The 72,089-nt window shown below is 35.9% G+C and overlaps 4 protein-coding genes, 1 long non-coding RNA gene and 1 pseudogene across 7 annotated transcripts; 3 read left to right on the top strand and 3 right to left on the bottom strand.

Annotated features, from left to right (window-relative positions):
- Positions 1-27,819: 27,819 nt before the first annotated feature.
- LOC140873000 (probable cinnamyl alcohol dehydrogenase 1) lies at positions 27,820-40,840 on the bottom strand. 3 transcript variants are annotated; one of them, XM_073275960.1, is made up of 7 exons: positions 40,543-40,833; positions 40,146-40,259; positions 39,810-40,040; positions 39,434-39,719; positions 39,157-39,304; positions 38,830-39,037; positions 38,291-38,653 (listed from the first exon to the last, which is right to left on the bottom strand). In XM_073275960.1, the coding sequence occupies exons 1-6, from the start codon at positions 40,626-40,628 to the stop codon at positions 38,841-38,843; spliced, it is 1,062 nt and encodes a 353-aa protein (XP_073132061.1). In that variant the 5' UTR covers positions 40,629-40,833; the 3' UTR covers positions 38,291-38,653; positions 38,830-38,840. The 3 variants fall into 3 exon arrangements, with proteins under 3 accessions (XP_073132060.1, XP_073132061.1, XP_073132059.1); XM_073275959.1 differs by lacking the exon at positions 38,291-38,653 and adding an exon at positions 27,820-28,124 and having other exon boundaries at positions 39,434-40,040; positions 40,543-40,840; XM_073275958.1 differs by having other exon boundaries at positions 39,434-40,040; positions 40,543-40,839.
- Positions 32,018-38,752, bottom strand: LOC140873066 (uncharacterized; annotated as a pseudogene).
- Positions 40,841-43,165: 2,325 nt separating the features above from the next.
- LOC140873350 (transcriptional regulator STERILE APETALA) lies at positions 43,166-48,081 on the bottom strand. Its single transcript, XM_073276451.1, has 3 exons — positions 47,718-48,081; positions 43,864-44,407; positions 43,166-43,774 (listed from the first exon to the last, which is right to left on the bottom strand). Exons 1-3 carry the CDS (start codon positions 47,949-47,951, stop codon positions 43,200-43,202), a joined length of 1,353 nt encoding a protein of 450 aa, XP_073132552.1. The 5' UTR covers positions 47,952-48,081; the 3' UTR covers positions 43,166-43,199.
- Positions 48,082-58,777: 10,696 nt separating this feature from the next.
- On the top strand, positions 58,778-59,373 carry LOC140873307 (UPF0057 membrane protein At4g30660-like). The gene is made up of 2 exons (XM_073276400.1): positions 58,778-58,952; positions 59,025-59,373. The coding sequence occupies exons 1-2, from the start codon at positions 58,863-58,865 to the stop codon at positions 59,154-59,156; spliced, it is 222 nt and encodes a 73-aa protein (XP_073132501.1). The 5' UTR covers positions 58,778-58,862; the 3' UTR covers positions 59,157-59,373.
- Positions 59,374-60,252: 879 nt separating this feature from the next.
- LOC140873124 (uncharacterized) lies at positions 60,253-61,221 on the top strand. The gene has a single exon (XM_073276103.1). It carries the CDS (start codon positions 60,253-60,255, stop codon positions 61,219-61,221), a length of 969 nt encoding a protein of 322 aa, XP_073132204.1.
- A 1,453-nt stretch (positions 61,222-62,674) lies between these two features.
- Positions 62,675-65,323, top strand: LOC140873336 (uncharacterized). The gene is made up of 3 exons (XR_012148000.1): positions 62,675-62,949; positions 63,974-64,072; positions 64,979-65,323. It is a non-coding gene; the product is annotated as an uncharacterized lncRNA (long non-coding RNA).
- The last annotated feature ends 6,766 nt before the right edge of the window (positions 65,324-72,089 follow it).

Genomic DNA, 72,089 nt, shown 5'->3' with positions numbered 1-72,089 from the left:
ATCGAACACATGATTATTCGTTGCGACATGGGGTATTAATCACGTTCACATACTCGAAGATGGTGAGCTTCTCACGCTGTCTCTCGATAACGTTTCCAGGTCCGGCTTCGAATCCAAGAAAGAGTTCTTGTTCGGGAAAATCGACATGAAAATCAAGCCCATCCCCGGAAAGCTTATTATTTTCATGGTTCTAATGGGTTCGTCTGATAACTCATGATGTTGCATTGATCATACTCATACATATGTCCCCCTTTGTTTTATATTTATTTTTTCCTATTGCAGTGAAAACGTTGTCACAGAAGATATTTCTGCTGATATTAAAGTATTGGCTCTGGAAAAACGGCATGAGCTGGTTGAGGTGGGGTCTCAGAGGTTGATGATAAGCTTGCTGAACAATTTCTTAGTGATGAGCCTATCACAACTACTGATCTTGAGGTAATGCGATGTTGAGCCTGTCAGCTTTCCGATGAAGGACATATGATTTACGTTAAGTTTGTAGCCCTTTTTAGCTTTGAGTGACTTCTTCAAGTATCTTACAACTTATCAGTGTGTATCTCTAAGTTCTAGTACATGCTGATCAGTACGGAGTTTAGAATCGTTATACCAGAACTTTTTGTTAAAAAAAAAATAAAATTGAAAGTTCGGTTTGCTGTTTGAAATTCTTATTTGTTGGATGAATTGAAGCCTAACCATATCCATATTTTTAGCGGGTTCGATTGCACAGTGTTAGTTGTTTTGTTAAAACTATTTCATTTTTCGTTTGATGTGTATGTTATTAAGGACTTTGTATAGGGAACAAGATCCTCTACAGTGTCCAAATCACAGCACCTCATGCCGTGGCCCTGAAAACGATACCGTTTTGATAAATATTAGGCTTTTTTGTCCATTTATCCCTCGTTCTCTTTTGTTTTAATATTATTTTTTTTGCGTTTTTTAAATGCTTCTCATTTTGTGTTTCATTATTTTTTTTTTAATAAGAACCTTCAATATACAAGATTCGAATTTTTTTTTATTGTTCACCTATCTAATTTTATTCTACGTTTTTACTAAATTAACTAATTACAACAAAGTCAATAGAAATACTAGTTATATACTATTTTTAAATAATAAATTAATTCATGCAAAGTATATTACTATTAAAAATTAGAAAACCACACAGAAAAATTAAGGCTATGTTGTGACAATACTTATAAAATGTTTTTTCATAAAAAATTAATTAATTTTATAAAATATTGTAAACTTGTTTTAAGAATGAGTATGTGTTTAGAACTATTCTATAAAAATGTTTACAATTAAAAAGTAATATGTTTTTTTCAATTCTAAAATTTTTTTTAAAATGTTAATTTTACAAAAATTATGTCCAAACGTATAATTTAATTTTTTTATATATAAAACACTAAAAATGTTTTTTAAATAATTCAATTATATATCTTAACTTAAAAAATTTAATCTAAACAAAAAAATAATTAAAAGATAAATATTTTTAAATACGATCATTATTAAAACTAAAAAAATGTTTCAATCATCCATTTGATTGTGGCCTAATCACAACACTTACCAAAACGATACTGAAATAAAAATGTCAAAACTAAAAATCCAGAATGAAGGAAACACAATCGAATCGAAAACAACTCAACTGTAAATCGTCAAATTCAATTCCAACCATATGTCCATTAGTCCATATGTAATCATTTACGGTAAAAAACAAAGACCAAAGTTTCACCGTATAGTAAGTACTATTCACCGTATCAGTAAAAAACAAAAAAAAACCAAAGTTTCACCGTATAGTACTATTCACTGTATCAGTAAAAAACAAAAAAAACCAGAGTTTCACTGTATCATTTCTTCTGCAGCAACCGTCACTCAGTCCAGGTCAATATTCAATATGATATCGTCGTTGGCATTGGCCGCCGCGTTGACATTGGCCGGCGGCGGCACATGAGCGTCGACATTGTTTACTTGTGCTTCAATATCAATCTGCAGTACTCCCACGGTGGGGGGTGGGTTTCCATTGAATTCAGTAGTCTGCATCGCCGCTGCAAATGTCTGCCGACGCGTGTCTGACATAGCACGAACATTGGCCAGTGGCGGCACAGGATTGGCCGGCGACGTCACAGAAGCGTCGACATTGTTTACTTGTGCTTCAATATCAATCTGCAGTACTCCCAAGGCGGGGGGTGGGTTTCCATTGAATTCAGTAGTCTGCGTCGCCGCTGCAATTGTCTGCCGACGCGTGTCTGACACAGCACGAACATTGGCCGGTGGCGGCACTGGATTGGCCGGCGGCGTCACAGGAGCGTCGACATTGTTTACTTGTGCTTCAATATTGATATCACATACCCGGGATGACGATACCCCGGGTGGATTGGACCCGGAAAGATGGTATTAACCTCTCGGGACAGCGGAGCAGGTCCTAGCCCGACTATCTTTAGGGAGTGTGATGATATCACATACCCGGGATGACGATACCCCGGGTGGATTGGACCTGGAAAGATGGTATTAGCCTCTCGGGACAGCGGAGCAGGTCCTAGCCCGACTATCTTTAGGAAGTGTGATGATATCACATACCCGGGATGACGATACCCCGGATAGATTGGACCCGGAAATACGGTGTAACTACGAAATGTTAAAGAACCCGGACTGGGGGGCAGTAACCTGGGATCTGCAAGAAAGGCTTAACCTGGTAGGTCTTAGCATCCGGACCGATACAGGAGATCGAAAGGGGCCTGGGAGCTAGAACCTCCCGGAGTAAGCCTTCGGAAATTAGGAAAGGAAAGGAACACCAGTGGGGCCCCGGCCTTTCTATTTTTAGGACCAGGAAACGGCCACGTTTATTTGAAGTATGTCAGGGTCAAATCACAAATCCAATCATTACTAAGCACGAGCCAAAGAAATGGGCTCTGTCCGGAAATTATGGGGGTCTAAATCACACGTGATAACCATCTTATCACCCTAAAAGTTGTCAGTAAGGCCATACCCAGTAATCATTGAGGTCCCGGGTGGGCGAGTATAAAAGCCCATCCTGGGGGCAAAGGAAGGGGCAACTCTAAAAAAAACGGACAAGATATTCGTATATTTTGTATCTTCACTTACCTTTTCCGCTCGGGAATTTACCCATCCCCGGGTAGTCATTTATATGATAATCACATCATTGGCGCCGTCTGTGGGAAACTTGAGTCTAAGGCATAGATATGACCATCATCGATGATCCTGAAAGCTCTCGTCGAGCAGTGGCCGCAATCTAGGAGCAAGTGGACGCTATGGTAGACGCAGCTCTACAAAGAATCATGGCGATACAACAAGGAGAAAAGGAGGGCCAAAGGAAGGATAAAGAAAAAGAAGTATAAGGGGAAGGATAGCCAGAACCGAGGCCCAAGAAGGAGAAGAGTAAAGGCATACACGTAGAGGATGAGGGAAATTCACATGCGGGATCGGCAAATGTCACCATGGCAGGGGAGCTGGAAATGTTGAAGCAAAAAATACAAAAACTAGAGAATACTGACCCGCGGGAATCCGCGCGGATCAAAAGTTTGGGCTGTCTCTTCTCTCCGGAAATCATTGGGGAGCCATTGCCAGTCTATTTCAAATTCGCCAAAATCAAAGAGTATGATGGCAGCGCTGATCCCGAGGAGCATGTAACCCGGTTTGAGAATGTGGCAATGTTGCATTGTTATGGGGATCAAATCAAGTGCAAGGTATTTCTAACTACCTTGGTGGACTCCGCCCAGAGGTGGTTCGAAAATCTGGAGGAAGGAAGCATCAAGACTATCAAAGAATTCCGGGAGGTCTTTTTACAACACTTCAGCAGCAGCAAGCGATACAAGAAAACCACCCTCAGCCTCTTCGAGATAAAGCAGCTGAACGAGGAGTCTCTAAGAGCTTATATTAAAAAGTTCAATAGAGTGGCCTTGGAAGTACCTGCATGTGCACCTGAAACCAAAATCACTGCTTTCACGCAAGGGCTCAGAGAAGGAGAATTCTTCCGGTCTCTGGTCAAGAGGGCCCCCCGATACTTCGAGGACCTCTTGGCCCGAGCCGAGAAATATATCAATATGGAGGAGGCCCAGCGACAAAAGAGTGAGAAGGACAGGAGTGAAGAGCAAAAGGAGAGAGGAAACCAAGGTAGTCAAGGAAGAATAAGGCAGGATCAACCGAGGAGGCTTGCTGCTTTTGCCCCTCACAGGGTAGCCCGGGATCGGGAAATACACTTGTGTGAGGAGAATGTCCAGCCATTGCCTCCGAAAAGGTCGGGAAAGCAGCGCAGAAGCGGAGCGAGCATCGCTCGAGCTACCGCTTGGCTCCTCGTCTCTGGGCGAGCCTTTGGCGTTCGCTCCAGAGGTAGACGAGGTACCTGTAGACATTGAAATAAAACTTACAGAATTAAAGCGAATAAGGGATGCAGGGAAGCGGACAATGAAACTGAAAGCACAGTCACTGAAAGCCAAAGGGTAATGAGTTTGAGAAGAAAGACGTTGAGAAGAAGAAGGAAGGGTCGCGAAGGATTAAAAACTAAAAGGGGACCAAAATAATCTGAGCCGTGTATTTTGAAATAAACGGCAGAGATACGCAAAGCGTGCTCAAGAAGCTGAAGCAACGTCTGACAAATTCTCTGACAGGCGCACTACGAAGCGTCTAGGGCTGACGTAAGGGTAGCGACTCCCGGGTAGATACCCCGGGAGATAGGACCACATACCCGGGATGACGATACCCCGGGTGGATTGGACCCGGAAAGATGGTATTAGCCTCTCGACAGTGGAGCAGGTCCTAGCCCGACTATCTTTAGGAAGTGTGATGATATCACATACCCGGGATGACGATACCACGGGTGGATTGGACCCGGAAAGATGGTATTAGCCTCTCGGGACAGCGGAGCAGGTCTTAGCCTGACTATCTTTAGGGAGTGTGATGATATCACATACCCGGGATGACGATACCCCGGGTGGATTGGACCCGAAAAGTTGGTATTAGCCTCTCGGGACAGCGGAGCAGGTCCTAGCCCGACTATCTTTAGGAAGTGTGATGATATCACATACCCGGGATGACGATACCCCGGATGGATTGGACCCGGAAAGACGGTGTAAGTACGACATGTTAAAGAACCCGGGACTGGGGGGCAGTAACCTGGGATCTGCAAGAAAGGCTTAACCTGGTAGGTCTTAGCATCCGGACCGATACAGAAGATCGAAAGGGGCCTGGGAGCTAGAACCTCTCGGAGTAAGCCTTTGGAAATTAGGAAAGAAAAGGAACACCAGTGGGGCCCCGGCCTTTCTATTTTTAGGGCCAGGAAACGGCCACGTTTATTTGAAGTATGTCAGGGTCAAATCACAAATCCAATCATTACTAAACACGAGCCAAAGGAATGGGCTCTGTCCGGAAATTATGGGGGTCTAAATCACACGTGATAACCATCTTATCACCCTAAAAGTTGTCAGTAAGGCCATACCCAGTAATCATTGAGGTCCCGGGTGGGCGAGTATAAAAGCCCATCCTGGGGGCAAAGGAAGGGGCAACTCTAAAAAAAAACGGACAAGATATTCGTATATTTTGTATCTTCACTTACCTTTTCTGCTCGGGAATTTACCCATCCCCGGGTAGTCATTTTTGTGATAATCACATCAAATATCAATCTGCAGTACTCCCACGGCGGGGGGTGGGTTTCCATTGAATTCAGTAGTCTGCGTCGCCGCTGCCATTGTCTGCCGACGCGTGTCTGACACAGCACGAACATTGGCCGGTGGCGGCACAAGATTGGCCGGCGGCGTCACAGGAGCGTCGACATTGTTTACTTGTGCTTCAAGATCAGTCTGCATTCCCACGGCGGGGCGTGGGTTGCCATTGAATTCAGTAGTCTGCGTCGCCGCCGGCATTGTCCGTTGACGGCTGTCTGACACACCACGAATTGCAAGATAGAGGGCGAGGATGTTGTTAATCAATTGAATGAGGCTGTTAAAAAATTTGAGGGTTTCAGAACACATTGCAGCGATGAGGAGGAGGGGTCGCGGAATCTTGGTGGGTTTGAAGCTTTCTTGAGAGCTTTTGGTTGATCTTGGCAAAACGGAGGAAAAATGAATGGGGGGATAAGTCTTTAAAACTAATTGGTTCCTCCGGAAATTAACCCAACTGATTTGTGAATATTGATTCAGCCATTCGAATATTGTGTAACACCCGGTATTTTAAATACGTAAATTCGCATGCATAATTAGGGAATTTAATTATTTAAATTTTTGATTTATGGGTTAAATAATTATGTGAATTATTTGTGCATGATTTAATTTATTTTTAAGCATTTAACCCATAATTAGTGATTTTTAGGATTTTTAGTATTTTAATTATTTTATCGCGTAGACGGGACCGTGGACGGACGAGATGACAATTTTCTATCCAATTTATTTCATGAGCCTTTTAAGAGCCCAAAAATATTATTTTAAGTTTTATTACCTCAAAAATTTTAGTATTTAATTTTATATAATTTTAGGAGTCCATTTTTATCCAAATTTAGCCATTTTAATGACTTTTAATTATTTTTAAAATTCCCTTAAATTGTAATTTTGGGATTTTTATATTTTTAATTTAAGTTATCAGATTTTAACTTTTATTTGGAGTTTTAAAATTTTATATTTTATATTTAAAACTTTTAATTATTCTTAATTACCTAAAACCTATTTTTATTAATTAAAAATCAAAACCTAATCTACCCAAACCCACCCCTCACCCGATCACTCACACACACAGCCGCCACCCTACTGTTCATCCTCCTCCTCAACCGAGCAGCCCCAAGGAAGAACACCATAGCCACGTTTTTGAAGGTCCAAAGCTTGTCGTCGTCGCCCCGTCGTCCCGGAATCGTCTCACGCGCCTGTTTCTCTTCAAACTTCGGTGCTAGGCATGTTTTTCTTCTGAATTTTCGTACCTCTCAGTTATTATGGTGTGTGTATGATGTATGCATCTAAATCTTTAAAGATTTTTCAGAACACATCGGCTTTCATGGAGTCGAGCATTGTAGTGTGGTTTGAATGATTCATGTTCACGTTTTGATGCCATGGGTGCGTTCTAGCTGCTGGCCAGGGTCCTTAGGGTGTCCTAGGTGTGTCTGGACTCGAATGGCTCGAATGGCTCGAGCCAAACGAGCCCAGGGAACCAACTGCTGCAGATCGGCCAAGAGGAGTTGCAGAATAGGGTTCTGTGGGAAGGGGATCGGGTTCGGTCCTGTGGGGTGCATGGGCCGGGGTCAGAGGCTAGGTTCGAACCGCCCAGACGTGGGCTACGTCTGGGCGGCGGGGCTCCGGCCAGGGGTGGCCGAAGCAGGGCGGCAGCAGCCCTAGAAGGGCTGCTGCTCGCGGCGGGCCGAGAGGAACGAGGGAGGGGCAGATTGGGTTCGGGCTAGGGTTTTCAGTTGGGTCCGGGTCGGGTTTGGTGGTCCATGTCAAGTCAGCGGGTCATGAGTTAAGTTAGTTGGGTCCGGGTTTGGGTTAAGTTAGTTGAACTCGGGTATTTTTATTTTTAAGTTTTTAGTTTAATTAAGGGTTTAATGGGCCTAATTAAATCTAAAAATTTAATTGGGCTCCATTTAATTATTTTGGGTTGAACTTAATTATTTGGGCTTAATTAATTTAATTAAGTGAGCCCACTAATTTTTATGGGCTTTAGGGCCCATGAAAGTTATTGGGTCAGTCTTTGGGCTTTTGGGCCCATTGGGCCAGAATTGGTTGTTAATGGGCTTGAATTATTTAATTGGGCTTAGAATAATTTTATTGGGCTTAAGTATGTTAATGGGTCAGTCTCAGTGTTAATGGACCAGATTTAAGTAATTGGGCTTGAGTGTTAGGGCCAGCAGTCCAGTACAATCCATGAGAAATTGCATGTGTCCTGATTATATATTTAATTATTTTTATGCATTGAAGTTATTTTAATATGTATATGTTAGTATGAAATTAAATTAAATATATATGAAAGACACACATTTTATTTAAGTACATGCATTCATGAAATAATTTTATGTACGATTAAATTTTTAAGGTTGAGCAATAAGAAAATATTTTATGTTGGAAGTTGAAGTAGTGTGACAATTTGAGATTTGAGGGGGATTCGTCCCTATATGTGAACTATTGAAGGGCAGTTTACTGCCAATTTAAGAGGTGATTCGTCACCGCCACGTACGTTGGTTTCCACGCTGATCAGTATTTAATGTATGATTTAAGGTTACACTACGGATACAACCATGCGATGTTAGAAAATAATTTGCTCAACAATATTTATGTATTATGTTATTTAAGTTAATTTAAGTTATGATATGTTATGATATTTTTAAGCATGCTCATTCATGTATATGTTATGTATTAGTAGTAAATTGATTTAAATTATTTTAAACCCTTGTTACGTTAGCATGTTGGGCCTCTAGGCTCACTACACTGGTATGGTGCAGCTGAGTACGTAGAGGAGGATGTAGCTCCTACCGGCGGCGAGGACATATGAGCGGACATGCAGTGACCCCGTGACCGTGATAGATGTCTGAGTCACATTGCATGTTTTGAATATTTCAGCACGTTAAATATTTTTATTATTTTTCAGGGATTGTGGGTTGGAATATTTTATTTAAATATTTTCAGTGCATGCAAACTTTAATCATTTTATTTATGCAGTATTTTAATTCAATATTTGACTCAGATATTTATTTTATTAAAGAATGCATTTTTATTTAAGTTATTTATTTATTTATTTTAAATCTTTTTATTCTGTGCGTATATGTATGGTCATATATGTACATATTTTATTTAGTAAGTATAAAAAAAAAAATTCCGCATATTTATTTAATAATTAGAGAGTTAGGGTCGTTTCAGTTGGTATCAGAGCACGGTCCTTGGAGGGGTCATTACTGCTATGCGAGCTCAGAAATCCACGCTACCGGTCTGTAAGTTTTAAGTGTTTATAGCATGTTTTATTTTAAGAATTTAAGTTAGCATTAATTTTAAACCCCTTAGTTATGCATGGCGATTTACGTAAAGAAATATGTGGTGGTGCAGAATGCCTCCCAGACCGATGAACAGACGTGGGGGATCTCCACCTACACCTCCACCTCCACCTCCACCTCCACCTCCGCAGAACCCTCTAGCAGCATTGAAGCAGGCCAATGCGAATATGATGGTGGGTATTACTGCTCTGTTAGAGCAACAGGCTACACGTCCTAGGTTGTCCCATGAGGAGAACGTTGCTGAGAGGTTCCAGAAGAAGGGACCCAAGGAGTTTTCTGGTACCACCGATCCTTTGGTGGTTGAGGGGTGGATTCGCTCTCTGGAGTCCATCTTTGCTTATATGGGGATCACAGACGCCGACAGGGTGAACTGTGCGACATATATGCTGAGGGGAGACGCAACTCTTTGGTGGGAGGGTGCTGCCAGGGGAGTTCACCTTCCTACACTATCTTGGGCAGAGTTCAGGCGTATCTTCTATGCCAAGTATTTCACTGAGGATGTGCGCAGTCGCATGATCCGGGAGTTTATGAGTCTCCGTCAGGGGGACAAGTCAGTGGTTGAGTATGTGAGACAGTTCGAGAGGGGCTGTCGCTTTGTGCCTCTGATTTCAGACAGTCCACCGGAGAAGTTGAGGCAGTTTGTGGAGGGATTGAAGGCGGATATCAAGCATGATGTTCGCATGGCAGACGTCCTTACTTATGAGTCTGCAGTCAGTAGAGCCTTGCGTTCCGAGGAGGGTCGGAGAGAGATCCAGAGGGAGCAGCGGGGTAAGAGACAGTTTTAGGCTGGGTATCAGCGACCACCTTCGCAGCCTCCTGCGAAGAAGCAGTTTACTGGGCCGGCTAAGGGCCCGAATCCACAGCAGAGGCCGCAGCAGCAGAGGCCACAGCAGCAGAGGGGCGGGGCCCTTAATGCCATAGGTTTTCCTACTTGCCCGAAGTGTCAGAAGATGCATTCGGGACCTTGTCTATTGGGAGCAGGAGTTTTCTAACACTGTAGGGAGCCAGGGCATCAGATAGCTAACTGCCCGAGGAAAAAGAACACTTCTGGTAGAGTGTTCGTCGTGCAGGCCGAGGAGGTAGATCCAGACACCTCCTTGATCACCGGTATATCTTATCCCTAGTATTTTATAATTTTTCCTTTGGTTAAGAATTTCGTTTTCTTTATGGAATTGTTGTTCTTTGGGTTATCTATCTGCATGTTAGAATAAGAAGTATGTTTTACTTGTGATTAGAATTAAGGGTTAGTAGTGACTCGTTGGGGAAAAGTTTAGTAGTGGTATGAAATTGTTGGAAATTTTCTGCGTGCAGGGAGAATTCTAGTTGGAGGCAACTCCACGTTTGCGTTGCTAGATTCTGGGGCTACGCATTCGTTTATCTTCCTGGAGTTTATCAGGCGGATAGGCATCACACCTGAGAGTATTGACAGTGGGTATGATGTTACTATGCCGTCAGGGCAGATTATTTCTACCTCGAAGGTCATTCGAGATTTGGAGTTGGAGCTTCAGGGACACTCCATTCGAGCAGATGTGGTGGTTTTGCCATTGAGTGGTTTTGATTTGATTTTGGGTATGGACTGGTTGACAGTCAATGGAGCTTCGATTGATTTTCGTCGGAGATCAGTGTCAGTGAGACCTACAGTAGGCGACCCGTTTACTTTCCATGCATCTCAGAGCAGTGATTTTCCTCAGGTGATATCTCTTATTCAGGCAAGGAAGTTGTTGAGACGGGGTTGCCAGGGGTTTCTAGCGAGTATTGTCACAGCCTCAGAACCATCTAGCAGATCATTATCAGAGATAGAGGTGGTTCGTGACTTTTCAGATGTCTTTCCGGAGGATGTTGCAGGAATTCCACCAGTGAGAGATGTGGAGTTCAACATTGACTTAGTGCCAGACACCGTGCCTATTTCTAAGGCACCGTACAGACTTGCTCCTACCGAGATGAAAGAGTTGAAAGAGCAGATTCAGGAGTTGTTAGAGAAAGGCTTTGTTCGTCCTAGTTTTTCTCCGTGGGGAGCTCCAGTGTTATTTGTGAAGAAGAAGGATGGCAGTATGAGACTGTGCATCTATTATCGAGAGCTCAATAGGGTCACAGTGAAGAATAAGTATCCACTGCCGATGATAGAGGATTTATTTGATCAGTTGCAGGGAGCTTCAGTGTTCTCCAAGATCGACCTGCGATCTGGTTATCATCAGTTGCGTGTTAGAGATGCAGATGTGTCCAAGACTACTTTCAGGACACGATATGGGCATTACGAGTTCTTAGTGATGCCATTTGGGATGACCAATGCTCCAGCGGTTTTCATGGATCTCATGAACCGAGTCTTTCAGCCGTATCTAGATCAGTTCATCATAGTCTTCATTGATGATATCTTGATCTACTCTAGGAGCATTGAGGAGCATAGACAGCATCTACACACAGCCTTGCAGACTTTGAGGGAGCATCGTTTGTATGCCAAGTTCAGCAAGTGCGAGTTTTGGCTCGAGCAGGTGGCATTTCTTGACCACATTATTTCGAGATATGGGATTGCAGTGGATCAGTCGAAGGTTGAGGCAGTGCAGAATTGGGATATTCCGAAGAATGCTTCGGAGATTCGCAGTTTCTTGGGTTTGGCAGGATATTATAGAAAGTTCATCAAGGATTTTTCCTCTATTGCAGTACCCTTGACTTCCTTAACCAAGAAGAATGCGAAGTTTGTCTGGTGTTCAGACTGTCAGAGGAGCTTCGATCAGTTGAAGGAAGCACTCACTACTGCACCAGTGTTAGCGGTGACAGTACCACATGAGGAGTTAGTGGTGTACACCGACGCGTCTAAGATGGGTTTACGCGCAGTGCTTATGCAGTGTGGTAAGGTTATTGCTTATGCGTCGAGGCAGTTGAAGATTCATGAGCAGAACTATCCGACGCATGACTTGGAGTTGGCAGCAGTGGTTTTCGCTTTGAAAATCTGGAGGCACTATCTGTATGGCGAGAAGTGCAAGATTTTCACAGACCACAAGAGTCTCAAGTACTTCTTCACACAGAAGGAGTTGAACATGAGACAGCGCCGATGGTTGGAGTTGGTGAAAGATTATGACTGTGACATTAGCTACCATCCGGGTAAAGCTAATGTAGTAACCGATGCTTTGAGTCGAAAGTCGTCAGTGGTATCGTGTTTGTCAGTACAGCTACCACTGCAGAGTGAGATTCAGAGGTTTGGGTTGGAGTTTTATCCGAGTGGTCATGCACCGAGTCTGTCAGTGTTGACGGTGCAGCCAGTTTTGCGAGATCGGATCAGGGATGGACAGTCTACTGATGAGGAGTTACAGCGATGGAGACAGAGAGATGAGGCTAGGGGTAACCTCTTGTATACAGTGGTGGATGGTATCGTTCAGTACCGTGGTAGGATGTGGGTACCGAACGTCGATCAGTTGAGAGCTGAGATTTTAGCAGAGGCTCACACATCTCTGTACTCCATTCACCCCGGAAGTACGAAGATGTACAAAGATTTGCAGCTATTGTATTGGTGGCCCGGAATGAAGAGTGACATCGGGAGAGTGGTGTCAGAGTGCTTGACTTGTCAGCAAGTCAAGGCAGAGCATCAGCGTCCAGCATGACTTCTTAGACCTCTTCCTATTCCGGAATGGAAATGGGAGAATATTACGATGGACTTTGTGGTTGGCTTACCGAGGAGAGGTTGCACATCGATTTGGGTGATTGTGGATAGACTCACCAAGTCAGCTCATTTCTTGCCGGTGAGGACTACTTATTCTTTGACACAGTATGCAGAGCTTTACATCAGAGAGATTGTTAGACTGCATGGCATACCAGTGTCTATTGTGTCAGACAGAGATCCGAGATTCACATCTGCGTTTTGGAAGAGTCTGCACACAGCTTTGGGAACTAGAATTTTATTCAGCACAGCATTCCATCCCCAGACAGATGGTCAGTCTGAGAGAGTGATTCAGGTTCTCGAGGATCTTCTGAGAGCTTGTGTCATCGATTTTCAGGGCTCGTGGGAGACTAGACTGCCATTAGTGGAGTTTACCTATAACAACAGTTTTCAGTCGTCTATAGGTATGGCTCCTTATGCAGCATTGTATGGGAGGAGATGCAGATCTCCTGTGCATTGGGATGAGGTTGGTGAGAGGATTTTACTTGGTCCTGAGATTGTGCAACAGACAGCTGACATTGTGACCCAGATTCGAGATCGGATGAGGACTGCTCAGAGTCGTCAGAAGAGTTATGCAGATATCAGACGACGAGATTTGGAGTTCGCTGTAGGTGATCACGTATTCCTGAAGGTGTCATCTATGAAGGGAGTAGTGCGATTTGGCCGGAGAGGCAAGCTTAATCCGAGGTATATAGGTCCATTCGAGATCTTGGAGAGAGTTGGCACGTTGGCCTACCGTTTAGCTCTACCACCAGGGCTAGCGGCAGTGCACAACTTTTTCCATGTATCCATGCTTCGGAGATATGTCTCCAACCCGTCGCATGTATTGGATTTTGAGCCTCTTCAGTTGACACCGGAGTTAGCATTTGAGGAGAGGCCTATACGGATCTTGGCTAGGGAGGAGCGGAGGCTTAGGACGCGTGTTATACCGATGGTCAGAGTCCAGTGGCTGAATCACTCGGAGGAGGAAGCTACTTGGGAGACCGAGGCAGATATGAGGACTCGCTACCCGGAGTTGTTCGGGTAAGTACTTTAATTTCGAGGACGAAATCCAATTTAAGGGGGGGAGAATTGTAACACCCGGTATTTTAAATACGTAAATTCGCATGCATAATTAGAGAATTTAATTATTTAAATTTTTGATTTATGGGTTAAATAATTATGTGAATTATTTGTGCATGATTTAATTTATTTTTAAGCATTTAACCCATAATTAGTGATTTTTAGGATTTTTAGTATTTTAATTATTTTATCGCGTAGACGGGACCGTGGACGGACGAGATGACAATTTTCTATCCAATTTATTTCATGAGCCTTTTAAGAGCCCAAAAATATTATTTTGAGTTTTATTACCTCAAAAATTTTAGTATTTAATTTTATATAATTTAAGGAATCCATTTTTATCCAAATTTAGCCATTTTAATGACTTTTAATTATTTTTAAAATTCCCTTAAATTGTAATTTTGGGATTTTTATATTTTTAATTTAAGTTATCAGATTTTAATTTTATTTGGAGTTTTAAAATTTTATATTTTATATTTAAAACTTTTAATTATTCTTAATTACCTAAAACCTATTTTTATTAATTAAAAATCAAAACCTAATCTACCCAAACCCACCCCTCACCCGATCACTCACACACACAGCCGCCACCCTACTGTTCATCCTCCTCCTCAACCGAGCAGCCCCAAGGAAGAACACCATAGCCACGTTTTTGAAGGTCCAAAGCTTGTCGTCGTCACCCCGTCGTCCCGGAATCGTCCCACGCGCCTGTTTCTCTTCAAACTTCGGTGCTAGGCATGTTTTTCTTCTGAATTTTCGTACCTCTCAGTTATTATGGTGTGTGTATGATGTATGCATCTAAATCTTTAAAGATTTTTCAGAACACATCGGCTTTCATGGAGTCGAGCATTGTAGTGTGGTTTGAATGATTCATGTTCACGTTTTGATGCCATGGGTGCGTTCTAGCTGCTGGCCAGGGTCCTTAGGGTGTCCTAGGTGTTTCTGGACTCGAATGGCCTGAATGGCTCGAGCCAAACGAGCCCAGGGAACCAACTGCTGCAGATCGGCCAAGAGGAGTCGCAGAATAGGGTTCTGTGGGAAGGGGATCGGGTTCGGTCCTGTGGGGTGCATGGGCCGGGGTCAGGGGCTAGGTTCGAACCGCCCAGACATGGGCTACGTTTGGGCGGCGGGGCTCCGGCCAGGGGTGGCCGAAGCAGGGCGGCAGCAGCCCTAGAAGGGCTGCTGCTCGCGGCGGGCCGAGAGGAACGAGGGAGGGGCAGATTGGGTTCGGGCTAGGGTTTTCAGTTGGGTCAGGGTCGGGTTTGGTGGTCCGGGTCAAGTCAGCGGGTCATGGGTTAAGTTAGTTGGGTCCGGGTCCGGGTTAAGTTAGTTGGACTCGGGTATTTTTATTTTTAAGTTTTTAGTTTAATTAAGGGTTTAATGGGCCTAATTAAATCTAAAAATTTAATTGGGCTCCATTTAATTATTTTGGGTTGAACTTAATTATTTGGGCTTAATTAATTTAATTAAGTGAGCCCACTAATTTTTATGGGCTTTAGGGCCCATGAAAGTTATTGGGCCAGTCTTTGGGCTTTTGGGCCCATTGGGCCAGAATTGGTTGTTAATGGGCTTGAATTATTTAATTGGGCTTAGAATAATTTTATTGGGCTTAAGTATGTTAATGGGCCAGTCTCAGTGTTAATGGGCCAGATTTAAGTAATTGGGCTTGAGTGTTAGGGCCAGCAATCCAGTACAATCCATGAGAAATTGCATGTGTCCTGATTATATATTTAATTATTTTTATGCATTGAAATTATTTTAATATGTATATGTTAGTATGAAATTAAATTAAATATATATGAAGGACACACATTTTTTTAAGTACATGCATTCATGAAATAATTTTATGTACGATTAAATGTATAAGGTTGAGCAATAAGAAAATATTTTATGTTGGAAGTTGAAGTAGTGTGACAATTTGAGATTTGAGGGGGATTCGTCCCCATATGTGAACTATTGAAGAGCAGTTTACTGCCAATTTAAGAGGTGATTCGTCACCGCCACGTACGTTGGTTTTCACGCTGATCAGTATTTAATGTATGATTTAAGGTTACACTACGGATACAACCATGCGATGTTAGAAAATAATTTGCTCAACAATATTTATGTATTATGTTATTTAAGTTAATTTAAGTTATGATATGTTATGATATTTTTAAGCATGCTCATTCATGTATATGTTATGTATTAGTAGTAAATTGATTTAAATTATTTTAAACCCTTGTTACGTTAGCATGTTGGGCCTCTAGGCTCACTACACTGGTATGGTGCAGGTGAGTACGTAGAGGAGGATGTAGCTCCTACCGGCGGCGAGGACATATGAGCGGACATGCAGTGACCCCATGACCATGATAGATGTCTGAGTCACATTGCATGTTTTGAATATTTCAGCACGTTAAATATTTTTATTATTTTTCAGGGATTGTGGGTTGGAATATTTTATTTAAATATTTTCAGTGCATGCAAACTTTAATCATTTTATTTATGCAATATTTTAATTCAATATTTGACTCAGATATTTATTTTATTAAAGAATGCATTTTTATTTAAGTTATTTATTTATTTATTTATTTATTTATTTATTTTAAATCTTTTTATTCTGTGCGTATATGTATGGTCATATATGTACATATTTTATTTAGTAAGTATAAAAAAAAAAATTCCGCATATTTATTTAATAATTAGAGAGTTAGGGTCGTTTCAGTTGGTATCAGAGCACGGTCCTTGGAGGGGTCATTACTGCTATGCGAGCTCAGAAATCCACGCTATCGGTCTGTAAGTTTTAAGTGTTTATAGCATGTTTTATTTTAAGAATTTAAGTTAGCATTAATTTTAAACCCCTTAGTTATGCATGGCGATTTACGTAAAGAAATATGTGGTGGTGCAGAATGCCTCCCAGACCGATGAACAGACGTGGGGGATCTCCACCTACACCTCCACCTCCACCTCCACCTCCGCAGAACCCTCTAGCAGCATTGAAGCAGGCCAATGCGAATATGATGGTGGGTATTACTGCTCTGTTAGAGCAACAGGCTACACGTCCTAGGTTGTCCCATGAGGAGGACGTTGCTGAGAGGTTCCAGAAGAAGGGACCCAAGGAGTTTTCTGGTACCACCGATCCTTTGGTGGTTGAGGGGTGGATTCGCTCTCTGGAGTCCATCTTTGCTTATATGGGGATCACAGACGCCGACAGGGTGAACTGTGCGACATATATGCTGAGGGGAGACGCAACTCTTTGGTGGGAGGGTGCTGCCAGGGGAGTTCACCTTCCTACACTATCTTGGGCAGAGTTCAGGCGTATCTTCTATGCCAAGTATTTCACTGAGGATGTGCGCAGTCGCATGATCCGGGAGTTTATGAGTCTCCGTCAGGGGGACAAGTCAGTGGTTGAGTATGTGAGACAGTTCGAGAGGGGCTGTCGCTTTGTGCCTCTGATTTCAGACAGTCCACCGGAGAAGTTGAGGCAGTTTGTGGAGGGATTGAAGGCGGATATCAAGCATGATGTTCGCATGGCAGACGTCCTTACTTATGAGTCTGCAGTCAGTAGAGCCTTGCGTTCCGAGGAGGGTCGGAGAGAGATCCAGAGGGAGCAGCAGGGTAAGAGACAGTTTCAGGCTGGGTATCAGCGACCACCTTCGCAGCCTCCTGCGAAGAAGCAGTTTACTGGGCCGGCTAAGGGCCCGAATCCACAGCAGAGGCCGCAGCAGCAGAGGCCACAGCAGCAGAGGGGCGGGGCCCTTAATGCCATAGGTTTTCCTACTTGCCCGAAGTGTCAGAAGATGCATTCGGGACCTTGTCTATTGGGAGCAGGAGTTTTCTACCACTGTAGGGAGCCAGGGCATCAGATAGCTAACTGCCTGAGGAAAAAGAACACTGCTGGTAGAGTGTTCGTCGTGCAGGCCGAGGAGGTAGATCCAGAAACCTCCTTGATCACCGGTATATCTTATCCCTAGTATTTTATAATTTTTCCTTTGGTTAAGAATTTCGTTTTCTTTATGGAATTGTTGTTCTTTGGGTTATCTATCTGCATGTTAGAATAAGAAGTATGTTTTACTTGTGATTAGAATTAAGGGTTAGTAGTGACTCGTTGGGGAAAAGTTTAGTAGTGGTATGAAATTGTTGGGAATTTTCTGCGTGCAGGGAGAATTCTAGTTGGAGGCAACTCCACGTTTGCGTTGCTAGATTCTGGGGCTACGCATTCGTTTATCTTCCTGGAGTTTATCAGGCGGATAGGCATCACACCTGAGAGTATTGACAGTGGGTATGATGTTACTATGCCGTCAGGGCAGATTATTTCTACCTCGAAGGTCATTCGAGATTTGGAGTTGGAGCTTCAGGGACACTCCATTCGAGCAGATGTGGTGGTTTTGCCATTGAGTGGTTTTGATTTGATTTTGGGTATGGACTGGTTGACAGTCAATGGAGCTTCGATTGATTTTCGTCGGAGATCAGTGTTAGTGAGACCTACAGTAGGCGACCCGTTTACTTTCCATGCATCTCAGAGCAGTGATTTTTCTCACGTGATATCTCTTATTCAGGCAAGGAAGTTGTTGAGACGGGGTTGCCAGGGGTTTCTAGCGAGTATTGTCACGGCCTCAGAACCATCTAGCAGATCATTATCAGAGATAGAGGTGGTTCGTGACTTTCCAGATGTCTTTCCGGAGGATGTTGCAGGAATTCCACCAGTGAGAGATGTGGAGTTCAGCATTGACTTAGTGCCAGACACCGTGCCTATTTCTAAGGCACCGTACAGACTTGCTCCTACCGAGATGAAAGAGTTGAAAGAGCAGATTCAGGAGTTGTTAGAGAAAGGCTTTGTTCGTCCTAGTTTTTCTTCGTGGGGAGCTCCAGTGTTATTTGTGAAGAAGAAGGATGGCAGTATGAGACTGTGCATCGATTATTGAGAGCTCAATAAGGTCACAGTGAAGAATAAGTATCCACTGCCGATGATAGAGGATTTATTTGATCAGTTGCAGGGAGCTTCAGTGTTCTCCAAGATCGACCTGCGATCTGGTTATCATCAGTTGCGTGTTAGAGATGCAGATGTGTCCAAGACTACTTTCAGGACACGATATGGGCATTACGAGTTCTTAGTGATGCCATTTGGGATGACCAATGCTCCAGCGGTTTTCATGGATCTCATGAACCGAGTCTTTCAGCCGTATCTAGATCAGTTTATCATAGTCTTCATTGATGATATCTTGATCTACTCTAGGAGCATTGAGGAGCATAGACAGCATCTACAGACAGCCTTGCAGACTTTGAGGGAGCATCGTTTGTATGCCAAGTTCAGCAAGTGCGAGTTTTGGCTCGAGCAGGTGGCATTTCTTGACCACATTATTTCGAGATATGGGATTGCAGTGGATCAGTCGAAGGTTGAGGCAGTGCAGAATTGGGATATTCCGAAGAATGCTTCGGAGATTCGCAGTTTCTTGGGTTTGGCAGGATATTATAGGAAGTTCATCAAGGGTTTTTCCTCTATTGCAGTACCCTTGACTTCCTTAACCAAGAAGAATGCGAAGTTTGTCTGGAGTTCAGACTGTCAGAGGAGCTTCGATCAGTTGAAGGAAGCACTCACTACTGCACCAGTGTTAGCGGTGACAGTACCACATGAGGAGTTAGTGGTGTACACCGACGCGTCTAAGATGGGTTTAGGCGCAGTGCTTATGCAGTGTGGTAAGGTTATTGCTTATGCGTCGAGGCAGTTGAAGATTCATGAGCAGAACTATCCGACGCATGACTTGGAGTTGGCAGCAGTGGTTTTCGCTTTGAAAATCTGGAGGCACTATCTGTATGGCGAGAAGTGCAAGATTTTCACAGACCACAAGAGTCTCAAGTACTTCTTCACACAGAAGGAGTTGAACATGAGACAGCGCCGATGGTTGGAGTTGGTGAAAGATTATGACTGTGACATTAGCTACCATCCGGGTAAAGCTAATGTAGTAACCGATGCTTTGAGTCGAAAGTCGTCAGTGGTATCGTGTTTGTCAGTACAGCTACCACTGCAGAGTGAGATTCAGATGTTTGGGTTGGAGTTTTATCCGAGTGGTCATGCACCGAGTCTGTCAGTATTGACGGTGCAGCCAGTTTTGCGAGATCGGATCAGGGATGGACAGTCTACTGATGAGGAGTTACAGCGATGGAGACAGAGAGATGAGGCTAGGGGTAACCTCTTGTATACAGTGGTGGATGGTATCATTCAGTACCGTGGTAGGATGTGGGTACCGAACGTCGATCATTTGAGAGCTGAGATTTTAGCAGAGGCTCACACATCTCTTTACTCCATTCACCCCGGAAGTACGAAGATGTACAAAGATTTGTAGCTATTGTATTGGTGGCCCGGAATGAAGAGTGACATCGGGAGAGTGGTGTCAGAGTGCTTGACTTGTCAGCAAGTCAAGGCAGAGCATCAGCGTCCAGCATGACTTCTTAGACCTCTTCCTATTCCGGAATGGAAATGGGAGAATATTACGATGGACTTTGTGGTTGGCTTACCGAGGAGTGCCAGAGGTTGCACATCGATTTGGGTGATTGTGGATAGACTCACCAAGCCAGCTCATTTCTTGCCGGTGAGGACTACTTATTCTTTGACACAGTATGCAGAGCTTTACATCAGAGAGATTGTTAGACTGCATGGCATACCAGTGTCTATTGTGTCAGACAGAGATCCGAGATTCACATCTGCGTTTTGGAAGAGTCTGCACACAGCTTTGGGAACTAGAATTTTATTCAGCACAGCATTCCATCCCCAGACAGATGGTCAGTCTGAGAGAGTGATTCAGGTTCTCGAGGATCTTCTGAGAGCTTGTGTCATCGATTTTCAGGGCTCGTGGGAGACTAGGCTGCCATTAGTGGAGTTTACCTATAACAACAGTTTTCAGTCGTCTATAGGTATGGCTCCTTATGCAGCATTGTATGGGAGGAGATGCAGATCTCCTGTGCATTGGGATGAGGTTGGTGAGAGGATTTTACTTGGTCCTGAGATTGTGCAACAGACAGCTGACATTGTGACCCAGATTCGAGATCGGATGAGGACTGCTCAGAGTCGTCAGAAGAGTTATGCAGATATCAGACGACGAGATTTGGAGTTCGCTGTAGGTGATCACGTATTCCTGAAGGTGTCATCTATGAAGGGAGTAGTGCGATTTGGCCGGAGAGGCAAGCTTAATCCGAGGTATATAGGTCCATTCGAGATCTTGGAGAGAGTTGGCACGTTGGCCTACCGTTTAGCTCTACCACCAGGGCTAGCGGCAGTGCACAACGTTTTCCATGTATCCATGCTTCGGAGATATGTCTCCAACCCGTCACATGTATTGGATTTTGAGCCTCTTCAGTTGACACCGGAGTTAGCATTTGAGGAGAGGCCTATACGGATCTTGGCTAGGGAGGAGCGGAGGCTTAGGACGCGTGTTATACCGATGGTCAGAGTCCAGTGGCTGAATCACTCGGAGGAGGAAGCTACTTGGGAGACCGAGGCAGATATGAGGACTCGCTACCCGGAGTTGTTCGGGTAAGTACTTTAATTTCGAGGACGAAATCCAATTTAAGGGGGGGAGAATTGTAACACCCGGTATTTTAAATACGTAAATTCGCATGCATAATTAGGGAATTTAATTATTTAAATTTTTGATTTATGGGTTAAATAATTATGTGAATTATTTGTGCATGATTTAATTTATTTTTAAGCATTTAATCCATAATTAGTGATTTTTAGGATTTTTAGTATTTTAATTATTTTATCGCGTAGACGGGACCGTGGACGGACGAGATGACAATTTTCTATCCAATTTAATTCATGAGCCTTTTAAGAGCCCAAAAATATTATTTTGAGTTTTATTACCTCAAAAATTTTAGTATTTAATTTTATATAATTTATGGAGTCCATTTTTATCCAAATTTAGCCATTTTAATGACTTTTAATTATTTTTAAAATTCCCTTAAATTGTAATTTCGGGATTTTTATATTTTTAATTTAAGTTATCAGATTTTAATTTTATTTGGAGTTTTAAAATTTTATATTTTATATTTAAAACTTTTAATTATTCTTAATTACCTAAAACCTATTTTTATTAATTAAAAATCAAAACCTAATCTACCCAAACCCACCCCTCACCCGATCACTCACACACACAGCCGCCACCCTACTGTTCATCCTCCTCCTCAACCGAGCAGCCCCAAGGAAGAACACCATAGCCACGTTTTTGAAGGTCCAAAGCTTGTCGTCGTCACCCCGTCATCCCGGAATCGTCCCACGCGCCTGTTTCTCTTCAAACTTCGGTGCTAGGCATGTTTTTCTTCTGAATTTTTGTACCTCTCAGTTATTATGGTGTGTGTATGATGTATGCATCTAAATCTTTAAAGATTTTTCAGAACACATCGGCTTTCATGGAGTCGAGCATTGTAGTGTGGTTTGAATGATTCATGTTCACGTTTTGATGCCATGGGTGCGTTCTAGCTGCTGGTCAGGGTCCTTAGGGTGTCCTAGGTGTTTCTGGACTCGAATGGCTTGAATGGCTCGAGCCAAACGAGCCCAGGGAACCAACTGCTGCAGATCGGCCAAGAGGAGTCGCAGAATAGGGTTCTGTGGGAAGGGGATCGGGTTCGGTCCTGTGGGGTGCATGGGCCGGGGTCAGGGGCTAGGTTCGAACCGCCCAGACGTGGGCTACGTTTGGGCAGCGGGGCTCCGGCCAGGGGTGGCCGAAGCAGGGCGGCAGCAGCCCTAGAAGGGCTGCTGCTCGCGGCGGGCCGAGAGGAACGAGGGAGGGGCAGATTGGGTTCGGGATAGGGTTTTCAGTTGGGTCAGGGTCGGGTTTGGTGGTTCGGGTCAAGTCAGCGGGTCATGGGTTAAGTTAGTTGGGTCCGGGTCCGGGTTAAGTTAGTTGGACTCGGGTATTTTTATTTTTAAGTTTTTAGTTTAATTAAGGGTTTAATGGGCCTAATTAAATCTAAAAATTTAATTGGGCTCCATTTAATTATTTTGGGTTGAACTTAATTATTTGGGCTTAATTAATTTAATTAAGTGAGCCCACTAATTTTTATGGGCTTTAGGGCCCATGAAAGTTATTGGGCCAGTCTTTGGGCTTTTGGGCCCATTGGGCCAGAATTGGTTGTTAATGGGCTTGAATTATTTAATTGGGCTTAGAATAATTTTATTGGGCTTAAGTATGTTAATGGGCCAGTCTCAGTGTTAATGGGCCAGATTTAAGTAATTGGGCTTGAGTGTTAGGGCCAGCAATCCAGTACAATCCATGAGAAATTGCATGTGTCCTGATTATATATTTAATTATTTTTATGCATTGAAATTATTTTAATATGTATATGTTAGTATGAAATTAAATTAAATATATATGAAGGACACACATTTTTTTTAAGTACATGCATTCATGAAATAATTTTATGTACGATTAAATGTTTAAGGTTGAGCAATAAGAAAATATTTTATGTTGGAAGTTGAAGTAGTGTGACAATTTGAGATTTGAGGGGGATTCGTCCCCATATGTGAACTATTGAAGGGCAGTTTACTGTCAATTTAAGAGGTGATTCGTCACCGCCACGTACGTTGGTTTTCACGCTGATCAGTATTTAATGTATGATTTAAGGTTACACTACGGATACAATCATGCGATGTTAGAAAATAATTTGCTCAACAATATTTATGTATTATGTTATTTAAGTTAATTTAAGTTATGATATGTTATGATATTTTTAAGCATGCTCATTCATATATATATATTATGTATTAGTAGTAAATTGATTTAAATTATTTTAAACCCTTGTTATGTTAGCATGTTGGGCCTCTAGGCTCACTACACTGGTATGGTGCAGGTGAGTACGTAGAGAAGGATGTAGCTCCTACCGGCGGCGAGGACATATGAGCGGACATGCAGTGACCCCGTGACCGTGATAGATGTCTGAGTCACATTGCATGTTTTGAATATTTCAGCACGTTAAATATTTTTATTATTTTTCAGGGATTGTGGGTTGGAATATTTTATTTAAATATTTTCAGTGCATGCAAACTTTAATCATTTTATTTATGCAGTATTTTAATTCAATATTTGACTCAGATATTTATTTTATTAAAGAATGCATTTTTATTTAAGTTATTTATTTATTTATTTATTTATTTTAAATCTTTTTATTCTGTGCGTATATGTATGGGCATATATGTACATATTTTATTTAGTAAGTATAAAAAAAAAAAAATTGCGCATATTTATTTAATAATTAGAGAGTTAGGGTCGTTTCATATTGTGTGTTTGCAACCAAATTAAATTAAATTAATTTACCTATCTCTAATCGAGCTTCAATATGTTATGAATATTTAATTTGGATCCAACTCAGTAAATTATGTTGTTCAATAACTGACTAATCACCCTCATAATGTTTAGTTTATTATGTTTTATTAATATATTGTATTACAATATATATATATAATTGAACAAGTGTGAGTTATAAATAAGAGAAATTAAAATCACGATTTCGGTCATATATAAGTTTCTTTTTGTGATTTTGATAGTTTGTGTAGTGAAATTTTAGTTTTAGGCTACTATATTTTTTTTGGTAATTTTAATCATTTTTTCGATATGATGTTGATGTGATGATACCAGTGAAATACTAATGTGAGTTGTGCTACAAGCATTCCAAATATTTTTTTTTTTTTTAAAAAGAGAGAGACTAAAATTGTCCAAATTTGAAAGAGACGTAGTCACGTAATTGAAACTGAAATTTGTCAATATTGATGACCAAAATCGCACGTAAAAAATGTACAGTTAAAAAATTAGAAAAATAGTGTTTTTGGTCCATTAACTTGTCAATTTTTTTATTTTGGTCAATTAGTTTTTCAAAATTTGGTTTTGGTACACTAACTTTTAATTTTCTGTGATTTTGGTTCATGCTGTTGTGGCACCGGAAAATGCTGATATGACATCGAAAAATGATGACGTGTCAAACCGTCACATCAACAATTGGACCAAAATCACTTAAAATTAAAATTTATTGTACCATGCATAACCAAATTTTGAAAAGTTAATTGATCAAAACAAAAAAAAATAGATAAATTAGTGGACCAATAAAATATTTTCCCAAAAAATTACGACTTTCATTATAACGGATCATTTCAACCTACCTTTTACAAACACTACCCCATGAACAATCTAAAGGTACTCATTTATCAATATATGCATGATCCGTTATCACTATAACTGATTATGTATTTCTCAATGGTCCTCAATAATAAAGTTCACGGCAAATGAGTCGGGCTTCACTTCACGTTGTAGGGCAATTATGTAGTAAAAGTTGAATTTAAAAGATAAAATAATTATAAATTATAATCTTGTAAACCGTGTATTTATACGTAAGATTGCTCATTGATCTAAATATATATGTAATTAGGAGTTCGATAATTTTTACACGTAAATCACCAAATGACCATCAAGTACTTTCTTGAGTTGAGGATTACAAAAAGAATTTAAGGTTTGATATCTGGAATGATATTTGTATAATCACACAAACCCCTATACGTACAGTTGAGGACAAAAAAATTTATTAATTTTTCCCGACACTTTTAATCTTATTTCATCGAGTGTTATAGATATCGAAAAATCCTTATATATCACTAAAAAAATGATGAAACTAAGACTCAAATATCAATGCATTTGATGTCATGTCAAACCCAAAATGAGACAATCTAACTTTTAGAGGGGAAAATGTTTTTCCATAAAATTAAAACTATATTTTACAATTATTGTAAATATTGTCAGTACTAGCATAGTTTATGGAATAAAGTAAGCCCACCGTTACTTATCCCTAATAACACGGCATATACTTGCCAACAATTAATCCCCAACACCATCAAACACTTCAACCAAATATCCGAATTAAAGCTGATTAAATCGTTCCTAAAATTCAACTTTAATTTATTGTAAATTTATCAATTACTTCGTTAAATTGTGATTATTTAGGCTACAAATTATAATAAATATATCTATTGTGCAATAGTCTCACGGATCTATATTCATGAGACGAGTCGACTCATCCCATATTTACCATGAAAAATAATACTTGCTATAAAATGTAATAATTTTTCACCGAACCGTATAATAGGAGTTCCTATATATCATGAGTTATAATTTATAGGAATATCAACTAATATTGTATTTACTGCAACTTAATGATAAATATTACATAGAATATATTCATGATATATACACAATATCAACTGATATTGTTGACTAAGCATGCATTGTTAGTGGTAAAATTAATGCACCTTCGGTTAAGCCGACAAGCCAAATCTTTCTACACTATGTTTTTGGCCCCGTCACTCACGTGTAGGGCTCGTTCGGTACAATATATGAATTTTAATGATACCTCATATTGTATCGAAAATTTCGGTACCGAAAAAATAGATACCTATCGATATATATTTCGATACAACATAAATTAATATCGTTTTTACCGAAAATTTTCGGTATACCGAAATTCAATACGGTATCGATATAATACCGTCTAATCCAATATTATAAAAAATATATATATTAAAATATATTTTAAAATTCTTACATATAATTAAAATATATTTTATTATAATTTTTTTCGTTATTTCGATATATAACGCACTTACCGTACATAAGATACCGAAAATAAGTGCGGTATATAGTATATACCGCACTCTAGCTATTAACCACTAACAAATCTGAAGTATTATTTATTTATTTTTTGTTTTTACATTTGTATGGTACAAATCTGAAGTTCTGACTAACTTAAAATAATGTAATTGGACTGATTAGAGGTTATTTAGTTATTTATTTTTTTAACCAGATCAGAGGTTAATATATTAAATAAGATGTAGTTTTTTTTTTAAAAAAAATTGAGAATAACAACTTAAAAATATTTCTTCTTTATTATTATACTAGCACTCCTATGCATGTAATGTATACGTACTTTTTTAAATAAAAAAATTGTATACGTACATATTAATTTTTTTAAAAAAATAATAACAACTTAAAAATAAGATGTGCTAATTCCATTCATGATTCATAAGACAAAATGTTCACTTCTGCAAAGGAGTGCTCTCGTACCCATATGGTAGGCCTGTCGTCAGCCAATAAAATTAAAATTCTTACTTCTTAACAAAACGAGTATAGTAATGAGCAGGGTCGAATCCACAGGAAACGGAAATTTATCTCTTTCGAGGAATAACAATTAAAAAAGGGGGAATTTTTGGTTTTCAGTAGAAATAAAAAATAAAAATAAGCGAGAATTAAATAAATGAGCTGAACAATTAAATAGATATGAAATTCAATAATTAAACAAACTCTGATTCAAGAAATTTCCGTATTTCAATTATATCACTGGTCATCGGCTAACAAATAATTTATTCATGCAGTTTCTAGCAATTAACCTTAAACTCATAGGGATAGCCACTAAGATTTTTGTGTTCTCCTAATTTAATTGACCAAACCCAGCATCCAGTCAAAACTTATCAATAGCCAACTGGGCACGATAGCGTTCCATGTTGATTAATAATAGCTTTTCGATTTGTGAGAACAGTTAATCCTAAAATCTAACAATCGAGATAGCTGCAATTGTTAAACCTAGTTTCGTTAATTTATTTAGATCAAACATGCCATGATAGCACAACACACATAATCTATCGCTACTCAAGTACCAATCATTCATGACAATTACGGATCACTGAATTCTTGGATAGCAATAGAAAATCATAAATCAAATTAATTTGTCAGATTAATCGACTCACAACTTTCATGAAATAAATCATAAATTAACAAATACTAGAAACAAGCAAAAACTTCAATTCAAACTCAAAACCTCGCAGTGAATAAATTGAAATACAAGAAATATTCCTTGAATCAGAACTAAAAACTTAGCCAAGCATAGTTGGCTTCATAATTCCCAAAAAATATAAAAGATTCAACCTAAAAATTATTAAGAAGAAAAGAAGAAGAAAAATATTCACTGTCTTGGCCGTGCAAAGCGTTCAGATGCAAGCAGAATATCTGTAGAAATCTCTCCTCAATCCTTAAACTAACGTGTAAACTTTTTTAAGAGAGAGAAGATTTTTTCAAAAAAAAAAAAGTCTAGGAAAAGATAATATTATCTACAAGGTAAATTAGAGATTTTTTATGGAATAAAAAATCTCTACATAATCTCTTTATCCAAAAACTTCAAATCTTCAAAAAATCATCCATATATTAAATACCATAATTTAGAATTCCTAAAATATAGTATTTTTTTCTCAAATTCTGAAATCTTCTATTTACACCAGACAGTAACATCGTAGTAACTCAGCGCGCCCACGCCTTGCCTCAAGACCTCTTCTAGTTTGCTCAATTTCTCAAACTTTTCTCTTGTCAACTCCAAATGTAATAGAATTCAACTTTTTAGCCCAAATATTTGCCAAAATCATCAAACTTCCTTCAACTACAAAACACGACAAAAACGCACCAATTAACAAATGCAACAGATAAAAACTCGAAAAACATGATATTAAAAATATAAATATTATAAACCTATCAAAATCTCCCACACCTAAACTATGCTTGTCCTCAAGCATATACTAGTTCAATCCATCATCCCAACTTATCATCCTCCTTTCTCTTCCTCAACCAATCCCAAACAAAAATTCATGCATCTCATGCATGAAAACAAGCCAAAAGAAAAAATTTTCACACCAACATCATAGACAATCAACTCAATCAATTGTATCAAAATTAAAATGTATAGGTCCAACAACTCCTCACAGGATTCACTCATTGCACTCCACAAAAATGTTTTTGGTGTATATATATATCAAAGAAAACGCTCATGTCAAAACATAGAAGATTTTTAACCATAAGCTTGCAAATATATCACGTATTTCCCACCAAATGAATGAATTAAAATGCACGATCAAAGAGCATAAATATGGTTGTAACGGGGCTATGGGAAAGGTAGGATAAAAGGATAAAATGGCTAATAGAATTGAAATAATCATATAAAATCTTTCACAAACACCAATTCACCCAATTATTCATCTGCAGCTCATTAAAATCTTAACATCCAATAAGTTCATTTATCACTTTTCTTTTTTCTTTTTTTTCCCTTTTTTTTCTTTTTTTTTTCTCCCGTATTTTCTCTTCATTTTTTTTCATTTTTCGAGAATCTGAAATGTAGAAAAGAGAATTATAAAACTTGGATCATGAGTAACTAAGTCTCTACATTTTTTTCATAGCTTTTGCTTCAAATAGTGCCATATGTGAAAAGTTTACATGATTTTTCAATTCAAGGTTCAAAAATGGGATAATCAATGAAGAAAGGATTTTCATGGCTTGTAGTATAGGTATTTTTCAAAGAAAAGCATCAGGCTCAAAATTGGTTCACTAAGGGTATATGATAAGGGTATGCTCAAAGCAGGGGCATGTGAAAAAATGGTTTTAACCTAGGGCCCTTAATTCTTGAACAATGCATTCAATCCACCAAAAGGGGTTAATGAGAACATGTATAACAATGCAAGTTCTAGAAAAATCAACAATGCATGACAAACACACCATCAAGAAAATAGAGCATGATATAGTGACTGCTAATTGGCTCAAATCTCACCACAAAATATGGCTATGTGTTAGACTCATACATTTGTCCTTTCAACCAATCATCAAGAGCAACTACCCACAATGCAGCAAAGAGAATACAAAATTTTATTATTTTTTTTTCATTTTTTCAAAGGATCAGTGTCAGAAGTATCCAGGATTCAGAAAAGAGAAACAATAATCATGAACTAAATATCTCTTGGACAAAAACTCACAAAATAGAATAATACAAATCCCTAAAAACCTCCCACACCTAAATCAGGCATTGTCCTCAATGACATAAATAAATGCTCAAATAAAACAATAAAAACGTAAGAAAAAATAGAGAACTCCCCTGAAAATTTTGAGCATCGACGAAAGTGTAATCTACTGCTGAGGTGGGGAAAACGGCGGATCAAAACCCATGTGTCGATAAAATGACAGCTGATTTTTCTCCATTCTTATCAATTGCTGCCGGATATCAGAAATTTCCTCGATGAAACGCCTGGTACACGGTCGAGAACAGGATGATGGTGTAGAAATCGGTGATGGTGGACGAATGTCCAGTTGCTCGGGCAAGATATCAGGATCAAAATTGGTCTGGCTAGACTTCGCTGTAGCAGGACCTGGTGGACAAAACGAGAAAACTCCTTGCATTTGTTTTATGAGTCACATACTCTCTAAACAACGCAAATCAAAGGATACATAGGATAAGCCACATGCAAATTATTATTATTCAAATCAAGCAATTTGGCATTGACAGCTAGTGCAGTAATCAAGGAACCAAGAATCAAATGACGTTTATTTGCTACTACACTAGCAAATTGTGAAACCAACCAATAACCCAAATTAACTTTTTTCTGGCCTTCCATGCACCAAAAGAAGAAAAGTTCAGATTTTGTTAGCACACCTGCAGAATCTTTTCGACCCGAAAAATTAAAAGCCAAGAACCTATGAATGTATTTCCAAGCTGGATCATAAAGGTACGAGTCCTTGGACTTACTTGGGTCATAATCTTTTTGGTTCGATGTAGCTCGATAAACAAGAATGGGGGTAAATTTGTCATCATAGTCACAAGCACTAGTCAAATAATCATCAGTTTTAGCAAATTCTTCGGTGATAAAACCAAAGGTCAAATTAAATTCAGTGATTGATAATTTGAAAGTGCGCCCCATCAAACGAAAACAAACTACTCCTGGGCTCGAGAGTGTAAAATTTTCAGGTTTGACAAATTCAAAAGTAGTATAAAACTCTCGTAGCAGCTCGGTATATGCAGGACATGAAACAGAAAAACAAGACTCCCACCCAATGTTATGAATTAATTTCAACACTTTATCCTTAATATTCAAAGTCTCCAAGGTGGGGTGATCAATATACTTACAGGGAATTATCTGTTTTTGACAAATCAATTTGTACCTATCCTTTTCCTCCTTTTTATTAAAAACTAAATTACCATTCAAATCAGATTCAGAAGGCGGTAACACATTCATTCCCTTTCCCATTCTCGCCCTTTTATACGCAGGAGACGAATTAGATTCACCAACTCTCTTTTTCGTAGCACTAGACTCTCGACCCATGATATCAAAAATATATTTTCAACAAAGTAACCGGCAACAATGCAATCACAGTAACACACAAATAAATAATCAATTAATGAGCAAACAAAAAGGGAAGAGATATCACCGATTTGTTATTGGCGGAGACGCTGTCGGAGATGAAGATAAGTAGCGGCCGCTGGAGTTGGATATATGTGGACGACGTCGCTGTTGTGGTGATGTTTGAAGATGATATATGGTGAAGATCGACAATGTCACTGGCAGAGATGGAGATGAACGGGCGCGACTTCGGTGATGGACAACAGTGGCGTCTGGAATTAAGAAGACGGCAAGTGATGATGGAGAGAAACACGGTCTGTGATTGTTCGGCGCGAGAGACGAACAGAGAAAGATGCAGGATGCTCGTGTTGCAACGCTGCTATTCCGTGACGACGAAGGTGAGACGATGGTGATGTTTGGGCGTGGGCCTGAAGGATAAGAACCGCAGCAGCGTCCCTGTTGTGAAGGGGAAGATGTTGACCGGTGATGATGATGAGATAGCGCGGCTGTTGGTGCACGGACGGTGAAACAAAGGTGGCTGGACGGTGGTGCGGGCGGCGCTGAGAAGATGTCGGAGGGGTGGTGGTGATTTATGATGGTGAAGGTGGTCTGCAAAGTGAAGCGGGACAGTGATGATCAGATGGCAGCGTGGAGTTTGCAGGAACGATCGGCGGTGACTGGTTCAAAAACAGGCGGTGATGTTCGTCCCTGCTGTTCGGTGCGAGGGATGATGGTGAGAAAGAGCAGAACAGTAGGGAGTGATTTGTGATGGGTAAGATGATGATGATGCTAAAGGCAAGGGACGAACAGGGTTATGCAGCGGCGGTGTTCCTTTTGTACAGGAAAAAAATCGGCGATGAAGTTGTGAGGAAGATGACGGTGTAAGAGACACGATCAGAAAAGAAACGAAAAAGAAAGAGGCGGCCCTGTACAAAAAAAAATTATTTGGCTATAAACCGTATTTTAATTATTATTAACGTAATTATTAATAAAAAAAACTAAAACAAATTATTAAGTGCTATTTTAAAACAGAAAATAATTTTTAATAGGGCGTGGGCACGCCTTATAGAAATTTATTTTCTGAAAATTTTAACTTTTAAAGAAGAAAAATTGGTTTTTTTGTACAGAAAAAGATTTTTCATATGGTGTGGGCACGCTTTGTAAAAAATTATTTTCTGAATTTTTTATTTTTATTTTTATTTTTATTTCAAAAGTAAGCATAAAAAAAATCTAATTACGATAATAAATAAAAAAAACATTGGGTTGCCTCTCAAAAACGCAATTTTTTAGCGTCGTTATGCTCGACGTTACCAATCCCCTCAAGTTGTGGAATAATCAGGATTTGTTAAATCGATCTCCATGTACGACACACTCTCATCTTCAAGAAACACCTTCAGTCGATGTCCATTCACTTTGAATTTTTTTTTGTATCCAAACTCTTAATTTCTACTGCACCATAAGGGAACACGTGAGTAACAACAAATGGACCAATCCATTGAGAACGAAGCTTATCTGGCATTAATTTCAACCGAGAATTAAAAAGCAATACTTTTTGGCCAACAGTAAATTGCTTCCTCAAGATGGAGTTATCATGAAACAGCTTCGTTTTCTCTTTATAAATCCTTGAGTTCTCATAAGCCTCCAAACATAGTTCCTCTAACTCTTGTAGGTGCAGCTTCCTAGTCTCTCCTGCCTCATCCAAGTTCATGTTACAGCGTTTCACCGCCCAATATGCTTTATGCTCAATCTCAACTGGCAGATGACACGCCTTCCCAAACACTAATCTGTAAGGGGACATCCCAATAGGAGTTTTGTATGCGGTTCGGTAAGCCCAAAGTGCATCATCCAGACGAATACTCCAATCTTTTCTTCTTGGATTTACCGTTTTTGCAAGAATCGATTTGATCTCCCTATTTAAAACTTCTGCTTGACCATTCGTTTGCGGGTGGTAAGCGGTGGCTACCCTGTGATACACTCCATATTTTTTCAGTAAAGCCTCAACGTTTCTATTGCAAAAATGAGTCCCTTGGTCACTGATTAGCGCTCTAGGGATTCCAAACCTGCTGAAAATATTAGACTTGAGGAAACCTACAACAACCTGTGAATCGTTAGTCCTGGTGGGTTTTGCTTCTACCCACTTCGATACATAATCAACTGCCAAAAGTATATAAACATAACCACATGATGAAGGAAACGGACCCATGAAATCTATACCCCAGATATCAAAAATTTCACAAACAAGAATTGGAGTTTGGGGCATTTGATTTCTATGAGATAAAGAACCCGTTCTTTGGCACTTTTCACAGTTTTTACAAAACAGATAAGCATCTTTAAACAAAGTTTCCCGGTACAAACCACTATCCAAAATTTTTCTAGCAGTTTTTTTTGGTCCAAAATGACCACCACATGCATAGTTATGACAGAAAACCAAAACTGACTTGTACTCATTTTCAGGCACACATCTCCTAATGACTTGATCAGCACAAAATTTCCATAAATCAGGTTCCTCCCACACATAATACTTTTCCTCACATCGAATCTTATTCTTATGGGATTTACTAAGGGAAGAGGGAAAAATTCCACTAACCAAATAGTTTACTATATCCGCATACCAAGGAACCATACCTTTAACTTGGAATAATTGTTCATCAGGAAAGAATTCAGAAATAGGAATGGATTCCTCTTCTTTCACCAATCTGCTCAGGTGATCAGCTACTAGATTCTCAGTTCCCTTCCGATCCTTGATTTCAAAGTCAAACTCTTGGAGCAGAAGTATCCACCGTATCAACCTCGGTTTCGACTCCTTTTTCGCCAATAGATACTTCAGCGCTGCATGATCAGAATACACCAACACTTTAGAACCAAGTAAATATGATCTGAATTTATTTAAAGCAAAAACAATTGCTAAAAGCTCCTTTTCAGTAGTTATGTAGTTGCACTGTGCAGGGTCCAATGTCTTTGATGCATAATATATGACATGACTCTTCTTATCAATCCGTTGGCCTAAAACAGCTCCCACAGCATAGTTACTGGCATCACACATTATTTCAAAAGGCAAGGTCCAATCAGGAGGCTTGATTATTGGTGCAGTAGTCAGCATGTTCTTGAGTTAGTCAAAAGCCTCTTTGCATTTCTCTCCAAACTCGAAGGGCACATCCTTTTGCAATAACTTGGAAATTGGCAAAGTAATCTTTGAAAAATTCTTAATAAACCTGCGATAAAAACCTGCATGCCCAAGAAAAGCTCGAACTTCCTTAACGTTAGTGGGGAATGACAAGTGTGTGATCAAATCAATCTTTGATTTATCAACCTCTATACCTTTTGAAGAAATAACATGTCCCAACACAATACCTTCATTCACCATGAAATGACATTTTTCATAATTCAAAACCAAGTTGGTTTCCATACATCTTTTCAAAATATTGGATAAGTGATCCAGACAAACCTCAAATAAGTTTCCATAAACAGTGAAATCGTCCATGAATACTTCAATGCAATTTTCAATATATTCAGAAAATATACTTAGCATGCACCGTTGGAACGTACCTGGGGCATTACAAAGTCCGAATGGCATGCGTCTGTAGGCGAATGTTCCAAAAGGGCACGTGAAAGTTGTTTTCTCCTGATCTTCTTGAGCAATAACTATATGGTAGTAACCTGAAAATCCATCAAGAAAACAAAAATAAGTTTTTCCAGCTAGCCTTTCCAATGTCTGATCAATAAAAGGTAAGGGAAAGTGATCTTTTCTGGTGGCTAAGTTAAGCTTTCGAAAATCAATGACCATTCTCCAGCCGTTTTGTACTCTTGTCGGTACCAACTCATCATTTTGATTTCTTACCACAGTAATGCCTGTTTTCTTTGGTACAACATGGATCGGGCTCACCCATTGGCTATCCGAGATGGGATAGATTATGTCTTCATCTAAGAGCTTGATGATTTCTTTCATTACCACTTCCTTCATTACTGGATTCAGTTTTCTTTGGAACTCTCTTACCGGTTTGGCATCATCCTCCAAAAGAATTCTATGCATGCAAATCGACGAACTTATGCCTTTGATATCAGCTAAAGTCCACCCGATTGCAGTTTTGTGCTCCTTGAGTACTGTGACCAACCTCTCTTACTGATCTTCAGTCAATTTTTTTGAGATGATCACCGGTAGTGTCTCTTCATCACCCAGATATATATATTTCAAATGGTCTGGAAAACTCTTCAACTCTACTTTGGGTGCCTGTAAAACGGAAGGTAGCAATTTTTTATGAGAGAATGGAATTTCAACCTTTGAATTTGTTACCCTCGTTTGATCAATTACTGGTTCTGAAATCTCATAAGCCTCAGCTAAGTCTCCTTCCATCTCTAATTGTGCATACATTTGAAAATTTTCAGTCTCACATTCTTCCTCAAAAACCTCCTGCACAATTGAATCAACAACATCAATAAAACATATCAAATGATTTTCACTTGGGTACTTCATAGCATCAAAAATATTGAATTTTACAATCTCTCCGTCAAATTCGATGGAGAGGGTACCATCATCAACATCAATCTTTGTCCTAGTTGTCTTCATGAATGGCCTTCCCAATAGAATTGGAGGTGAATTCGACATGGAATCCTCTTCCATTCGTAAGATATAGAAATCTGCGGGAAATATTAATTCCTTAACCTGCACCAAGACATCTTCAACAACCCCTTCTGGGTAAGCATTAGAACGATCATCTAGTTGAATCACCACTCTAGTTTCTTTCAAAGGACCCAGATTTAGAGAACAATAAATCGAATATGGCATGACATTTATGGACGCACCTAAATCTAACATGGCACGCTTAATCTTCAAATTCCCAATAACACAAGGCATAGTAAACATACCTGGATCCTTGCACTTATTTGGTAATGACTTTTTTATCATAGCCGATACATTTTCTCCCACACTCACTTTCTCATCACCTCTCAGCCTCCTCTTGTTAGTGCACAAATCCTTCAAAAATTTAGCATACCTTGGAATTTGCTTAATTGCATCAATCAAGGGTATGTTAATTTCCACTTTTCTGAACATTTCCAACACTTCATTCTCATAGTCAGTCTTCTTAGATTTTTCCAACCTAGAGGGAAAGGGAGGAGCAACCACATTAGATATATCATATGAATGGGATGTGGGTTTTACCTTTGTTTTCTCCTCGAATGTGTTTTCAGTCTCCTTGTCCATTTCCTTTCCGTCATTAGTCTTCATAGGGGAGGTAGACTCAATTTCGATCTTTTTTCCACTTCTCAACACCATTGCACTTGCATTTTCTCTTAGATTTACTACCGTTTGTGATGGTAGTTTTCCAGAATTTTGAGCCTCCAAGTTGCTGACCGCAGTAGCTAATTGAGTTATCTGATTTCCTAGATTCTGCATGCTGGTCCTTGTTTCCTGTTGAAATTTCTGAGTGTTAGATGCAAGGGCCTTAACAATTTCATCTAGAGACATACCTGAGTCAGAGGATTGTGCAGGTGTTGGTTGTTTGTTGTAATTCTGTTGTGGAAATCCTTGTTGTCCTCCTTGGTTCTTGTAACTGAAATTCGGGTGATCTCTCCATCCCGGATTGTAGGTATTGCAATATGGGTCATATCGACACTGTGGTTGTCCAGGAAAACCGCCAATTGCATTGGCTTGCTGCGTCGGATCTTCTTGTAATGTTGGACACATATCAGTCGCATGTCCAACAACCGAACATATCCCACAAGATTTGATCTGTTGTGCTTGTCCTACAACCAATTTTTCCAAAAGAGATGTTAAAGAATCTAATTTTTGATCAATTGGACTAACACTTACCTCTTTAACCTGTCGTGGAGCGTTGTCTTCTCTTGTTCCGAACTGTTGAGCATTAGCTGCCATGTTGGCGATCAGATCACTTGCTTCTTGAGGTGTTTTGTTCACTAATGCTCCTCCACTTGCAGCATCCACCATGTTCCTATCAAAAACTGAGAGTCCCTCATAAAAATACTGAATTAAAAGTTGTTCAGAAATTTGATGTTGCGGGCAACTCGCACACAGTTTCTTGAATCTTTCCCAGTACTCATACAAAGTCTCTCCTTGTAATTGCCGGATCCCACAAATGTCATTCTTAATGTTTGCTGCTCTCGAAGCTGGGAAGAACTTTTCCGGAAATTGTTGCTTCATTCCATTCCAAGTTGTTATTGTTCCAGATGGCAAATAGTAGAGCCAATCCTTAGCCTTGTCTGCTAGAGAGAATGGAAAAGCTCGCAGTGAAATTTGTTCCTCTGTAATCCCTTGAGGTTTCATGGCAGTGCAAACAATATGGAACTCCTTTAAATGCTTATGCGGGTCTTCACCTGCAAGACCACGAAAAGTTGGCAATAAATGAATCAACCCAGATTTCAATTCAAAATTGGCTTCAGTAGTAGGAAATTGAATGCATAATGGTTGTTGAGTAACATTAGGATTAGCCAACTCCCTGAGGGTTCTCTGCGCTGGTTCTGCCATTGTTTCTTCTGTCTCACTTTCTTCAGTTTCAAACTCGGGGTCAGATTTCCTTTCAGATTCGCTCGAGTTCAATTTCGCGTTCAAACTAGGAGATGGAATCGATGCTTGGTTACGTCGTAGCCTCGCCTCTTTTCTCAACCTCTTAGCCGTCTTCTCGATCTCTGGAATATATTCTAATTCACCTGTACGAGAAGAAATAATTATAAACACCGTTCCCCGTCAACGGCGCCAAAATTTGGTAGGCCTGTCGTCAGCCAACAAAATTAAAATTCCTACTCCTTAACAAAACGAGTATAGTAATGAGCAGGGTCGAATCCACATGGAACGAAAATTTATCTCTTTCGAGGAATAACAATTAAAAAAGGGGAAATTTTTGGTTTTCAGTAGAAATAAAAAATAAAAATAAGCGAGAATTAAATAAATGAGCTGAACAATTAAATTGATATGAAATTCAATAATTAAACAAACTCTGATTCAAGGAATTTCCGTATTTCAATTATATCACTGGTCATCGGCTAACAAATAATTTATTCATGCAGTTTCTAGCAATTAACCTTAAAATCATAGGGATAGCCACTAAGATTTTTGTATTCTCCTAATTTAATTGACCAAACCCAGCATCCAGTCAAAACTTATCAATAACCAACTGGGCACGATAGCGTTCCATGTTGATTAAAAATAGCTTTTCGATTTGTGAGAACAGTTAATCCTAACAGTGAATAAATTGGAATACAAGAAATATTCCTTGAATCAGAACTAAAAACTTAGCCAAGCATAGTTGGCTTCATAATTCCCAAAAAATATAAAAGATTCAACCTAAAAATTATTAAGAAGAAAAGAAGAAGAAAAATATTCATTGTCTTGGCCGTGCAGAGCGTTTAGATGCAAGCAGAATATCTGTAGAAATCTCTCCTCAATCCCTAAACTAACATGTAAACTTTTTTAAGAGAGAGAAGATTTTTTCAAAAAAAAAAAAAAAAAAAAAGTCTAGGAAAAAATAATATTATCTACAAGATAAATTAGAAATTTTTTATGAAATAAAAAATCTCTACATAATCTCTTTATCCAAAAACTTCAAATCTTCAAAAAGCCATCCATATATTAAATACAATAATTTAAAATTCCTAAAATATGGTATTTTCTTCTCAAATTCTGAAATCTTCTATTTACACCGGACAGTAACATCGTAGTAACTCAGCGCGCCCACGCCTTGCCTCAAGACTCTTCTAGTTTGCTCAATTTCTCAAACTTTTCTCTTGGCAACTCCAAATGTAATAGAATTCAACTTTTTAGCCGAAATATTTGCCAAAATCATCAAACTTCCTTCAACTACAAAACACGACAAAAACGCACCAATTAACAAATGCAACAGATAAAAACCCGAAAAACATGATATTAAAAATATAAATATTATAAACCTATCACCATAACATTTATTTTATTTTTGATCGTATCGAACACATGTTTATTCCTCTATGTGAAACACCAAGCACCTACAGACAAACCTTCCTCCATTTTACTTGAGCGAATTAGCAACGTCGATCACAAAACGATACGTCACGTCTTTCTTAATCAGCCTCTCCAAGGCATCGTTCACGTATTGAATCGGTATCAATTCATTGTCGGGGTAAATTTTGTTTGTAGCACAGAAATTCAACATTTCTTGTGTTTCCTTGGTTCCACCTGTCAAACTTCCGGTAACGCTCCTCGCAGCTACAAGATATAATTTGTTTTAAATCAATAAAAAAACTCGTATATATAGCAACGGCGAAGTGTGCGCTCATATTAATGGTCTCCTGAATAGTCATATATATTTATGCATCAATTTGTACCTGGAGCGAGGTGCATAGGACTAAATTTCACTTCACTTGATCCCACCAACACAAGTACACCAGTCGTCTTCAACAATTGCAGATATGAATCGAAGGAGATATCCCCAGATGCTGTGTTTATTATGAAGTCCAATGACTTGGTCAAAGCCTGCACCAATCTCCATCATCAGAATTTCAAAACACGACTTCCATTTCTACAAACATATCCTTTTCAATTTTTTTTGGTTTATAATTAGTCTAATAGATCTCTTCAAAGGGGTAATGTAGTGAGACTTACCGCCATTGCCTCTTGATCAGAAGAAATAACAAAATGATCGGCTCCAAGAACATTCAAAGACTCTTCTTTCTTGGAAATACTCGTGCTGAATACCGTTACTTTTAATCCAAATGCTTTGCCAAACTTCACGGCCAGGTGGCCAAGTCCACCGAGCCCTATAATCCCCAAAGATTTGCCTGCTTGATTCATGTTATGCCTCATCATGGGGCTGCAAACCGTTATTCCAGCACAGAGCAGTGGTGCTGCTAATTCTAGCGGGTAATTTTCAGGTATATTGTAGCAATACCTAGAAAAAGAATAAAAACGAACCAAGTTAAGATTTAGTTTCCCTGTTAGAATGTCTACATTCTTTAAGGAAAGACAAGTTAACCACCACCTTTCGTGAACCACAATATAGCTAGAATATCCCCCTTTGGTTATGGTACCATCCGAATCCACCCCATCAAAAGTGAACACTGGCCCCTTTGAGCAATAGTTTTCTAGGTGATCATCACTATACTCGCACTCTCTGCAAGAATCAACATATGTTCCAACCCCAACACGATCGCCTACTTTAAAGCGTTGAACATTGGTACCAACCACACGTACGATACCGGAGATTTCGTGCCTATCAAATTAAACAGAATTCTTGCAAATGGCTCAGAATTGTTTATTCAGAAGTTAGAAGTAGAGTATTGGCTAATTTGATAGACTATAAAATGAATATACATACCCAGGAACTAAAGGATACTTTGAAGTTCCAAGTTTGTTTCTGGTCCAGGCAACATCAGCATAACATATTCCACAGTACATAATGCTTATCGAAACATCATCACTTCCAACAGACCTGATCGATTAAAATGTCAAACCATCAAATTGGAGCTTGACTTCGGCCGCATATGGTTGCATATAAAATCAAGAAATATGAAAAGAAAACGATGGCAAAATTTTAGAACTAGTGGAGTGGCTAATTCTTTTCTGGTCACCACAAAATCTGAAAAGAAAAAGCGATGGAACAAATCGATGGCTAAGAACAACAGTCGCCACCCAAATTGCAATAAAACAGCAAATTAAATACAGAACATGTTAATTTAGCAGCCATGCCCAAATCAAGATCGGAAAGGAGTTACCTGCGGTTGAATTCGTAAGTAGATAGGAATCCGGAGGGATCTCTGGCGGCCCATCCAAGGCATTCACCATTTGCAGTGGCGGACATGTGTTGATTCCGCCGATCACTTTATGAATTCGAGTTTACGCTTACACCTGTATTTATATACACCTCATGAGTACAAAGTGGACAAAAAATTCCAAACTGGCTGCTATAATAATTCACATCCGTTGAAAATACTGAAAATCAATACTAAAAATCAAACTAATATGTCTGAATCGAAATTTTTCATTAAAAAAGAGTTGACGTTTTTGGTTATAAATTTTTTTTGAAATTTAAAAAAGAAATGCAGTAATTTAGGGATCATCATCACCACTACTGCTACCTGCTCAATAGCTTGTTAGTGCGTCAGCAGTGACGCAAAAATCAGATTTAGGGACATAAACAAAGTCAGCCACAATTAGTGACTTCTAGAGGATATTGTTAAACATCGTATTGAGAAAGATGTTATTAGAATGATAGTTAATTTCTTATGCAAAAAGTTTATATGATAATAATGTAATGATAACTCCATCAATAAAAAATATTATTTTCATTTTAAAAATATTTTTTTATTATAAATATAAGTCATTTTGACTCGTTTATTAGATATAAATCAATAATAACGTCTCACAATAAATTTATTTAACAAATTATATTATATTATATAAATATATAATATATAAATTATGATATAAAAAAATTTAGATTCTCGTATAAATTCTGTACGGTTTGGTTTGTTTACTATTAATTTATGTATAACTTATCTTATCTAATCTTACGTTTTTTTTGTCATATTAATTATCCATCAACTAATTATTTATCTTACATCAATCAAATCATTAATTATTTATTTAAATCAATCAAATCACTAAATTTAAATTATTATATTACCTTTTATAAATAATATTATTCATATTTTTTAATTATTAAAAGGAAAAAATTGTAATTTTATCATTTCATTTAAAATTTAATTAATCAAATCAAGCAAACTATAATATATCAATCAGATCAAATAATATTTTATCTATTATTTCTTATTTATTTTAAATTACATTATATTAATTATATTTATATTATTTATCTTATCACCTAAACCAAACGGTAATCATATCACAATTTTCCAAAAGTGCTTCAATTAATTAACAATCAGATCTTACCTTACAAAATTATATTTCAACTCTTTACCTTTATTTTTGCAAATCAATTATCACTAGATTTTTTTCTAAAATCAAATCTATTTTAATTTTTTTTTTGAATTGGAGGAAAATATATATTATTTAAGTCGAGTCTCGAACAAAAGACCTAATCTCAAATTTAAAATCATGATATCAAATGAGTTAAATGTTTCGACAAACATACCCAAATTTGATCAAGAAAAGATGTAGTAGTAGAAGGTGAGTCATTTTTAGTTCATTCTAATATAGTTTTGGAGGAGGTCTTTCGTGAATCGATCTCGTATAGTTTTATGTGTGAGATAAGTCAAATTTGACTTTTATTTACAATGAAAAACTATTATAAAATAAAAATAATACTTCTACGTGAGTAAAATAAAATAAAAAATCCATATAAAAAAATTGCTCTTGATATCGTTTTAAATAGGGGTGGCAAAAATTTTCGAAATCCCGACCTTCTTCCGAATCTCATCTCATTCTCGTCCCGAAAAAGTCTCAACCTGAAGTTCGGGATTTTTCCCATCCAGATTAATATCGGGAGCGGGATCAGGAAAAAAACCTTATCCCGACGGGGTTCCCGACCCGTTCCGAAATAATATAATAATATATTTTATTAATAACTTTATTAATATAATAAGCTAAAAATTATTAGATTTCAACTCATTTAACACTTAATTGTGGACTTAATTCGTATAATTTTTATGGTTGGAACGATCAAATTGTAAAATCACGAAATATAATTTTATTTTTGTGTATTTTTTTAAAAAATTAAATTAATAATTTAATTAATTAATATTTATAATTATCTAATTAAAACAAATATGTAGAACAAGACTCAAGAAATTAATTTGACAACATTTTATTAATAATTATCCGATACATTTTTTTTTCTTAACAAAACTTTAAAACATTATCCGAAATTTTTTAAAATTATATTTTAAGTTGAATATTTATTTTTACTTATAAATATAAGTTTTCAAATAGTATATTTAATAAAATTATTACATTTTTTTTATTTTTTGAACGAAATATTCGAACAAGAAAAAAAAATCGGATTTTTTTATCCCTACCCGACGAGATCCTGAACATTCGGGTTCCGAAATGTTTCGGTTACGGTATAGAAAAAGAAAATTCAGGTTCTTTTCGGAACGGGAGTTTGTTGGGAGATTTGCGGGACGGATCTCAATTCAATTCCACCCCTAGTTTTACATAAATTTTTGGGTAGCGTTGGAAATCAATGGTCACGAAATTAGAGCAACTCCAACATTAAAAACGTTTTTAAAAAAAAAAAAAAGGAGACAAAATTAGGTATCCCCATTCAACCAATCACATTAAAAATAACCCACAGTCGAGCAAATGACTAATGCGTAAGGCCTAAAGCATCAAGAAACATCTGTGATGGCTGCTGACAAATAACCGAAACCCTAAAAATTTGCCCAGATGAATTTTGTCAATAAAATTGCAACTATTGAGCCCCAAAATCCCAAACATGTATGGTGGCATCAGAAGAACAAGCAGCCACATATTTTTCATCTGCAATAAGGGCATTGCATTCCCCTATTCCTTCCCTTAAACTGTACAGGAAATCTCCATCTTCTATCTCCCAAACCCTAATGATTCCACCTGCACAAGTTAGCCCATATCCGCCATTCATGCAACCCAAAATTTCCCTCTGTGATGCACCCCTCAACCGGCACACCATCGCCATATCCGGCACATGGCGAACACTAGTCGCTCCCCGTCTATCGGTCATCATAGCTGACTCGTCGTTACAGTCGAAAGAGCCAACGATGATACCCCTTCGGCTTTCTTCGTTCCTTAGCACCAACCCTTGGTTTTCGAGATCAAATGCTATAATCCTTAAGCTCGTGCATGCCACAGCCACATGATGGCTTGTTACCCTAATCCGGCCTATAAGATCCGTTAGTTCGGTTAGTAGATGCCACCCCATTACAGCTTCCGGATCGGTTAGAATCCCTCCAACAAAAACTAGCTCTTCGGTTTCGCTATTCCAGATGTGAATTGCACGACCAGGAACACCTAGAAAATCAACGAAAACGATGAGAAAAATTACACGAAACATGGTTACTTCAAAACATGAAAAGCGCAAATATTGAACTACAAAATACCTGCATAGAGGCCAACCCACCACCGGTTACAGCCCGTGAAGTCGACTAGAGCCCCGTCATTCACAACATCGCCCAAATACGCTCTTCGTAGAGGATTCACTTCGTTGATAAAAGCCATATGAATGTCACCATCTAGAGTAGCAAAGACAAGACGAATGTCGGATAAAATGATACCCGAAACAGCACTAGAGAACCGGCCAAGCCGATCACGGTGCTGAGGATACAAAGTAGAGAGGTGGAGCCTGGTTGGAAGGTGGAATAGGTGAACCGCACCATCAGCGAATCCAGCCGCGAGGTGATGGTCCGAAAGAGCCAAGCGGCGGCACGAGAGACCGTCGTCATCATTGTTGTTGTTATCAGTAGGGACAATATGAAGGGTGGCGTATATATTTCTGCCTGCTCGGAAGTTACTGGCTGTCTGGTGGCGATATACGTACTCTTCTCGCCAAGTGTTGCGAAGGAGATGGGTGACGTTCCAAACACGACGTGTCAGATTCTGCCATAGAAGCTCGGAACGAGATATGGCTCGCCAGGTAGAACAAACCTGCATGCATTTACAACATTATGTACAATGGCGAAAACCAAATGCATATCCTTTCATTAGCGAAAGATTACGGCTAAAATTTGACAACATAGAATAATGTATTTGATTGTTGTATTTCCTTGAAATTATAAGATATGTATAACAATCACATGAACAACAAATTAAATTGATCATACCACATTCTCTCCATAGAATATCAAAGATCCCATAATCATATATATAGTTTTTTCATCACATCAGCAACCATATTTGTCAAATTAATTAAACTCTGGGAACAGAAACATGCAATTGGTTTCCAATGTCTAAATTCATGCTCATAAGCTTTTCACGCAGCACAAGCTAAGCTCAAGGTTAACCACAACGTGTGAAAAAATCCATTAAAAGATTAATCTTTAAAGGATTAATGTTGAAAAAGTAGACAGATTCTATACCAACAATCGATAATCACATATTTTAATACCGGAAAAATATTTTTTTGGTCCATTAACTTGTCCATTTTTTGGTATTGATCCATTAACATTTCGAATTTTTGTTTTGGTACACTAACTTTTAGTTTTCGGATATTTTGGTCCAACTGCTAATGTGACATCGAAAAATGCTAACTTCGAATCAGAAAATGATGATGTGGCACTGCAAATTACTGACGTTTGTAGCTGTCACATCATCAATTAGACCAAAATCACTAAAAATTAAAAGTTAATGTACCAAAACCAAATTTTGAAAAGTTAATTAACCAAAACAAAAAAAATAACAACTTATTGGAACAAAAAAAAACATTTGCCCTTTAATACCTAATCCATAAATTCTTTTAGTTTCTAAATACTAATTAATTAGTAGTTTAATTTGTTTCACTGACGCAGTTGAGCTTTTAGAGGTAATACAGATTCTTTCTTATTGTGGAATAAAATAATTATTTTTATATAATTTTATCTTAAGAGGTTAACCGTTTTTTTATGGAATTAATATTATATAAAATTTCAAGACACGTTGGGTTCAATGCGTGAAATAAGTAAATTTTAAACATGAAGAAAGCCATTTAATTACTAGCACGAGGAGAAGAGTTGAATCATGTAATTAAATATTGTATGACTGATTTTTTCAAAAAAAATACATATACTTTACTCAAAATAAAAATTCAAAGCATATCATTTTGAGAAATTGAAGTATATGGTTTTCTAGAAAATAATTTTTCAGTCCACATACTTGTTCTATTTTGGATTTCGATCCAAGTTTCAAAGTATTGTTTTGATATCATTTTCGATCATTTTGATCTAATTATTGATGTGGTATAAGAAATTGACATGACATCTAAAAATCACTCATCTAAAAAAAGAAGGCATCTAAAAAAAAGACATCTAAAAATCACGTGAATTTGCCCAAATATTGTATTTCCAAAACACCACGCCAATAATTAAACATAAATAATCGAAAATTGAAAATTAAAGTACCAAAACCAAACGTTAAAAAGTTGATCGAATCCAAAAAATGCACCCAAGTAATGGGAAAACAATCATGTTCACGGTCTTTTTCCAATATTCCCAAGACCATTATCTTGATCGACCAAAAATGTACGAAGTTAATGCAAAAACAATCATTTTCAGTGTCTTTTTCCAATATTCCCAAACCAAAAATCTAAAATAAAGCTCAACTTAATTATTTCTGAGAGAGAAAACACATCCTATTAAGAGTTTACATGACGAGAAAATAAATATAAACTTTGATGGATCTATATCATCATGACACGGCCCATTACTCCTAAAAATAGAATTTGAAAATATTTTATTATAATTCCTTTTGGAATCTTGGAAACCCATTCCTGTTCCTGATAAAAAACAGTAGCAACTCCCAAGAATTCTGGTGCAAGCATGCTCCCACTTGATATGGACACATATAATATAATATAATATACTTTATTGACTCTGCATGGATTCTGTGGCCTAATACCCCATGCTAGGCATGACCCCCCTCTGCCCCTTCAAAAAAGATCACAATCCACACCTCGCTCCTCAGGAAAAATCAGAGGTACATGCATTTACATTCATATTTTCTTGGAGAATTAATATCGAATTTTACAAAATAAATTAATTTCCCATTTTACTTTTACTCAATAAATGTTTTAATATTGGTCAAGAAAACCCAAAGTTTAGGTAGTAGATACAAAATAGAAAAAAAAAATCGACGAAATGGAGTCGTCAGGTGGACTCTACACAAAGTATGATATTATTATAATTTTATTCCACCTGTTTCGTATATAGCTGTAGATTTATTTATACTGCTGTCCTTAACTTTACAATAATAATTGCCATGCTAAAGAACACTGACATTATTTTTGCTCTTCAGATTTAAGAAGATAAGCCCTACTCCACATTAAGTGCAGACAAAGACCATAAAATAGTTAAATAAGATAAAGCAACGACTAAACAGTAAACAAACAGACAACATAAAAAGAAAACTTTAGTTCGTAGCCATCTACATCTGACACTTTTTTTCTTTATTTTTATTTATCAAATAAAAGAAATTGAATGTCAGTTGAATAATAAAAGAGGGAATTTATATTAGTACCACGGAAAACCCAAAGGGTAATAATATTAATTTGGTACTTTGGAGATATCCCAAGATTTGGATACTTGGGAAGGGGAGAAAAAGAAGGCCTATTTGCTCAAGGGTCTCTGTCAACAAGTGCAGAATCGGTATCAATTTTTGACAGGCCAAGAAAAGGATTAATTCATGCAGAGAAAATAGAAAGAAACTATGGAAACAAAAATAACCCTTTTGCATGAAAGGATTTGGGAAGAGAATTTGTTGGTCCAAAAATGGTTTTTATCATTTTGGTTACTAAGACGAGTGTTTCACGTTTTGCCTTTGGGAGCTACAACACAAAATTAATGTAGAATGTGCATTATACATTGATTTGGTTAAAAAGTAGACAGTCTTTTGATCTTTTTTCAACGGCAATCTTTTGTAGCTCGAGTACCACATGAAGTGACAGAAAGAGAGAGAGAGAGAAAAAGAGAGATCGATACGCAAAATCTTTTACCAGTAAGGGTTTTCTATGTATGTAAATGGCAATATTGTCTAAAGCTCTAATTTTTCTTCTAGGTGATTCGGTCAAAGATACGCTTAAATCGAATGGCAAAAAATATGAAATGAAATGATATGATATGATATCTTTGTGTGTGTGATATCCCGCAAAGTAACATATAAAGTCGATTTGAACATCCCGCAAATCATCATTAAAAATCTCATATAAATCCCAAAAAAAAAAATATAATATAAGGTATATAAGAATATGCACGAGCTAGTACCATACCTGGAAAATGTTGAATAAAGCATGCGCAGCCGCGAGTCGACCAGCAGTTCTTGATGCCTCGGTGGCAACTTCATAAGCGAGAGCTTCGATGAATGGTTCGGGCCAGACTCCGTTGCTGGATCGCATCCTGCTTCGAGAAGAAGAAGGCCCGGCTTCAAACGCGGCGGCGGCGCCGCCGCCCCCGCCGCCATCGACTTCTTCATCAGAAGAAGAAGAAGAAGATGATGTTGACATGTGGAGGAAAAGTACGTACAACTAAGGTGTAACAGAAGCTGGAAAAAAACCCAAGATTTGGAGACAAAACAAAGCAAACAAAAAGAGAGATAAAAGACAAACCCAAAGGGCCCCCAAAAACAGGGCACTAGTATTTTTTCAGTTTTTCAAGATTGTGCTCACACCTTATGAGAATGCTTGCTTTGTTTTTGTTAAATAAATAAATAATGGTTTTTGTTGTTTTTTTTTTTTTCTTTTACACCGCCTCTATTCGCTTTTTTAAATGTGTACTGTGTGCGTATGTACATACATATGCATCTATATATTTGGCATATACGTTTGCATTTTTCAAAAGGAAGTACACCTGATTTATATGTCGTTTTCTGAGGAAAAACAGGACTTAATTCTGAGATTGTCTTTAAAAATTATAAATAAATAATGATGTTATATGTGGAATTTGAACCAAGATTAATCTTGAGGCTTTTAACCCTTTTGTGTTATAGATCCTTGGCATGTATATACATTCTTTTTCGAAATCGAAATGCATAAAAATAAAGGGTTGGCCTGAAAGAAATAAGCAAAAGTAACTTTTGATAGTTCAAAAATTGTATGATCATTTCAAGCCATTTCTAATTTTACTTTATAAAAAAAAAAAGTCATATCTACTTTTGTACTCCTCCAAAAATGTCATTAGTTAAAAGTGCCTAGAAGAAATGATGGTGGAAAGGAGGAGGATGTTGAAGTTTTAAAAAATTTTAATAATAAGAATACTTTTTTATAAGACAGATAAGATTTATATATGTGAGATACGAATAAATGTAATTTATATAATATCAAAAAATAGTAATTTCAATCTATCTTACAAAATTGGTGCCTAGCATTTTTTGAATCAAAATTACAGTTCAATAACGATAATAAACTAGCAAGAAGACCCGTAAAATGAAAGACATAAACGAGTAGAAGGAACGAGTTGTTTTAATAACACGATATATAGCAACAAAGTGCCCACGTGTATTGCAACAAAATCTGCTTCTATAGTAAGTAATGACAACTTTGCTATTGTAAGTAATGACACGATCGATATTATTGTATTCCATTTTTTTATTATAATATAATAATGAGATTATTATATGTTTTTCCAAAATAAAAATAATGGTGGATGTTGCTCGACGGCGAGATTATTTCCGATTAGAGGATATTTGTTAGGGCGAAGTTTATGTTACTCCACGATAATTAATTAATTATACCTCATTATCTTGAGATTACATAATCCACGTATTTTCAACTTACTTCTAATATTAAAATCCAATTGTTGAAATTTTTTGACACTATATTAGATGAATTTCAGCTACCTGACGTAGAAATTAAATAATTGTCATATATATATATTTGAATGGAAGAAAATTTTGGGTGGATTGGCCTGCCCCCTCGTAGGGATCGAGTTTAATGCAGCGGATACGTTAGATCGAATTTCATATTAGAAATGTAAACATTTATTATTATATGTTTGAATCTTTACGATTTTGTTTTTTATATTATCAAATTCAATTTTAAATATATTTCAATTTTCTATAATTTTAATCATTTTTATCAAGATATTAAAATATAACTATAAATATTAGTGTCAAGTCCAAAAAATAATCAAAATATATATAAACAACAACAAAAATTATCATTAATACTAAATTTGAAAAAATAAAGAATCAAAATCGTAATAAAACAAGAAATGTAAATTAAAAAATACAGTTTATCCTATATAATATCAAATATCATTAATTATATCAAGTTGCTAATACCATAAACACTCTCTGAAAGAAATATAGGTGTGATTATAATTAATATTATGTCTCACATTTAGAGATACTGAGGTAAATCGTATAGATACTATTATACATATGTAGTAAGTTTACGATGATTTTTACTTTAATGTATTATAAATATTATTATAAATTAATTTGATCCATACCCATTGAAAAACGTAAAACTATTGCTATTTTATTAAGCATCTATCGATCAAACAAATTATATGTATTTATATTTATATTTATATATGACACTAATTCATACAGAATGAAACTAAACCAAATGAAGGATTATGCCGACAATCAAACTAATATGAATAATTAAAAAAAAACTCGCATGATTGGCCTGTCCAGAATTTACAAACATATGCGAAATATATTTACAATGAGCTTTTCCGGTGCTCTTAAATGTATTGAAATCTAAGGCACAGTATGAATTGACATATAATTAACACTAGCTATAATGCACACGCAATACGTTTGCCTAAAAATTAATTTTTTTAATGAATTTTTTTATATCAAAAAAACATCATAAGATAAAATTTTCATTTTATAATTTGAAAACCCACTAATAGATTTAATGATTAATCAATCAAAATATAGATGCTACTTGTGTAAAAATGTGAGATTATGAGAAAAAAAGAATACATATATTAACATGACTGGACGAGTTGGGTTAAAAAAATGATTGGATGAGATTTTTGTTTTAAAAAAATGTGAAAAATGAGTAGTTGAAAGTTAGAAGGGTATTATTGAAATGTAAAATGCTGAAATGACGGTTTATATTATGTCTTCTCCCTTTATATATAGTAGTAATAGATATTGACAATTTATCTTATACAATATCATGTTTATTTAATCGTATTATTTATATATCTATTAAATATTTATCTTATATCAATCAAATAAATAACTATTTATTTTAAATACATCAAATCATTGAATTTAAATTAAATTAATAGACTACTCTTAAGAAATAAAATTATTAAAATTTTATTAATTTTTAAAAGGATAAAATTGTAATCCATCATTAATTTAAAATTTTATTAATTTTTTTTAGAAAATTTCATCTCCAAATATATTTGAAATACACTACAGTAAGTTATTTTTAAAAATTAATTGTTGATCGAAGTTAGATAACAAAATACCCAAATTAAAATTTAATCAATCAAACCAATCAAACTATTATTTATCAATCAAACCAAATACTATACTAACTATCATTTTTATTTTTTTTTATCATATTATATTATTTATTTCTATATTAATTTAATATCTTTAATTTCAAATGGTACTTAAATATGTAAAAGACGATATTTATACTTGAAAAAAGTTGTGAAATACACCATCGTAAATAAAAACATAAGTGAATTCTTGTTATTCAGTTCATGTTAGATCGATCGGTTAGAAAATAAAAAATTTAAGTAGTATATATATTGTTGGAATAGATTGTTATATTAATTCGGATTAATTATTTTTATAAAATAAAAAAAGAATATAAATTATTTGCAGGAGCCTCAAATCTCAATCTTGCTCGAGGCCATTCTTGTCAAATGAGAGCCCAAAATTTCATCACCGTTAAAACTTTTGTTAACGACATTATCCTTACAAATTGGTCTTCAGATTTTGGCCAACCTGGAATGTTTTATGTGATGCCATATGCTGTCCGCCACTTCAACTATTTTTTATCTTGATGACGATATATATAATTAATATAAAACTAAATTCTTTTACTAACTTTTAGTTATATAAAAGATTAGTCAACACAAAATTTACTTGTATATAAAACTCCCTCACGTGAGTTTTGGTGATATATATTAAAGTCAAAAAAATTTCATGAATGACTTACGGTATGAATCCGTTGTTAGCAAAATTCTTAAGTGTTTATTGAGTTCGAATATCACGTACATATTAACAGTTTAGTCAGTAAAAATCCTCGCAATAGTAGCTTTATTAATATATATATATAAAAAATTGATTTCCAATGTATATTCATTGATAAATTAGCCACACAAAAAAAACTATATTGATATTAGTTGTATATATATAGCCGTAGTGTTTGACTAAAAGCAGTGGCAGAACTGTGTCATGCTAACGTCTTGTCATATGTCTCTAAGGAACACTTTTGCTGCTTACATTTAATGTAAGAAAAAAATTGTTGTACTATATATATGTGCATTTGTTTTGATTTAATAAAACCATATTTTTTTAAATAAACTATATTATAAAAATTAATTGAATTTGGGGTAACACAAAGTACACAAAAACTTTCTGAGAGCGAAGCAGACATGCCTATAAAAGTGCTTTAAAACGATGTAACAGTCTCAGGTTCAGGCGTTGCCTACATCTGCAGCTACTCTATACTCTATTTTCCAAATTAAACACCCACCCCCCACAAACCCTCACACGTGTATTATTTATTCCAATTAATATTGTATATATTAAATTTTATATATAATTTAGTAAACTAATTAAGAGAAATTTACTGGTCAAATTTAATAATTAGATTGATATTTAATTTTTTGATTAGCTTTTAATTTTATTTTGGGAAAAATATAAGTTTGAAGTTTAAAAATAATAACCAATGAAAAATAGATTCCAATTCAATGACGTTTCAGTCCTCAGCAGTATTAAATGCCAAAGACTAGTCAACTCAGATTTGCGATAATAATTTTGAAATGAAAGGCGACAAAGACATCAATCTAGCCAAGATATTTCTAATTAAAAGGTTTTTGTCCATTTTGTGTTTGCATCATAATTTATTCATATTTATGTTATGATATGAGTGGATAAACATATATAGAAAATTAATTTATTTTTTAAATGTTTATATTGATGAATTTTATAAATGTTTCATAAAAAAATTGAAGATATGGATCCAAAATCTTGATTCATATTTACAAACATGGGTGGGACTATGTTTAGGTGCCTGAGATTCTCCTCACAATTATTTAATCAATTGAATGAAATTTCAGAAGCCCAAAACATAGAAGGAAATCTTAGTCGCAGTTGTCCACCCTTTATGTTTGCGAAAAGTCCAAAACTATATACAAAAATTATACATCTTTTTTTTAATGTTTTTCATTATTTATTTATTTAGAGTGAAAATTTAAAAAATATTCTAAAATAAATTTTCATCTGCATCAATTTTATTCCCCGGCACCATTATTTTCAGATAAATTTCCAATATTGCTCAAAGTGATTTCATTTTTCTTATTTTCAGTAACATGAAACGAATCATAAGTTCAGGACTCCGATTCGGGTATTTGGAACCGAATCTATAATAAGCAAATTAGGGGTGTGCAATGGTCGGTTCGGTTCGGTTTTAAAAAATTTCGGTTCGGTGTTTCGGTTTACGGTTTTTCAAATTCCTAATCTTAAACCAAACCATTTTATTTCGGTTTGGTTCGGTTATTTTTATTACGGTTTCGGTTATTACGGTCGGTTATTACGGTTTGAGTAACAATTTGACTTATAAATGAAGTTGTATGTTAAATTATTTAAAATAAATATAATAAAAAAACTGTGATCAAAACAAGTTTTTGATTATCTTAAAACATCAAAATCAAGTAATAAAAATAGGCATATTATGATTTTTGTAACCAATTTGTTAGCTATCTTACAGATATCAAAATAAAATAATAAAAAATATAACGATTGACGATTATCAAGTTAGGGATTAGCAGTGAAAAGTCAAGAAGGGAGGACGCAAATCTGTAAACCTAATGAAAATAACATATATTAATTATTTTTATTATTTGTTATATTTTAAATGGTCGGTTCGATTTTTTCGGTTTTTTAAAATTCAAAACCATAAATCGGACCGAAAAACCGAATTTATCAAAAATCAAAACCAGAACCAACCGAAAAACCATTTAAACCGAACCAAAAAAACCGAAATTTACGGTCTGGTCGATTTTTTTGGTTTGAACCGTTTAATGCACACCCCTAAAGCAAACAACTATTCTGTTTTCGGTTACACGATTTTGAGAATAATTTTATGATGTCAATCAAGAAATATTTTTTTTATTTTTCATAATATCAAGAAACATATTTCAGCAGCAATTTGACTTGCTCGTCGCATTACTTACATTTGTGTACGATCATGCAAGATAATCAGCATTAATAATTGCCATTTTTTTATATTTATAAATTTGATTTGATTTGATTTTATGTTTAATTTGATTGTCATCCAAGGGGGGTAAAAAATGAAAACCCACTTATCAATAAAAAAACATGCTATTGCATAATGGACAGACATGTTTTTTTGTGCGACAAACAAATAAAATATTTAGTAAAAAATTGAAATAATCTGAATCGGCCTGACTCGAAAAATTTTGGGCGTATATTTCTATTGCAACTTCCTGAATGGTCTGAGGATTTACAGGAGTTCTTTACTAGAACAATTATGATCTGGAAGTCGATCCGGGGCAAGTGTTCGGATTTATTATGACATAGCCACGAGGCGCTCAACGGACCTTTCCCCCCCTTTTCTTTTCGTATGATTTTACTTACTATACCCGCCCCTGTAGCATTATAAACTGTATTGTTACTCTTGCTACGGCACGAGCTGACGACAACCATGCACCACCTGTGTTCGCGTTCCCAAAGGCACCCCTCTCTTTCAAGAGGATTCGCGGCATGTCAAGCCCTGGTAAGGTACTTGCTTTTGGTACTCCGGAAATGCAAATTTTGATCGAACCGATTTTCGATTTTCAATTATCTATCGGAAGTCCAATACAGCGTCACAAACTTTTTTTTTTCATACCGAAGGGCTCTTAAACAATATTTTTGTTATAAAAAAGAGCGCGAAAAAATATTTTTTGGATAAAAAAAGAAACTTTGGGATTGCTGAACCAAAGATAAAAAAAAAATAATCCAAAGATTTATCTCGATTTCTAATCTAATACAAAAAGGAGAATGAATCTTTTTCTCGAAGGATTAGAAAAAGATGGGTCCCTATCTTCTGTATAGCGGTTACACGTACACGGTGGTTGAAAAATTCCAAATGTCTTTGAAGCCGAATAAAACGGGCTTATTAGCTAAATGGCAATTGGCACATACGAAAAGAAAAATATAAAAATTATTTGCATTTATCATTCCACTCCAATCGATTCAAGAACGCGAGAATGACCTAATGCCTCCTTCAGATTCAGATATCTCGATTATATATATATATATATATATATATATATATATATATATATTTATCATGCATGTAGGAACTATTTGCTCGATTTCCAATCAATATTGATTTTTTAAAAGTAAATCAGAAAATTAATTGTAAAATGCTAACATAATCAAATTATATATTTTAATTTTTAAGTTAATATAAAGCTGAAAACGAAAGGTCACCCTCAAATTTCAAAAAATATATAACCAGTACGTTCCATTTGCAGATGCGGACAACTGATTAATTCTTCCTAAATTCACTAATTAATATTATTAATTGTTTCTTAAATAACTGTAGCAATCTAGAAGGAAATTATTTTATTTTATCTCTAGAATATTTTCCTAAAAGTGTATTTAATGATTAATATTTCATAATAGAAGTGGAATCCACTAAAAAATCAGTATACATCACATTTTAATCGGTAACAACGATCCTTAAATATAACCTTAGGATACCACCTAAGGGTGCACTTGGTACAGATGATGAGATTATAAATGTATGGATAAAACATTGGATTATTATGTTTCAAGTTAGGATTATTTTTTACCTGAGAAAAATTTATATTTGTTTGGTTCGGTTTTTATTGTCTTGATTACAAATGAGACTAATTTTGGTTGGCCAAAATTACCCCTGGGATTAATATTATTTACAGGCCAATACATCCTAACTCTAGAACCCGTTCCACCTCCATTACTTCATTCTGAAAATTCCAAATCGAATCTAACTCCAATTCGAAAATTTGAAATCGTCGGTAGATAAACAGGACGCAGTTGAACTTTTCCCAATTTCAGAAAAGGTCCACGCCTCCTAGGTTTTGAAAATCTTACTTCTGCGTGTTAAAAAAATATATGAAGAAACAAATGTATGAATACATTGGATACAAAATAAACGAGATATCAAGTTTAAATATCACCTGGTAGAGAGAATATTGTACAGGAGGAGGTACGGTATCGGTATGATACCGTGTATACCGATTTTTTTCCGGTATACCGAAATATCAAAAACTCGAAAATTTTATACCGATACCGATATCGAAAATTTCGGTAAGGTATCATACCGTACCGAAATTTAAGGTATGCCGAAATTTTTGATATTTAAGGTTTTTTTTCGGTACGGTAAAGACGGTATGAAGATACTTCGATATTTTTTGTCAGCCCTAATTGAACGTAAGGTGAAAACGAAAACATCTGGTATACTACGACCAGGATTAGTGAATGGGGCTGCGCCAATCTGGCCCAATAACTTCAAAGGCTTGTAAGTATTCTACGCCGGGTGACCTAGAAGGCCAGAACCATGGGGAACTGATGGGAAGTAAGTTCGGCTCATTATGTTATAACAACATCCCGGCCCATGTCTGTTGTCTATCATATGTCTCCGGACCTAGCCCATCCCAGCCCAGGCTAGTGATTTATCGTACTTCATCATTTAATTTAATTTATTTGATTAAGGAAAAAAGATGTGTTATTTCTTTAAGAATGTTGAATATAGTTGGTAGGAAATCAAATTAAATAAGAGGAAAGGGTTGAGTTCCTTTTTTAAAAGAATAAAATTATTAGATCAATTAAATTGCACGTGACTCCACATCTTTTGCAATATTAACAATAATCTATTATTGAAGTAATATTATAATGATTAGATAAAGCCAAATAAATTTTTTTTATTTAACTTTAGTATGATTTGTATTTCCTTTTTCTTACTAATGATTTGTATTTCCTTATTCTCACTGTTGTGAAAATTTCTCGCAAGCGTACGAGTATCAAATTTTAATATAATGAATAATTCAGATATCGATTCCACAGGGAGTAAAATGAAAATAATCAGTGCTTATAATTAAAATAGTCTAAATTTTATCTAAAAAAATCAATATTTCAGAATTTTGCAGAAAATAAATAATCAAAGGATTTTGATAAGCACGCACACAACTTTCAGATAAAAATCAATCAGAGAAAAATGGTCTAGAGTATAGATTTCACCTGGTTTCAACAACAATCAATCCTAATTAATTTAGTTTCATGAATTCTAGTCAATTAATAGCCAAGAACACTTAAGTTTATTATTTTCCTCTCTCGAGCGACAAATAATGTTTATCAACTACAATTAAATTTCAATATCCCTATTAAGAATTTATCCTGAGCTGTATAAATAATTAACAGTGTATTTTCCAATGGCCCTATTCAAAATCCCCTCTCCCGAGCAATGATTTCAAATAAATATAACAAATCAATCATTGATCAGATAATTGAAAAGACAATCAATTCTAGAAAAAACAATTAATCTAGAAGAAACTCAATTCAATAAATTCAAAAATTCATGAAAGTGTCTACACAAGTTCCATTCGACCTCTAGACTCTAAAAATTTAGTTAATAATAAAATTCTGAATAAAACAATAATTCATCAATCCAAACATATTTAGAATAAAATAAATAAAAGATAAAAGAAACAAATCCGTCGTCGACGCCATGTCCGGTCTATCGATCTCCGTCTTCGTTCTTCAATTAAGCTCCAGAAATCCTTCAGAAATCTCACGATCAAAATCTGTTCTCTGATATGTGTGTGATGTGTTATGGCAGCTCTCTTCCTCTTCTGATGGAATTAAATTCTTTTTTATATCGTGTAAAAAAATCCATCAAAAAAGCCCATAAAATACTTGCCCGAAATAATTAAAACATTCCAAACAGCAACGGGGCGGGCGCGCTAGGAACGGCGCGGGCGCGCCTTCAGTTCGAAATTCCAATTCTCAAGTTTCTTGTGACACAGCGCGATAGCTTTCCTCAAGCGCTAACAATTAGCGCTAAACCTTGGCCCAATTTGAAAACCCATTTACTTTTCTTCTCCTTACTTCTCTTATCGTTCTTTTTCTTCTTCTCTTTTCTCAATTTTTTTCCTTTTTTTTTTCTTTTAATTCCCTATTTTTTTCTTCAATTTCTTCTTTTCCTCTCTTTTTCAAATATATTCAATAAATCACTGTAAACACAAAAACAACAAAATACCACATAAATCTGCTCGAAACAAACATTTAACAATTAAAATCATAACTAAATTATGTGTATAAAATACACTTATCACTCACCAATTGAAGAAAACAGTTTATAATCTTCTTGAGAATAATATTTGAAAAGTATTATTTTTTATTATAATATGAATCAAGTCGACATTTCTTACAAATATAGATTCACGAGACTTAAAAATATTATTTTTCATTATAATATAGATCAAGTCGATATGTCTCGCTAATATAGATTCGTGAGACAATCTCACATGAATCTATATTTGTGAAACATATCGACTTGATATATATTTTATTAAAAATAATACTTTTAGGCTGCGTTTACTTATGTTGATAGGATTGTGAAGATATAATTTATAAGATGATTAGTAAACTAATTAGATATGATATAGAGTGTTGTGGATAAATAACAACTTGTTTACTGTGATTGATTACAATTGTGATTAGAATTGTGATTAAACAAAAATTCACAATTTTGCCCTTTAAATATGATAGAAAAGATTATAAAGAAGGGTATATTTGGAGTTTTTTAATTTTCTTCCCATTTATACAAGCCATAGATTATTTATCCTTAATGAAATTGAGGATTAAAATCATGCTCAAATCTAATTATTAACGGGCCTTGAGTTTATGAATTTTTGTTAATTTTTAAGTAAACATGTAATGAATTATTATTAATAGTCTTATCACATGATAAACACTCCAAGTAAACGCAGCCTTAAAATAAATAATAATAATTTCCATGAGTCAAATTATCTCAAAAAATTCAGGAAAATTGGGGAATTAAGTTTGATTAACATTTTTTTTTTTGAAAAAATGACCTATTTGAAGAAGATAATCCCATTTTTTGCCTTAAAACTACAATTATTGACAATTTTGGAATAATAAAAAAGTAGATGATATACGGTCTGGTGGCAGATTCCCCGTGAGAAAATTTGGGGCAGAAAATATGCCGACAAGATGCGAAATACTCTGTGAAATAATCCTGGCGATCTTGCTTCCGCCGCTCGGCGTTTGCCTCCGCCATGGCTGCTGCACCGTAAGTATAATTTTCCCACCAGTATCGATAATCTGTGAAATTTTGCCACTCTAACAGTGGTGTGTTTCCCAGGCGGAGTTCTTGATTTGCTTGATTTTGACTATTTTGGGGTACGTTCCTGGGATCATTTACGCTCTCTACGCCATCCTCTTCATTGAAACCGATAGGCCCCGTGGCGATTATTACTACTACCAGTCTGCTTAATTAGTACGCTTCTTTTCTTGTAAGCTGCCATTACTATTTTACTGGCGGATGTATTGATCGTTCGTGTGTACTTGTTTTCACTTTGCGATTCGATTTTGCAGTCGAAAGATTGGTTTTGGTTTGTTATTTTTTTGCGAATTTTTTGGGGTTGACTTCTGATAAGGAATTGGGATTTTACTACGGATTCAGGATCTATATAATCCAGAATTCTACTCTACATTTCATCAATCTCTTTGGTTAATTATGATTCGAATGAATTCCGATACGGGTTGCTGCCCGAAACGATCTGCTTCTTTGTTTTTAGATTTGTGTTGTTCTGTCGCCTCTTTCCGATGAAAATCCACCATTGCTCTGATCCATGAATTTTGGAAAATGTTTGTTTGCACAGATTTGATAAATGCATTCTTGAATATCATATATTGAATTCTATCTTGATTATTCAAGATAATAATGAAATATCCCAATTCCCAAGTACTATATTATAATTTATAATCTGTTTGTGATTTTTCTCAAAAAGGTATTTCTTCCTTATTTCAATCAAAAATACCCCAAACGGGGCTTTACCTATCCAACGAGTTGGGCCCGCAGTTAAACGAAACAATCTAAGCATCAATTAACTTTATTACATAACCATGTCTTTCATAAACATCACAGTTAGTTTTCTAAAATATTTATAGAGAATAAAAAATTGTTGACATCGTATATGTACTCCCACTTTTAACTCTGTTTCACCAGATTAATGCTAAAGACTACACACAAAGACTACTATGAAATCGTATGCTGATTTAATTTTAGGATAAGATATTATTACATGAAATTGTCTCCAACTTGTCCAAGGCTACAAATCCACAAAAGGACAAATTGACTAAATAATTTTGAGGCTGAAATATCACTCCAACGACGGTCTCCTCATTATATATTTATTTAGTCATTAAAAGAAACTTCCTACGAAATGATCAATAGCAACTTGCGAGTGGAGGGGCCTTTGCACTTTCTTTAATCTACAAGTCCTCGCACCACGATTCTTCAACTATATAAATAACACCAAATCATACATGAAAGTTTATCTCCATTTCTGAACTCGTAGCCACTTGCCATGGATGTTAATGGAGTTTTCAGCTTCTTGGGTGTTCTCAAAGAAGCTTTCAAACTCATTCCCAAAAATGGGAAACTCATAGCATTAGTAGCCCTACTCTCTGTTCTTCTCTCGATGATCACCTATGTCGCATTGGACTTCTCCATTCTTGGCTTGTCTCAGGCCATGTTATCCACCGCAAAATCTTACGTGCCCCGTCCCAGCTCTTTCAACGCCTCCGATCCGAGCTCGTCCACCCCCTCCCGATTAAACGACGAGTTTGATTTCATGAGAGAAATCCTAGCGCTTACTTTCGCAGTTGAAATCGCCTTCATGTTCATTTTACTACTCATCTTCTTCTTCACCACCATATCAACAATTCTGATAGCCGCCGTGTCGTACACCGGGAACACTTTATCGACGAAAGACTTATTTTCCAGAGTTGCCAGAACATGGACAAAGCCGTTTCTTACAAGCGTTTACGTTTCGATTCATTCATTGGGCTTTCTACCGATTCTTGTGATATTTGCTGCTCCTGTGTTCATATATCCCAACATCGTCACCATTTTGATCACTAGCATTCTCGCGATCGCCGCTTTTCTTTTCTACCTTTACCTGGTGGTTATTTGGGTGTTAGCCATAGTTGTTTCGGTCACCGAAGAAGGTTGTTACGGGATGGTGGCGATGGGAAAAGCTTCCGAGCTTGTCAAGGGGCAAAGGTTAAAGGGCTACATGCTGACTCTTTTCTTCATTCTGCTCAATCTGATCATTGCTGTGGTTTATCTAAAGATTTCTGGTAACAAAATACCCTCAGATTCAATAGTTTGTGGGTTGCTTTTTGAAATATTAGCTCCCTTGGTGAGTATTTATCAGACGGTGGCATATACTGTGTTGTATTTTCATTGCAAGAGGCAACACGGGGAAGAGGCGGAGATAGATATTGGAGTTGCCAATTATACTTTGCTGCCCACAACTTATCCTGTTAATTGATTTTCTTTGGCACGGATTTTACATTCCAAGTGAGTTTTTTTTTTTTTTTTTTTTTTTTCCCCTGTGAATGGGTTTTTTGTGTATGCAAAAAATTTGTATCTTGTGACAGAAGACAATAAATAAAATTGATGTTGGTTTAATGTTGTTTGAATAGGTGATCAGCTCTTTTACAGAGCTATGTCTTATATCTATGGTGGATTTTGTAACATATGAAGGAATGATAATTTGTGGAGTCAAAGTATAGTTCCATGGGAGCGGTCATGTATAAAACAAATAAGATCCCAATCCCCATATTTTATATTATTAATTAATATTTTTAAAAAAAATAATAATAAGATCATTTAATGTCCATTCCACTAGCATCCTCATTCACACATATCAATTTTTAGATTTAGACTAAAATATCCAACGGCGACATGGGTGGTAGGTTGCCACATCTCATCCCATCCCGTTCTGGTTTTTTTTTTTTTAGAAAACAAATAAATTAGTCTGCTTTTGAACTTTTTTTTAGTTAAAAAAAACATTTATGGGTAAATCATAATGTATTTTTAAATCAATAAATTTATGGGTAAGTTTCTAGAATAATTTTATATAATTAATTGAAATAATTATTGAATTATGATATCGTCAAAAATATTTATTGAATTAGGATAACTTTTGTTGTTTTAAAAATAATTACTCTATGATAAATTTTGTTGTTTTAAAAATAATTATTCTATGTCATCCATCAATTTATGCTCTTAATCCAATAATTTACATTTTTCTCATTATTTTTATTTTAGGTTTTTTTCATCGAAAATTACTTGCACATCATTTATTTATGTATCTGATATCACATCACTAAAAAAACTAAAATTGAAAATAAGTAGAATTAAACCGGGAATTGAGTTACCAACAAGATTAGAAAACCGAGAAAAAAATATAATGTTTTTAATATATAATTAATGAGTTGGTTTTATGTGGCGTTCTCACTATTTTTATTTATAATGAATTGGTTTTACGATGCGATCTTGCTGATTTTTATTTATAAAAAAGGTCAAACTATTTATATTTATATTAAAATGTTATAAAAATGATATATTATCATGAGTGCTCTAATCAAAATACCATTTCACAAAATTTAAGGTTTTTGGATTGCATTTTGTTGTTATAAATTTCAAATTATCAAATCTAGAGTCAATAAAAGGGAAATTTGATGCAATAACCGATTATCTCAAATGGTAAACTATTCTTAACTATAATTTTGCTTTGTCACATCAATAATATATGTTAAATAATAATTATACATATGTGTAAAAATATAAATAATCGGATATATGATTTAAATATTATCTATAATGTATAATCTCATTAAAATTTATTATCAAATGTAAGGATCAAATTATCCACATATTTATAACGAAATATTATAAAAAAATAATACATTATCACAAAGGATCGAATCAAAATATCATCTCACAAAATTTAGCCACAAGAGAATAAGAGAACGTCATGAGTTTATGTGATAATTATTTTAACGAAAGTAACCCCTAGTATAAGTTGAGGTGCAGCTGGCGTGACTCAAACGCTCAATCGCAAAAACCCCAACTCAAAGAATGAGGCAAGCAGAGATGGGATTTCTTTCAACAATCTCTCGTCGCCGATGATTTCCGCAAAATCAAGTAGACTGTTGACATATCCAGTACTACACTCTGGATTCACCTCCAGTGTGTGTGTGTGTATATATCTGTACCAGATCTTTTCTTTTCTTTTCTTTTCTTTTGTTTTTGTTTTGTTTTTTACCTGTGGTTCCTAGTGAAGGCTGTGACGATGAATTTGTTACGAGTTGGGTCGGGGATGGAGAAATCGGACCGTAACTTGGCTGGGCAAACCAGGATGGCGTATGTGGAGTGGATGATTTGAGAGAAAAATAAACTCGTTGGATCCTCGGGCGGTTTTTGGTTGGGTTTGCTTTGGTTTTTCTCTCGATCTGATACTTACTCAGCATACGCAACTTGGTTTTGCAGCCATGGCGGTGCCTGTGTCTCTGTTCCTGCTGTATTTCCAGATCTGATCTGAGCCTCGCTTTCTTCGTTTCTTAGATGCTCTAACAGTCGCCGATTTCTCTCAAATGGAATCGTATTTATTTTATTTTTAAATTTTTTTTTATGTAATACAAGAAAAAATATATATATGTGTGGGCAACTAGTTTAGTAACATTTTTCTGCGTATAAGAGAGAGTAAACACACTTTTGATCGAATGCGTTCTTAAGTTTGGATTTGGGATTTCAAGCAAATTTCAATTTTTTACATTGTTTAAAGTTTTTAAATTTGAGTAATAAAATTATTAATGAAAATTATAGGATTTTGATTAGGTTATTTGTAACATAAGTGGAATTGACATGTATATAATGAAAATAAATATTTTTGATATAAAAAATAATATTTAATCGTAAAGATTATATAAAAAAATAAGGGGAAATGATCAATAAATTTCCATAAACAAACTTATATTTGCCCTCTGTTAGCAAATATTTGTTCTCATTTTCTGACAAAGTTCTGTCATTTGTTTCAACTCCTTATTTGAGCACAAAATACGAAAATATCCTCACTTTTTTTTGAAACCCAATAACACCCCTAACTCTTTAAAAATAAAATAAAAATTACTTATAAGGCAGGCAACTTACAGTTTCTTTCCATCATTCTTGTTAAAATTCTCCACAAACTTATCCATCAATCGTAAACGACTAATCCACCGATCGCAATATTGCAGATCTGCTTCGAATCGGATTGAAGAAAGTTGCTAATCGTTGTGAATTGTTTCTGGACCATAAAAATCTTTTTGAAGAACCATTATTTCAAAGATTTTAAGGTATTATTTTAGGTTTTTAAAAATTTGCAGCCAAGAAATAGCATTACAGTGTTTCATGTAGTGTAATTATTTTTATATATCCTTTTTAATTGAACGATTCTTTGAGATTTTTTATGGTTTTAATGATTGTTTTAAATTTTTGTGTAATCGTGTGAATTGTACAGAGTTTTTTTATCAATCTCTGGTTTTTCCGTATGTGGGTGAGAATGAATATTATTTATTGGAATTTTGAGATAGAGTAGTTGAAATTCCTTGTTGTTCTCGATTATAACGATTTAATTTCGAATCGTAATGGTTTTAGTGTTGCATTATGACTTAGATGTTGATAATTTTTTATCATTAAAATAAAAATAGGCTACTTGAATTTGTTATTGTGTGCTGTTTTTTTTGTATTTCATGTGTTATACGAATGAATACATGATTTTTAATTTAGATCTTATTATATTGAATGTAGTTTTTTTAATAGATTGATAATGAAATTTAGAAGTGACTATTGTAATATCTCTTTTTTTGGTTGTTACAAGTAAAAATACAGATTTGTGTGATTTCAATCTTCATTGGATGTAGTTTGATGAATATTTTTGGAGCCTGAGAACAATATGGTGAAATTTCATTAGAAACCATGATTATTCGATATGTATCTCCACTACATTTTGAGAAGTATTATACTTTCATATCAATGCACTCTATTCGACGAGTTCATTTTTTATCGGATAGACATCCTGAGATTATCAAGGCAGCTGAACAACTATTTATGGTGAGTCATCATGCTTATTATTTGTAACATTTAGTAGATAATTTTGTGAAGCTAATAATACTAAATTATTTATTATTCTCTAATTTTAAAATTTTCATACACGATTTTATCTTTTTAAGCTCACTGTAAATTATTTTGTTTTTATTTAGGTGTTGAGAAGTTATCGTCGACATAACAAAAAATATTGAACTTTCATAATCAAGAAAGCAACGTATGCTCCATCTTTACACTTACATAAGAGAAAGCTAGTGGTTATGGAAGTTGGCTCGAGCACGGACCTTCAAGGAGATATGCTTGTTCTAGTGCAAGCATTGTTGGTTTACACTTGATTTAATGATTCTATGGAACACACTATTGTTTTATATTAATTTGAGTTATGGTTGTAGTGTACTCTTATGTATTGGGTTCTCTTGTGTTGTCGTATCGTGTGAAGTTGGTTCGTAAATCATAGTTTATTTAGAAGTTGTTTGGTCTGAACTTATTTTTGTGTTTAAAGATGATGATAGATACTTGAATGATGAGCACTTTCAGTGATTAATTTATGAAATATGTTATTTGTTTAATTTAGTTTTTATTTAAATTTTAATGTTTGATTTATGATTTGAGGCGCAATCAATGTTTGATTTAAGATTAAGAAACATTTTATATGTCGTGAGCAGGGCATGTCATAATGATGTTACTTTTTGTTTTATTGCGATAGTAAAATATAATTTTATGATCATAAATCAGATAGTCGTTTTGTATTTTATGTACGTACCATGAGTACTACATATTAACACTTGTGCAACTGATCTCTGTCTTTATATCCTAAAACTTTACATGTTACAACATAAAAACAAATCGACATATTCAATATAATCGATTAAATTCAGGAATTTGAATCATACATTACCAAAAAAGTGAGTTTCATACTGCCTCAAATAAACGAGTCATAAAATTGTGTCATATTGCCTAAAATTGAATATTTCATTCTCAATTTTCTATTTGTTTATTCCAAAAAAATATGAGATTATTCCAAATATATTTGAAGTTATCCCAAATCAGGGACAATGCATGCGTTTCATATATTTGACAAAGTTTGTGCATTTGCAAAGAATGATATCTCACATTCCAGACCGTCTTTCTGATTATCCCGCAAATATCCGAGATTGCTCCAAATATATTTGAAATTATCCCGAATCAAGACAATTGAAACTAATTTAATATCACTTGGGAACGTCGATCATAGTGGCCCAAAATTTTATCTTGAGAAGTAGAACGTTATGTGCTCAATTGAGAAATATTTGTACTCTTCTAGCTCATAACTTTCTGTCAGCGTATACCCTAACCAAACTGAAATCAAGAAGCGAGTAGATGTGATGAAGTGTACCGATAGAGCTTAATAATGAGGGGTAGGTGGTAGTCAAAGTCTTTGATTGGTCAATGTCTACTAGGAGAGTGTGATCCTCATAACCCACAATGTTTGTCCTACAATCGAAAAATATTGTTCTTGATTCAATAATATTTATCTCATCTCTGCGTGCTAGTTGTGCTCGATCTCGCACTCACATGTTCTGAAAGATGAGTGGAATAAGAATAAATAATAGTCCTCAAAGATTAGAAAACATCATATTAAACAAGTTATAAGAGTTTGGATTTTGGAAAATATACCCCTATCGTATAAATTGGGTGACAATGGACATCCACAAATGGTGATCTCATTGGCTCATGATCAATGTCTTCCTCCTACACCATAGATAAAAGTGGGGCAAGACACATTATTAGACAAACACTTGGGTGATGGTTCTACCAATATCTAGGGATTGAAAATTCCTCTCCTCTTGTGTCATGCAATGTATTATAGGATATTGGTGCATGTTAACATGGACATGTTTTCTTGTTCCGCAAATCAAAAATATTATTCTGCATAAATCTAAGATTGTTCCTAATACATGACATTTTGATCCAAAACCACTTTAACTAGGAGATTATGATCCTCATGACCCACAATTTTTGTCCTACAATCGGAACACATTGTTCTCGATTCAATAATATTTATCTCATCCCTGCGTACTAAATGTGCTCGATCTTGCACTCACATGTTCTGAAAGATGAGTGAAATTAGAGTAAATGATAGTTCTCAAAGATGAGAAACCATCATATTAAACAAGCTAAGAGTTTGGATTTTGGAAGACATACCCCTATTGTATACATTGGGTGGCAATGGGCATCCACAAATGGTGCTTTCATTTGGTCATGATCAATGTCTTCCTCCTACATCTTAGACAAGAGTGGAGCAAGACACATTACAAGACAAACACTTGGGTGATGGTTCTTCCAATATCTAGGGATTGAAAACTCCTCTCCTCTTGTGTCATGCAATGTATTATAGGATATTGGTGCATGTTAACATGGACAAGTCTTTTTGTTCCGCAATTCAAAAATATTATTCTGCATAAGTCTAAGATTGTTTCTAATACATGACATTTTGATCCAAAGCCACTTTAAATAGGAGAGTATGATCCTCATGACACACAATGTTTGTCCTACAATCGGAATACATTGTTCTCGATTCAACAATATTTATCTCATCCTTGCGTACTAAATGTGCTCGATCTTGCACTCACATGTTCTGAAAGATGAGTGGAATTAGAGTAAATGATAGTCCTCAAAGATGAGAAAACATCATATTAAACAAGTTAATAGTTTGGATTTTGGAAAATATACCTCTATTGTATACATTGGGTGGCAATGGACATCCACAAATGGTGTTCTCATTGGGTCATGATCAATGTCTTCATCATACAACTTAGACAAGAGTGAGACAAGACACATTACTAGACAAACACTTGAGTGATGGTTCTACCAATCTCTAGGGACTGAAAACTCCTCTCCACTTGTGTCATGCATTGTATTATAGGATATTGGTGCATGTTAACATGGACATGTCTTCTTGTTCCGCAAATCAAAAATATTATTCTGCATAAGTCTGAGATTGCTCATAATACATGACATTTTGATCCAAAGCCACTTTAACTAGGAGAGTATGATCCTCATAACCCACAATGTTTGTCCTACAATCGAAAAACATTGTTCTTGATTCAATAATATTTATCACATCTCTGCGTGCTAGTTGTGCTCGATCTCGCACTCACATGTTCTGAAAAATGAGTGGAATTAGAATAAATGATAGTCCTCAAAGATGAGAAAACATCATATTAAACAAGTTATAAGATTTTGGATTTTGGAAAATATACCTCTATTGTATACATTGGGTGGCAATGGACATCCACAAATGGTGTTCTCATTGGGTCATGATCAATGTCTTCATCATACAACTAAGACAAGAGTGGGGCAAGACACAATACTAGACAAACACTTGAGTGATGGTTCTACCAATCTGTAGGAACTGAAAACTCATCTCCACTTGTGTCATGCAGTGTATTATAGGATATTGGTGCATGTTAACATGAACATTTCTTCTTGTTCCGCAAATCAAAAATAATATTATGCATAAGTCTGAGTTTGTTCCTAGTTAATACATGACATTTTGATCCAAAGCCACTTTCACTAGGAGAGTGTGATCCTCATGACCCACAATGTTTGTCCCACAATATTGAGCAATGAATAATATTGTTACACATGATCTCATTGAATAATGAAAAAGATGTATTCTCTTATATATTTTCCAAAATAGTACACGTAACATAAGACGATCAACACTCAAGTAATTGGATGATGATTCCGAGATTGTTGCAAATTAATTTTGATTTATTCGAAATTCAGAAGAATTCGAACCTAATTTATTTTAGTTGGTTGACATGTTCTTCTTAGTAAGATTACTCGAATATATATTTATATATTCCATCATAAAATTTATATATATATATATATATATATATATTCGATCATAAAATTTTTTACTTGGTTGACATATTCAATCTTAGTAAAACAATTTATTAACCTAGAAAGACGAATAACTATGCTAAATTATACATATTATGTACTATTATCTTTAATTTTTGTATCAGAAATAAAGAACACACATAAAAATTGATTTCACTTAAGCTTAAATAACAGATTGAATCACATTGAGTTTACAACATATCTTTCAACTAATTAATTATTGTCATACTTACATCAACCCAAAAAACATAACCATATAATAAAAATAAATCAAAATTATTTTTCAGCGATCTATGTTCAACAAATAATATAGTCATTTCTTCAGATAACATACTCGCAGCAACACAATTTCGATTAGTGTCCATCTTCACCCTCTTTTTATTGTCCTCATTTCTTCTGTGTAACGGGCTACTCCAATGAATTCACAAAATGCATTAACAAACAGATTAAAAAAAAATTAAAGAACCAAAATAAAGTTTAAGAAAAATTGGATTTACCATAATCACTTAATCATTTCAAATGAATAATTATTCCAATGAAGCAGCCAACAATATAAACATAAATCATATAACAAATTCAAGAACAAAAACATAAAAATAGAGATAAACACATGAAAATAAATAACTAAAAAATAATTTATGAACCTTAAAATACAATTGAAGGATTTAGAGTAAAAAAAATCCACTGTGACAACCAAATAAATAAATGAGTATGTTTTTATCAAATTAAATAATAAAACACCCGCAATTGTCGATAACGAAATCAAAGTCAAGCATTTAAAACAAAATTTACGAACTTCTGCATAATCATTCTACAATTTCGAACAATTAATCAAAAGAAACAAATAAATAATTTAAACAAAAAAATGATCACAATCAACACTAGAACACTACAAATTTGGGACAAAGGGACACAATCAAGAATTTAAAAAAAACACCAAAAATCAACACCAAAACGCAGAAACCTTCAAATATTTGCTGAAAAATGATATTTAATCGATTTTCAAGATGAAAACATATTTTGAAAAAAAAATCCTTGAAACTTTTTATGGGTTTCATATCCGTCTTCACCTACGACCATTTATATATTCCATTCTCAACCCAATCAATAAAAAGCATAACATTCAATACAATAAAACTAAAAAATGAAGATCGAGGCTTTATTTATAACACATTCCACAACAACAAAAATAATAAGAAGATAAAAATTTTAGGCAGCTGATTTGAATATTAAAAGGTGTAACGTCCCACTGTATCAAGACGGGTCTTTTCAACGTGCTTATGTCCTCACTCACACGCACCCTGGAAAACTTTCCAGGGGGTCACCCATCCTATAATTGCCCCAAGTCAAGCACGCTTAACTTTGGAGTTTTTATGTGATGAGCTTCCGAAAATAAGATGCATCTTCTTGATATGAATAGTACATATGAAATCTTTTAAGCCCTCCTCAACCATGTAGACTCATACCCACACAGTCTCAGAATCCCTCTCATTCCGGCACGGGATCGGTTCATTCATGTCTCCCTCCGCCTAGAAGCCTACCAGGAGCCGCTCATTGTCCGTGCAACCTCTTGGCACCGGCGATCACTCCCTGCCTCTTTAGCCCCGGGCGTCACATGCCCACCAGCTTCCGCTTGGTTCGTCCCCGAACCATACCGTACTAAGAGAGGTCGGCTTTGATACCATTTGTAACGTCCCACTGTATCAAGACGGGTCTTTTCAGTGTGCTTATGTCCTCACTCACACACACCCTGAAAAACTTCCCAGGGGGTCACCCATCCTATAATTGCCCCAAGTCAAGCATGCTTAACTTTGGAGTTCTTATGTGATGATCTTCCGAAAAGAAGATGCACCTTCTTGATATGAATAGTACATATGAAATCTTTTAAGCCCTCCTCAATCATGTAGTCCCATACCTACACAGTCTCAGAATCCCTCTCATTCCGGCACGGGATCGGTTCATTCATGTCTCCCTCCGCCTAGAAGCCTACCAGGAGCCGCTCATTGTCCGTGCAACCTCTTGGCACCGGCGATCACTCCCTGCCTCTTCAGCCCCGGGCGTCACACAAGGAATATCCACATAATATTTATAATCGAGTACTAAACGATGAAAATTGACAATGAAATCATTATAATCGAGAATAATTACAAATTTTAGATAATCAATACACAATTGGTTGAGATGAACCACAACCCCACTTATATATGTAAAATCTAAAAGTTGTCCATCAAATTTGTATAATTCACGATATGTACGGAACTTCAACATAACCACAACACAACATACAAAACAGTCAAAGAATCACTCAATTGGAAAAGAAAAAAAAAACCCAATCATCCAGATGGAATTGCATCTAAAAATTTCTTAATTTTTCAGAAAAAAAATATACCTTAAACTTGTTGTTTCGATGTTGGTTCTACGAAAAGATTTTCAAAATCTAACGATTCTTAGTTTTAAACTCTTTTTGCCTCAGTTTGTTGCACAAAACATCGACACAAATATATTGATCTTCGTTGATTTAGCCGTCAATGAAGGATTCAAGTAAAAGACAAATTGGAAAAACGTTAGATTGGAAAGGGAGAAGAAGAGCTATTAAATAAATATTTATTGGTCAATGGTATTAGTGAGTTTTCATATTATTTCAGGGTAATTTCATATTTTCACTTCAATTGGGTAGTCCAAACAAATTCGGCACATTGTTCTTAGACTCACAAAAATATCCATCAAGCTACATCCAATGAAGATTGAAATCACAAAAATCTGTTTTTTTACTTATAATAACAAAAAAAAAATAATCACAAGAATCACTTCTAGATTTCACTATCAAACTATTAAAAAAACTATATTCAATACAATAAGATCTAAATTGAAAATCATACATTCATTCGTATAACACATGACATGCAAAAAAACAGTGCACAATAACAAATTCAAGTAGCCCATTTTTATTTTAATTATAAAAAATTATCAATATCTAGGTCATAATGCAACACTAAAACCATTATGATTCGGAATTAAATCGTTATATTCGAGAACAACAATGAATTTCAGTTACTCTATCTCAAAATTCCAATAAATGAGATTCATTCCCATCTATATACGGAAAAACCATAGATTGATAAAAAATTATCTACAATTCAGACGATGACACAAAAATTTAATAGAATTACTAAAACCATAACAAATCTCAAAGAATCGTTCAATTGAAAATGATATATAAAAACAATTACACTACATCAAACACTGTAATGCAATTTATTGGATGCAAATTTTTAAAAACCTGAAATAGTACCTTAAAATCTTTGAATAATGGTTCTTCAAAAAGATTTTCACGTTCCAGAAGTAATTCACAATGATTAGCAACTTTCTTCAATC

This window comes from Henckelia pumila, unplaced genomic scaffold (assembly GCF_033568475.1).
Source record: "Henckelia pumila isolate YLH828 unplaced genomic scaffold, ASM3356847v2 CTG_525:::fragment_3, whole genome shotgun sequence".
Classification (NCBI taxonomy): Eukaryota; Viridiplantae; Streptophyta; class Magnoliopsida; order Lamiales; family Gesneriaceae; genus Henckelia; species Henckelia pumila.
Note: the sequence above shows the minus strand (reverse complement) of the source record. Positions and strands in the feature narration are given on the sequence as shown.

Excerpts from the sequence above, each read along its gene's own strand:
- LOC140873000 (XM_073275959.1), bottom strand. The coding sequence starts at position 40,628 with ATGTCCGCCACTGCAAATGGTGAATGCCTTGGATGGGCCGCCAGAGAT. Across the intron at positions 40,041-40,145 it reads AAGTATCCTTTAGTTCCTGG|GCACGAAATCTCCGGTATCG; the intron begins GTATGTATATTC and ends TTAATTTGATAG. Across the intron at positions 39,038-39,156 it reads TCCTATGCACCTCGCTCCAG|CTGCGAGGAGCGTTACCGGA; the intron begins GTACAAATTGAT and ends TATATCTTGTAG.
- LOC140873350 (XM_073276451.1), bottom strand. The coding sequence starts at position 47,951 with ATGTCAACATCATCTTCTTCTTCTTCTTCTGATGAAGAAGTCGATGGC. Across the intron at positions 44,408-47,717 it reads CTTTATTCAACATTTTCCAG|GTTTGTTCTACCTGGCGAGC; the intron begins GTATGGTACTAG and ends AAATGCATGCAG. Across the intron at positions 43,775-43,863 it reads GTGGGTTGGCCTCTATGCAG|GTGTTCCTGGTCGTGCAATT; the intron begins GTATTTTGTAGT and ends TTGATTTTCTAG.
- LOC140873307 (XM_073276400.1), top strand. The coding sequence starts at position 58,863 with ATGCCGACAAGATGCGAAATACTCTGTGAAATAATCCTGGCGATCTTG. Across the intron at positions 58,953-59,024 it reads TCCGCCATGGCTGCTGCACC|GCGGAGTTCTTGATTTGCTT; the intron begins GTAAGTATAATT and ends TGTGTTTCCCAG.
- LOC140873124 (XM_073276103.1), top strand. The coding sequence starts at position 60,253 with ATGGATGTTAATGGAGTTTTCAGCTTCTTGGGTGTTCTCAAAGAAGCT.